Source organism: Pistacia vera, unplaced genomic scaffold (assembly GCF_008641045.1).
Source record: "Pistacia vera cultivar Batoury unplaced genomic scaffold, PisVer_v2 Contig628, whole genome shotgun sequence".
Lineage (NCBI taxonomy): Eukaryota > Viridiplantae > Streptophyta > Magnoliopsida > Sapindales > Anacardiaceae > Pistacia > Pistacia vera.
The window spans coordinates 322,197-383,144 of record NW_022196477.1 but is presented as its reverse complement, the minus strand read 5'-3'; the positions used below and the strand labels follow the sequence as shown (position 1 = coordinate 383,144).

The window sequence follows — 60,948 nt, the reverse complement described above, 5'->3', positions numbered from 1 at the left end:
TTTCAAATGTAAATGAAGAGTGGATGGGATAAATGTTAAAGGAACAGGGTGTTGGTTTCTTCTACTCCAAATTTTTTTTGACAAATCTGTAATGCTTGAGTACATCCAAATTTCGTTTCACAAAACCAGTGGATGTGCAGATACAAATATAAGTGCTTTTTAACAATTTAATTCATTAAGTTACGAAAAAACTGCTACTGATTAAATATAAATGTTGAATGAAATTTTTACCTCGAAACGTAAGAAGTTAGATCAAAAGAGCTATTTAATCATTTCCAGTAAGCTCAGATCACAGAGATATGACAAGTTTCTTCATACAAACTTTTTATATGAAATCGGTATTCCGTGGGAGTACTGGGTTATGAATTTTATTAGGAATTTGGGATCTTTGCTTCTGCCATTTAGAGTTATTTCAAAAACATATCATATTATATTATGTAGAGATTAATATAAAAAATAAGTAAATTTTATTTTAGTAAAATAAGAAAAAATACCTTAAGACCCAGCACCTAAGCTTGTCATAAGAACTTGGAAATTGGAGAACAGCAAGCAGATGTGTAAATCGATGTGAAGACAAGGGAGAAGTTGCAACATCATTATCTTCTGGTCTTCGCATATGCATCCTCTATTTTTCTGATGGTGAGCATCCTGTCAAGAACAAAAAACAAGATAACATTTAAAGGAGGAATAGATAACAGGGCTTAGACAAAATTTACCAAATTATGATGTCATTCAGCCGAATGACCTACACATTAACTAGTGAGTATGTTTCCATTCTTTAGTGATTGCCCAGACCCGTAAGAGGAAAACAACTTAAGAAATAATTATTCAACAACAGTGCAATCAGTTTCTTAGAATAATACTTGTGGGTGCCATCGAAGAGAATAACCACAGATTGGATTCGAAGCCATAACTCCACGTCCATTAAGACTCATCCTTCGCGGCTCAATGTTCGTGCTGCCCCATTGAAAATCTCAGAAGTTGGTGTAGCAATTGCTTTTCAAGGCATAAGACCTCATCCTTCCCTGCCTCAACTTGTCATGCTGCCCAATGAAGAAAAACGCGGCTCATCTCCAATTACACCCAAAGGAAGTTCAAGCCAACAGAATTGCTTCTGTCTTCAAATGCTAAAACAAACTATCTAACACAATTACACCCAGAGGAAGTTCACCCAACAGATGTTGTCTGGTTTCAAGGCTGAACAACTAGCTCATCTTTAGTTACACCAAGAGGAAGTTAAGCCAACAGTTTATTTTAGAGGCGACAGTTTTGCGTCAACTCAACTTCCGCAACTTCACTTCGGGGCCATCATGTAATATCATTATTGGAAAATTTGGCCTAACATGTACGATCCATTTCACCATCTTAATCTGTTCTCCCCTTTCCTAGTCTTCTCTTCACGTGACAATTCAAACAAGGTTTTGAAAACGGACCGGACCGTCGGTCGGACCGGTTCGACGGTGACCGTGCATTTCCGGTCGGAATACTTCAAAACGTTAATTGCATTTTAACCGGATTGGACCGCGGGTAGACCGCCGGAATAGTGCCGAATCGCGGTCAATCGCAGTTGAATCCTGCTGAATTCCAGCACCGATCGGGGAGAAATCCCTGCCATTAGACTTGACGACATCTTACTACAAAAACCCTACATTTCAGTGGCCGGTCGTCCAGCCATCGTCGCTCGCGTCCACCTAAACTTCACGCGACGTCAGATTTTTTGTTGATTCCGGCGATTTTCGGCGCCGATGGAACTCTTTGGCACCACCATAGAGTCGCCGGCACCTACACATCAAAGCCCAAGATTCCAGCTTCGATTGGCCATCGATCGTCGCTGCGCAGGCACCACTCACCAGAATCTTCGTGCGAACAGGGCTGTTTAGATAGATTTCAAACTTAAGGAGGTATTTAGGGGTCTTTTTGATGAATTTCAAACCTTTGGGACTAAAAATAGTTTTACAAATTCCGGGTTTCCCAGACGACCGATTCCATTTCACCATCTCCAATCTTGTTCTCCCCTTTCCTTGGTCTTCTCTTCAACGATGACAATTCAACAACATGCTCAAGCTCAGGGTGTATACCACTTTTATATTCTTATCTCTGCCTCGAATACCTTAATAGCATCAACGCTGCATTCGCAACCTCCTCTTCTACTTGCATATTTGAAGTTCATTCGCAGCTCTCTAACTCTGACCATGTCTATACATCGGTTAGATAGTCTCATGTTTCCATTTCTATACCCTTATCGTGATTGCCCTTTTCTGTGAGAAGAAAATAATTAATCAAACAACCATCCAATCAAGCTTCTGAGATTGTTAACATGAGCTGTCAGCCAAATGCAATCTCATAAATGGTAACATGCTCCCTATCTACAGACCATATATACTTATAAAATTCATACTACATCTAAAGAAGATTCTTCCCAGCACCTGAGCTTGTCATAAGAACATGGAGAACAAGAAGCATATGTGTAAATGTTTCTATGGCATTTTCGGAACTGCATTTTTAAGTGCGCTTATCAAAGCTTGAACTCCATGATTACATCACAAATAATGATCCAAAACACTGAAAAAATTTAATGAAAAACTAGTAGTTTCTTATTGAACACTTAAGTTCATATAAATAATAATTGGTGGATTCTTAAAGCAATATGTCTCTAGAAAAGTATGTCAATGAAAAATATCATGTAAAAAATTAAAAGAACCACAAATAAAAAGTCAAAAGACAGTAATTGATGTGATTAATACCTGTGGAAAGCTGTCTAATGGCAAAATAACCACGGTCAACCTTGGATTCTGAAAGACAAACCTCCACGTCCTGCCAACGGGACAAGCCATTGTACAAATATTTTCCTCTTTTTGTTCTTTTTTCCCTTTTTATTCTTTTTTCATCGTCTTCTTTTTCTTTTTGCTTCTTCTTTTATTTTTTTATTTTTTTATTTTTTGAACAAGTTATTTTTTTTTTTTTTTTGGGACAAGGATCCACCACCTATCAGGCTACAGCAATGTTATTAAATTTACTGCAACATGCGCAGGCGTTTGTCATATATAACTGCAAAAGCAAAAAACATAAGAGGGAAGGGTGAGTAATCACAACAAATGAATGAAATCAGCAGAAAAAACAGAAGCCAGTACAAATACCTAAATTATATTAGAACAGCCTGTTGCTTGAAGGGCTCCGGAACAAAAGCTGGAGATCACAATGGACAAGGAAAAAGGCTTGCACCACCAGATAGCCAAAGAATGACTTCAGATACAGACAAGAAAACAGAAGCCAGTATAAACTACCCAAATTAAATTGGAAAGAGAGCAATCCAAAGTGCCCCAGAACAAAAGCTGGAGATCATAATGGACCTGGAAAAAGGCCTGCACCACCAGATAACCACACTAAGAAAATTCTCAACGCTGAATCAGCGTAAACGTCTTATTGAGCAAAACTTTAACCTTCAATGCAACATAAATTCTTACCTGGATTCAGGGAAGGCTTCCAATCATTAGTTTTCCAATCACATGCCAGGCTGCAGTAATGTTATTAAATTGATTGCAGCATGCAAAGGCGTTTATCATATATAACTGCAAAAGCAAAAAACAGATGAGGAAAGGTTGAGTAAACACAACAAATGAATGAAAATGAAAGACTTCAGATCAAGAGAAGAAAACATAAGCCAGTATAAACTGCCTAAATTATATTAAGAAAAACAGCGACCCAAAGTGCTCCAAAACAAAAGCTGGAGATCACAATAGGCATGAAAAAAAGGCCTGCACCACCGGATAAACACACTAAGAAACTTTGCAACACAGAATCGGCATAAAAGTCTTCTTTTGAGCAAAAATTCAACCTTCAGTGCAACATAAATTCTTACCTGGTTTTAGGGAAGACTTCCATTCATTATTTGATTTGTTAGTTGCAAATCCTTTGCTGCAATCACTGGGAAAAAATATAAAAATTCATCAAACCATGGATCAGAACTGTTTAACACTACAACAATATTGTTACCAAAGCAAAGGAGAAGAAATCAAAAGACAATATAGCAACTTTTGAAGATGTCTGACCTAACAGGCGAGAATGATAAGCACCATCAACAGCAACATAGGGTGGACAATATGCAGCACCCGCCAGAACTGGAAGCCTAAAAAGGCAAAAAACGCAACTTCAGTTAATTCCCAACATTCTCGGAAATATCAAAGCATGAATATCAAATGATTCAGAGAAGAAACATGGCAGTAACACTACCCCCACTCTCAACCCAATGAACGCAAATGCAATCACCTATCAGTTGAATCAAGGGAAATATTTAATGCCAGTACATTATAAATTAGGCTTCCACAAAGAAAAGTAAATGATTTCAACCATGTGCGGCAAATAAATCACCCACCTAACAAACTAACAAAGACGTTTAATGGAGGCCCAAAACGTTTAAGCATAGAGAGAAATACTATACCATGTCATTTCTGAATTCCCCAAACCAAGCTATGGCTGAGCAACATAACCAAGAAATGTTGTGCCAACAGCAGGACCTCCAATACCACAAGGATGATGGCCCCCAAATTTCCCCTCCACCACTAGGAATTGGCCTGTTTATAATCTAAAACTGCAAGGATATTAAAGGGTTAGACGTATTTTCTAGAACATTGACAAAAACCACATTCTAAGTAGATCAATAAAGAGAATAATTGATAATCATTGATACGAAGAACCTTGTATGACATCCCATTATTAGGAACCGCATTTTTTTTGTTCGTTTGTCAAACCTTGAACTCCATGATTACGTCACAAATAACGATCTAAAACAACAAAGAACTAATGAAAAACTAATAGTATTTTCATTTTGAACACTTAACTTTACATAAATAATAATTGGTGGATTCTTAAAGCAATACGTCTCTAGAAAAGGACTATTGGTAGTATGTCAATGAAAACTATCGTATAAAAACTAAAGAATTAAAACAAGCACAAGTACAAAGTCAAAAGACTATAAATGAAATAATTATTACCAATGGAGTGCAATCCAATGGCAGAATAAGCACGAATAGCCTCGGATTTTGCAACACAACCCTCCACGTCTACCAATAGGACAAGCATTTGCAAAGTTTTTTTTCCTCTTTTTTCAATTTTTCTCTCTTCTTTTTTTTTTTCTGTTTTCTTTTTAACTTTTTTTCTTCCCTTCCTTTCTTTTTTCCTCTTTTTTTCCTTTCCACCACCTGCCACAATAATGTTATTAAATTGACTGTCGCATGAGCAGCCATTTGCCATCTAACTGCAAGACCAAAAAACAGAAGAGGAAAGTTAAGTAAACTCAACAAATGAATGAAAATGAAAGACTTCAGATCAAGAGAAGAAAACAGAAGCCAATATAAACTACCTTGCCATCTATAGCTGCAAAAGCAAAAAACAGAAGAGGGAAGGTTAAGTAAACTCAACAAATGAATGAAAATGAAAGACTTCAGATCAAGAGAAGAAAACAGAAGCTAGTATAAACTACCTAAATTGTATTGGAACAAAAAACGGCCAATGTGCTACTAAACAAAAGCTAGAGATCATAAAGGACCTACAAGAATGCCTGCACCACCGGATAACCAAACTAAGAAATTTTGCAACACTGAATCAGCGTAAAAATCTTATTGAGTAAAACTTTAACGTTCAATGCAACATAAATTCTTACTTGGTTTCAAGGAAGGCTTCCATCCATTATTTTCCCTTTTTTTCTTTTCAACAAGGATCAGCCACCTTTCAAGCTACAATAATTTTATTAAATTTATTGCACCATGCGTAGGCGTTTGTCATGTATAACTGCAAAAGCAAAAAACAAAAGAGGGAAGGTTAATTAAACTCAACAAATGAATGAAAATGAAAGACTTCAGATCAAGAGAAGAAACAGAAGCCAGCATAAACTACCTAGATTGTATTGGAACAAACAGCAACCCAAAGTGCTTCGGCACAAAAGCTGGAGATCACAATGGAGCTGGAAAAAGGCCTGCAACACCAGATAACCACACTAAGAAACTTTGCAACACCGAATCGGCGTAAAAGTTTCATTGAGCAAAACTTCAACCTTCAATGCAACATTAATTCTTGCCTGGTATCAGGGAAGGCTTCCATTCATTATTTGATTTGTTAGTGCTAATTCCTTTGCTGCATTTAATGGGAAAACTATAAAATTCATCAAACCATGGAACAAAATTGTTTAGCACTACAACAATAATGTTATCAAAGCGAAGGAGAAAAAATAAAAAGACAATATAGTAACTTATCAAAGAAATGGCAAATATAACACTACTAACCTTGAGGAACCAGTTGAAGATGTCTGACCTAACGAGCAAGGATGATAAGCATCATCAACAACAGTATATGGTGGATAATATGTAGCACCCAAAGCTCCTGCAGCACCCGCTAGAACTGCAAGCCTAAGAAAGAAAAAACAAAAACCATAATTCATTCCCAGCATTCTCGGAGAGCGCAAAGCATGAACATCAAAAGATTTATAAAAGCAAATACATCATAGAAGAAACATGGTAATAACACTACCCCCACTCTAAACCCAATGAACGCAAATGCAATCGCCTATCAGATGAATCAACGGAAATATTAAATTCTAGTACATTATAAATTCTACTTCAATAACGAAAAGTAACTGATTTCAACATTGTGCAACAAATCAATCACCCACCTAACAAAGACGTTTAAAGGAAGCCCAAAACAATTAAGCAAAGAGAGAACTACTATACCGTGTCATTTCGGAATTCCCCAAACCAAGCTGTGGCTGAGTAACATAACCAGGAAATACCATGCCAACAGCAGGAACTCCTATACCACAAGGATGCTGGGCCCCAAATTTCCCCTCCACCACTAGGAAATGGCCTCTTTACAATTTGAAAACAGGAAGGATAATAAAGGGTTAGACCTTTTTTCAGAACGTTGACAAAAATCACACTCCTAAGGAGATCAATAAATAGAATAATTAAAAATCATTGATTTGAAGAACCTTGTATGACATCCGGTATAGTGATCTGGATTTTCTATCATGGTAGACTTGGCCCGGCCCAAAATATCAAAACCCAACATCAACACTTACTTGGGTCTGGACCTATACAACTTCGATCTTACCCAAAAATTCCTTGAAGTAAATGTAAAATATCTATGGGTAGTGACTTTTGACTCCACCTATTTGATCAGATCCCACATTACTAACTACACTTATTTTATATTTAAAAAAATTTCTCTTTCAACCCTATTTAATACACATAAACCTTAATTAGTGTATTAAATAGGGTTTAAAGAGAATTTCAATTTTATAATCAAAATAATGCAAAATCTGAAAAGTGGCAGTGTACTTTCATAAAAACAATGTGCATGATAGTTTAATTTAAGGATTTATGAAAGAAATAAAGTTTAAGATTATAAAACAGTGTGGGATGTGACACAAAAAAACTTTAAAAAATGGTGGATACTAATCAAATAAGTGACGGTTAAAAATCACTTCCCATATTTATCTATTCCTAGGGTTAATTTCATCCGTACGAAAGGTGGTAGGTATCTACGCACCCTCGACAATTTTAAAGATATCAATAATATGTATTTACGTTCTTTTTCTTGGAATGATTGCTACAATAAGCTTTAGTAAATCCTTTTTTCCTTTAAAAAAAAAGGGTACATATTACATGCTTACAATACTTGTTTGACATTTAGCACCCCTTTCAAGTAAGAATGAGTGCCTTTAAAGCCAATGTTCCATGGAAACAAGCACTATTTTGGCTTGCAAAATGTTGTTCCCTTCTTTACAAGAAAAATAATTTTAGTAGTTAATTAACTACTTCTTCTCTAATTTGGAGAGTTATTCCAGTCATTTCAAAAGGCATTTTCTTTGATTTTCAAATGTAAGAGAAGATGTGGATGGGATAAATTGTTAGATGGAACAGAGGTGTTGATTTCTTCTCATTCCAAATTTTCTTTTGACAATTCTGTAATGCTTGGGTACATCAAAATTTCGTTTCATGAAACCAGTGGGTATGTGCAGATACAAATATAAGTGCTTTTTTTAACAAAAATAATTCATTAGTTCGAACATCTACTGATTAATATAAATGTTGATGCAAATCTTTTTTACCAAACGTTAGTGTTACCAAAGAATAATTTTTTAAGACAAAGTTAGATCAAAAGAGCTATTTTAATCATTGAGCCAGTAACAGCTCATGATCACAAGAGATATGACAAGTTTCTTCATCAAACTCTTTTTATATGAAATCGGTTTATTCCGTGTGGTACTGGGTTATGAATTTATTATAGATTTGGGAATTCTTTGCTTCTGCCATTTAGAGTTATTTCAAAACATATCATATTATATTTAGTGAGATTATAAATAATAAGTAATTTTATTTTTAGTAAAATAAGAAAAAATACCTTAGACCCAGCACTAAGCTTGCATAAGACTTGGAACTTGGAGAACAGCAAGCAGATGTTAAATCGTGTACGAAGACAGAGGAGAAGTTGCATACATCATTATCTTCTGGTCTTTCGCATATGCATCCTTCATTTTTCTGATGGTTGAGCATCCTGTCAAAGACACAAAATTAACAAGATAACATTTAAAGGGAGGAATAGATAACAGGGCTTTAACAAAATCTTACCAAATATATGGTAAATGAGAAATAATTAATCAAACAACTGTCCAATTAAAATTCTGAGTATAGTGACGTGAGCTGTCAGCAATGCAACCCATATATGGTAACATGCTCCTGAATTAGAGACCATATATACATATAAAATTCATATATACCCATGACAATTCTTCTGACTTGTCATAAGAATTTGAGAACAGCAAGCAGATGTGTGAATGTTTCCATGGCATTTTATATTTGGCCCTTGGCAATCTGGAGTTTAGCTTGATTTGCCATCGTTCTCCTAGCTTGGGCCTACCTGCCTGTCTGATCCAGAACGACAGTGGTTGCAGTCTCCACCTCCAATGAAACTGGAATGTAATTTCCAAACATAATTATTCCTTAAAAATCTGATGAGAAGAAGAGCCTAACAAATCTTAAACCCGCAGTCTTTCATCTTTTTCCTCTGACGACCAGTACTTTTCATAGTCTGCCCTGCTGCAAATATACGAAGACAGAGGAGGTGACAATACATCATGCAAAACTTGAAAAACACATACATAGTACAACTACGATTATCATCCCAGCGTGATTGTTCCGAGATACTTACAAAAGTTATCTAGTAGAAGTTGCATACCTCATTATCTTTTGGTCCTCAAATGGAGTGTACAAATAGAACTGTCATAAACAGTAAAACACGAGGCATAAATACAAATTCAATTGATTAATAAAATAATTAATACCTGTGGAGTGCCATCCAGAAGCAGAATAACCACAGGTAGCCTTGGATTTTGAAAGACATACCTCCCATCTCGTTAATGTGACAGTTTTTGTAAACATTTTTTTTTTCCTTTTTTCATTCTTCATAGTTTTCTTGTTTCTTTTTTCTTTTTTCTTTTTTTGTTCTCCCCTTTCTTGGTCTTCTCTTCAACGGTGACAATTCAACAACATCATGCAGCTCAGGGTGTATACCACTTTTATTCTTATCTCTTGCCTCGAATACCTTAATAGCATCAATGCTGCATTGCAACCTCCTCTTCTACTTGCATATTTGAAGTTCATTCGCAGCTCTCTAACTCTGTCTCATGTTTCCATATCTATCCCTTATCGTGATTGCCCTTTTCTGTGAGAAGAAATAATTAATCAAACAACCATCCAATCAAGCTTCTGAGATTGTTAACATGAGCTGTCAGCCAAATGCAATCTCATAAATGGTAACATGCTCCCAATCTACAGACCATATATACTTATAAAATTCATACTACATCTAAAGAAGATTCTTCCCAGCACCTGAGCTTGTCATAAGAACATGGAGAACAAGAAGCATATGTGTAAAGTTTCTATGCATTTTGGAACTGCATTTTTAAGTGCGCTATCAAAGCTTGAACTCCATGATTACATCACAATATGATCAAAACACTGAAAAATTTAATGAAAAACTAGTAGTTTCTTATTGAACACTTAAGTTCATATAAATATAATTGGTGGATTCTTAAAGCAATTGTCTCAGAAAAGATGCAATGAAAATATCATGTAAAAATTAAAAGAACCACAAATAAAAGTCAAAAGACAGTAATTGATGTATTAATACCTGTGGAAAGCTTCTATGGCAAAATAACCACGGCAACCTTGGATTGAAAGACAAACCTCCACGTCTGCCAACGGGACAAGCCATTGTACAAATATTTTCCTCTTTTTGTTCTTTTTTCCCTTTTTATTCTTTTTTCATCGTCTTCTTTTTCTTTTTGCTCCTTCTTTTATTTTTTTATTTTTTTATTTTTTGAACAAGGATCCACCACCTATCAGGCTGAGCAATGTTATAAATTTACTGCAACATGCGCAGGCGTTTGTCATATATACTGCAAAAGCAAAAAACATAAGAGGGGGTAGTAACACAACAATGAATGAAATCAGCAGAAAAAACAGAAGCCGTACAAATACCTAAATTATATTAGAACAGCTGTTGCTTGAAGGCTCGGACAAAAGCTGGAGATCACAATGGACAAGGAAAAGGCTTGCACCACCAGATAGCCAAAGAATGACTCAGATACAGACAAGAAAACAGAGCCAGTATAACTACCCAATTAAATGGAAAAGAGCATCCAAATGCCCCAGACAAAGCTGGAGATCATAATGGACCTGGAAAAAGGCCTGCACCACCAGATAACCACACTAAGAAATTTCTCAACGCTGATCAGCGTAAACTCTTATTGAGCAAAACTTACCTTCAATGCAACATAAATCTTACCTGATCAGGGACTTCCAATCATTAGTTTTCCATTCACATGCCAGCTGCAGTAATGTTATTAAATTGTTGCAGCATGCAAAGGCGTTTATCATATATAATGCAAAAGCAAAAACAGATGAGGAAAGGTTGAGTAAACACAACAATGAATGAAAATGAAAGACTTCAGATCAAGAGAAGAAAACAAAGCAGTATAAACTACCTAATTTATTAAGAAAAACAGCGACCCAAATGCTCCAAAACAAAGCTGGAGATCAAATAGGCATGGAAAAAAAGGCCTGCACACACCGGATAACCACACTAAGAACTTTGCAACACAGAATCGGCATAAAAGTCTTCTTGAGCAAAAATTCAACCTTCAGTGCAACATAAATTCTTACCTGGTTTTAGGACATTCCATTCATTATTGATTTGTTAGTTGAAATCCTTTGCTGCAATCACTGGGAAAAAATATAAATTCATCAAACCATGGATCAGAACTGTTTAACACTACACAATATTGTTACCAAAGCAAAGGAAAAAATCAAAAGACAATATAGCAACTTTGAAGATGTCTGACCTAACAGCGAGAATGATAGCACCTCAACAGCAACATAGGGTGGACAATATGCAGCACCCGCAGAACTGGAAGCCTAAAAAGGCAAAAAACGCAACTACAGTTATTCCCAACATTCTCGGAAATATCAAAGCATGAATATCAAATGATTCAGAGAAGAAACATGGCAGTAACACTACCCCCACTCTCAACCCAATGAACGCAAATGCAATCACCTATCAGTTGAATCAAGGGAAATATTTAATGCAGTACATTTAAATTGGCTTCCAAAAGAAAATAAATGATTTCAACCATGTGCGGCAAATAAATCACCCACCTAACAAACTAACAAAGACGTTTAATGGAGGCCCAAAACATTTAAGCTAGAGAGAAATACTATACCATGTCATTTCTGAATTCCCCAAACCAAGCTATGGCTGAGCAACATAACCAAGAAATGTTGTGGCCACGCATGATAATGTAATTAATTAAGCGTTTCAATATGTATAATCTTTAAAACACAGAAGGGAAGACAAATCCAAGCATACATAGCAAAAATTAATTAGAAAAAAAAAAAAAAAAAAAAAACTGTTATTTTTATTTTGTTGATCCATATTGTTTATGATGTTCCTTTCAATAGGAAGAATATTAATGGGTATGTTTGGTTCATTATTTTGGATAGGATTTTGAGAATAATATTGGGTAGTTGGATAGGGGAGTATTACGAGGTAAAATTTAAAAAATTTATGAAAAAGCCCCTAGGTTTGCTAATTTAATTAAACACCCTAATATATAAAATGACAAAAACACCCCCACCACCCGCAGTGCTATATTCCGACCACCATCGCCGGAATCTAGTCGAAAAATTTTGTTACGACACAAACAAGTCGAATCTGTGTTGTAACGCGTCGCTATGGCCTTTTTAGGCCAGATCCGCAGAAAATGCCACATCTACGGTCAAATGTTGCCGTCGACGGCCGGAAAAGGCCAAAGAAGTTCATCTTTGGCCGTCAGCGACGGCCAGATATGGCCTTTTCTGGTCAGATCTGTGGTGGATCTGGCCGGAAAAGACCAGATCGGTGAACTACTGACCAATTATGGTTGTGGTGTAGGCTGTTGTATAGATTCCGGCTACCACCAACGGTGGTTGCCAAAATCTGGCAAGTATGGGTTGATGGGGGTGCTTTTGTTAATTTTTAAACTTTTTTCTAGGGGTATTTAACGAAATTAATAAACTTAAGGGGTCTAAAAATAATTAAAAAATTATAATAATAGTTCTGGAATAATGTGCCAAACAATATTTGAAAAATAAGATTCGGAATATGGGTAGAAATATTGAACCAAACGCACCCAATACCTATAAATGTTAGATTTTTTAAGCATATGTTTGATTTGTTTGACTTTGACATATAAAATTTATTTTTCCAAGATTTTCATGAATTTTTTTATCACATGTGCAGATTTAATTTTATAAATAATTATATATGTACAGGTTTATTCTACAAAGTTATAAACCTTAAATATTTTTAAGTAATTAAACTCGTTAATCCGGGTNGGTTTCGAGGTATTGCATGGAGATACACTTGTCGTCCTGGGCCCCACGGGCGAAGATTTGGCCGGTTTCGGGAGAGTGAAAGGCGGAGAAAGGAGGGTGGGCCCATTTGTCGGGCTCGGCGGGGACGGAGTCGAGGTGGGAGTTGAAGAGAATGGAAGGGAGAGAAGGGTTTGAGCCCGGCCAAGTTAAGAGAAGGAGGAGTTTGTTGGGGACGAACTCGAGGATTTTGGATTGGATGCCGATGGATTGGGCTTGGGTTAGGAGGAAGGAGACGGGTGCGGTGTAGTTAGGATTGGGGTGGGCTGTTTTGAATCTTAAATATTGTTTGTAGCGAGTGATGGGTTCTGGTTCTTGTACTTCTTGTTGCTGTGTTGAAGAAACGTGGGAAGCAAGAAGGGTTGCTGTGAGTATGAGAAGTAGATAACGGGAGGTGGCGGCCATGGATTGCTCACTGTGGAGAAGCTTGACTGCAGTGAGAGTGAAAGTGAGTAGCTGGATCAGATGGACGATTAAATTGTCAATCCAAAGATGGAAAAATATTCATAAAATACTATTATAATTTTAATGAAAGATGGAAGAAGAAGGCACCTGTGAATTGATTTGAAAGAGATGAAGATTGAAAAAGCGGGTGTAAGTGTGACAATTTGATCGTGTTGTGGTCAATGCGAGAATGTAGCTCGACCTGGAATGATCTCGACAACTATGATTGATCGACCTAACATAAGTTCTGGAGCTTTGATTCACAATATAGAGAAATTTTTCTTGTTCTTTTCTTATAAACTTATGATGATTGTTTTAATAAAGATGATTGTTTCTTTCATGTTTATTATGAACTAAATTTATTCTCTAGGGCTAAGATGTAGCCCAATCTCTTGATTATGTATTGATTTATGCTTGTTAATTTTTATTAAGAATTCTTCATAAAGTTTTACTATTATACCTAATGCTTTTGATTCTTAAGGGTCCTTGAATTGAATGAACTAATGGACTAGGTTGAGATCGAGAGATGATACTTAGTTGGTCTACGGTAGTGAAACCATAGGTTGAGTGAACGCTAGAGATAAGTTACCGCGACTTGTGAGGTTTTGGTAAACTCCATAGAGCGTAATGATCTTAAATTGCTTAAATCTGATTAGAGATAGTTCGGGTTAGTAATTAGGAGTTAATTCGATAATTGTTCGAGAGAAATTTATTGGAAATTTAGGGAGTTTGACCTGTAGGAAGAACTTAATAAAATTAGCATAAGTGATCGATACATATGAGTAAGAGTTGGTGTGAAGTCTATGCCCTAGGTCTAGTCATCTTGTTTTAACCCAAAGGTTTATTTTAATTGTTCTCTGTTCAGTTCTCTTTTTAATTTCATTTGTTAATTTAATTTAGTTTTTCCTTAATACAATTTGGATTGATCAAATATGAATAGAATAGTTTAATTGGTAATTGATAGTAGTAATTCCATTGGGTTCGATATCTGTAATTTTACACTTTATTACTTGCATGATTTCGTACACTTTGTTTTATCTTTGTTTTTGGCACTGTTGCCGGGGAATTATTTTTTTTCAATATCATTATGAACTATTTAGTTGCCAGTTTGATTTGTTTTTTCTTTGTTTTGAAGTTAATTTTATTTCTCTTATTTTGTTGTGGGTGTTTTTTTTTTAGATCCTAGAGAGCTTACATTCAAAAGGTCGTGGTGATCTTAATCCTTTCAATTATGAGATAGAGAGAACAACTAAACAGTTAAGAAAGGAAAAGAGGCAAGCTAACTTAGAAAAAATAGTAGCTGACAAGGGAAGTATAAATCAAGACATGAGTAATCCAGAAAATGAGGAAGTCCTAGGGGGCAATGGAATTGTAGGAGTGGTAGTGGTTCAACGAGCATTGAAGGACTACTCTAGTCCTACTGTTGAAGGGTGCTTTTCTAGCATTAGGAGGCCACCAGTTCAAGCAAATACGTTTGAAATAAAGCCAACAATTATTCAACTGATACAACATGCAGTTCAATTTGCAGGGTTACCTAATGATGATCCCAAACTACATATCGCCAACTTTCTGGAGCCCCGCGACACATTCAAACACAATGGAGTATCCGATGATGCAATTAGGCTTAGACTTTTCCCATTCTCTCTTCGGGATAAAGTTAAGGCTTGGTTGATTTCTTTGTCGTCAGGAAGTATTACTACATGGAATGAGTTAGTTCAAGCAGTCTTTACGAAATACTTCCCACTTGTCAAGTCTGCTAAGATGAGGAGTGATATCACAATTTTTTTTCAACAAGATATGGAGTCACTCTATGAAGCTTGGGAGAGATTTAAGGATCTCTTACGGAGGTGTCCTCATCATGGGCTGCCAATATGATTGCAAGTGTAAACATTTTACAATGGGTTGTTGCCAAATATACAAGTGATGATTGATGTTGCAAGTGGGGGAGCTTTGAATAACAAAACACTGGAGGAGGCTTATAATATAATTGAAGTAATGGCAAGCAATAACTACATAAGGCCTTCGGAGAGAAATTCAATAAGGAAAGCAGCGGGAGTGCACGAAGTTGATGGTTACACCGCATTGGTCGCTCAACTCTCGGCCATTCAAAAGCAATTGGGAGTTGCGCTAAAGGTAAATGCTATTGAATCATCTTCCCTAACTTGTGAACTTTGTGCAGGAAATCATTTATTGAAGGATTATCAAGAAGGAAATCCATTTGCTTAAACGGAACAAGCTAACTATGTCAACAACTTTCAACGAGGGTAAGGGAATCCGTATTCTAGTACATACACTCTAGCATGGCGCAATCAACCGAATTTTTCGTGGAGTAACAATAATGAGCATAAGCCACCACTGGGTTTTCATCCTCAAGAAAAGATATCTAATATGGAGAATGTACTCACTAAGTTCATGGAGGAGTCGGGAAAAAGATTTGACAAGAATGAATCCTAACTCCAAAAGTATGAAGTGTTGTTGCAAAACCAATCCGCTTCTATCAGAAATCTTGAAACTCAAATGGGGCAAATCCACAATATTTTAACGGGAAGAGTTCAAGGAACATTGCCAAGTGATACCAAGAAGAATCTGAAGGAGAGAGTTAATGTTATCATACTGAGAAGTGGTAAGGAGTTGAAGGAAGAAGAAACAAAGGAAAAACTCGAAGAAGGAAAAGAGGGCAGAAGCAAGTGTGTTGCAGCACAGGGGTAGAAAATGTTGAAAATGCCCAGGCTTTGACAAAAAATGACACAATACTCCCATATCCTCACAGAATGCAAAAACAGAGATTGGATCAGCAATTCGGTAAGTTCATGGACATGTTTAGAGCTTTACACATTAACATTCATTTTGTAGACATGTTGAAGCAAATGCCGAAGTACGCAAAGTTTCTAAAAGAGATTATCACCAAAAAAGATTTGAAGAACATGAGACGGTGATGCTTACGGAAGAGTGTAGCACGTTGCTATTGAAGAAATTACCACAAAAACTCAAAGATTCAGGGAGTTTCACAATTCCTTGTACAATAGGTAACGTTCATTTGCTAAAGTTTTATGTGACCTAAGAACTAGTTTTAACCTCATGTCATTTTCAATTTATAAGAAACTAGGCCTAGGGGAAGTAAAACCAATCACAGTCCATCTTCAATTAGCTGATAGGTCTATAAAATACCTTAGAGGAGTAGTAAATGATGTATTGATAAAGGTAGATAAGTTGATTTTCCCGGTGGATTTTATTGTTCTTGACATGGAAGAAGATCGGGAAGTACCTCTAATTCTAGGAAGACCCTTTCTAGCTATGGGTAAAACTTTAATAGATGTTAACCAGGGGAAGCTAATCTTAAGAGTAGAGGATAAACAAGTAGAGTTTAATGTGTTTGATACCATGAAGTACCCATCGAGGGAGATACTTGTTTTGAAATTAGTGTCCTTGATAATGTCATTGCCAAAACCTTGGAAGAAAATTACCCAAGTTCTCCCTTAGAGAATTGTCTAGTTCACACAAGGACAAATGAAGGTGAAGTGGATGGAGAAGAGTTGAAAGCGTGTTTAAGTTTCTTAAACTCTCTACTATCAATGAAGTCCCCACCCACTAAGAAGTTCTTTGAGATTAATGCGATAGTCACTCCAACTCATCAACAAAGGAGTCTCTGCAACTCTAACTCAAACAACTTCCATCTCACTTAAGGTATGCATTTTTAGAAGATTCAAAGTTTTATCTTGTTATTATTAATGCTTCTTTGAGTGATTTAGAGGAAGAAAGGCTATTGAGGGTGCTACGGACATACAAGACAGTTATCAGATAGACAATTACAGACATCAAAGGTATAAGCCCCTCAATTTGCATGCATAAGATTTTAATGGAAGAAAGTTACAAGCCAACAGTGCAACCACAAAGAAGACTCAATCCAACAATGCAAGAAGTGGTGAAAAAAAAAGGTTTTAAAGTTGCTGGATGTAAGAATCATTTACCCAATTTCGGATAACGCATGGGTAAGTCCAATCCAAGTTGTACCAAAGAAGGTAGGAATGACTATGGTGCAAAATGACAACTATGAACTCATTCCAACAAGAACGGTTACAGGGTGGCGAGTGTGCATTGATTATCGGAAGCTTAACTCCGCGACACGCAAAGATCACTTTCCACTTCCGTTCATCGATCAAATGCTAGAGAGATTCGCAGGCCATGCATTTTATTGTTTCCTAGATGGATACTCAGGATAAAATCAGATTGCAATAGCACCGGAAGACCAAGAAAAGACCATATTCACATGCCTATATGGAACATTTGCATACCGAAGGATGCCGTTTGGGCTATGCAACACACTAGCCACTTTTCAACTTTGCATGATGTCCATCTTCTCAAATATGGTGGAGAAATTTATCGAGATTTTTATGGACAACTTCTCTGTGGTGGGTAATTCCTTCGATTCTTTGTTTGTCTAACATTTCTTTAGTTTTGCAGAGATGTGTGGAGACCAATCTAGTACTAAATTTGGAGACCAATCTAGTACTAAATTGGGAGAAGTGTCACTTCATGGTACAAGAAGGAATCTTATTAGGCCATAGAATCTCTATCAATGGAATCGAGGTGGATTACGCAAAGGTGGAGGTCATCGAGAAGTTACCAGCCCCAAATTCTGTGAAAGCCATCTGTAGCTTCCTTGGACACGCCGGCTTCTATAGGAGATTTATCCAGGATTTTTCTAAAATCTCTAAACCTCTTTGTGATCTATTAACTAAGGATACACCTTCTAATTTTACTAAAGAGTGTTTAGAAGCATTTGAGTGCCTAAAAGTTAAATTGATATATGCTCCTATAATTGTTGTGCCCGATTGGGAATTACCTTTTGAATTAATGTATGATGCTAGTGACTATGCAATAGGAGCTGTATTAGGGCAACAAAAAAGGTAGAATTTTGCATGTTATTTACTATGCTAGTAAGACATTGACGGGACCAAAACTGAATTATGCTACGACAAATAAAGAATTTTTAGCTGTTGTTTTTGCAATTGACAAATTCCGTTCTTATTTGCTAGGTACAAAGGTCATCGTACATATCAACCACTCAACTTTGAAATGCCTTCTAGCAAAGAAGGATTCCAAGCCAAGATTGCTTAGATGGGTGCTACTTTTTCAAAAGTTCGACTTAGAAATCCAAGACAAGAAAGGAACTGAGAATCAAGTAGCGGACCATCTATCTCAATTGGAAAGAAGGGAAGAAGATCAAAATGACGAAAAGCCAATCAATGAACATTTCCCGATTGAGCAATTATTTGTGGTGCAAGATGGACCTTAGTTTGCCGACATCGCCACTTACTTAACAAAGAAGGTGCTACTTCCCGGAATGATACACCAAAGGAGGAAGAGATTTTTCTCCGACTTGAAATACTACTTTTGGGAGGATCCATTCTTGTACAAGCAATGTGCGGACCAAATGGTCAGGAGATGTGTGCCGGAGGAGGAGATGGAGAATATACTTCCACATTACCATTCTCTAGAGGTTGGAGGGCATTTTGGAGCAACCCGAACGGCCGCTAAAGTTCTTCAATCGGGATTTTTCTGGCCCACTCTCTTTAAAGATGCATATAATTATGTTCAAACTTGTGCTATGTGTCAAAGGGCTGGGAATATTTCTAGGAAAAATGAAATGCCTCTTAGTAACATTTTAGAAGTGGAAATATTTGATGCATGGGGAATAGATTTCATGGGACCGTTTCCATCTTCTTTTTCTAACCGTTTCATTCTTGTGGCTGTAGATTACGTCTCAAAATGGGTGCAAGCTGTGGCACTACCGACCAACGATGCTCATGTCGTAGTCAAGTTCATAAAGAAGAGCATTTTCACAAGATTCGACACACCTAGAGCTATCATAAGTGATGGAGGAGCTCACTTTTGTAACCAACAATTTGAGACATTGTTGAGCAAGTATGGAGTTACATATCGAGTTGCAACACCGTATCATCCGCAAAAAAGTGGGCAAGTGCAGGTGTCTAACAGAGAGTTGAAGAGAATCCTAGAGAAAACTGTGAATGCCTCTTGGAAAGATTGATCCACAAAACTGGATGACGCACTATGGGCATATAGAACGGCTTTCAAAACGCCAATAGAGATGTCGCCATATAGGTTAGTATATGGAAAAGCATGTTACTTGCCGGTTGAGTTCGAGCATAGGTCACATTAGGCTATGAAGATATTAAATTTTGATCCAAAGGCGGAGGTGCGAAGAGATTGTTGCAACTCAATGAGATGGAGGAATTTCACCACAAAGCATATGAAAGTGCCCGGATTTATAAAGAGAAGACCAAACTTTGGCATGATAAACACATAGTGAAAAAGGAGTTCAAAATAGGAGAAAAAGTTTTGGATGTGTTTGGTTCATTATTTTGGATAGGATTTTGGGTAGTTGGATAGGGGAGTATTACGAGATAAAATTTAAAAATTTATAAAAAACCCGAAGGTTTACTAATTTAATTAAATACCCCAATATGTAAAATGACAAAAATACCCTTACCACCCGTAATGTTAGAATCTGACTGAAAAATTTTGTTACGACACAGACTGGTCGGATCTGTGTTGTAACACGTCTCTATGGCCTTTTTCAGCCAGATCTACGCCCAAATGTGGCCGTCGACGACAGCAAAGGTCCATACTGTCGTTTTCGGTCAATGATGGCTAAGTTTTGGTCGTCGTTGACCATCCACGACGGCCATTCTTTGGCCTCGCTGACGGTCAGGTCTGGCCTTTTTCAGCCAGATCCACTATAGGCCAGATCGATGAATAACTGATTAGTTCCAGGCTTGGTTTAAGCCGTTGTGATAGATTCCGGCTACCACCGACGGTGGTTGTCAGAATCTGGCAAGTATGGGTGGGTGGAGGTGTTTTTGCTAATTTTTAAACTTTTTTTTAGATGGTATTTAGTGAAATTAATAAACTTAAGGGGTCTAAAAGTAATTAAAAAAATTCACTAATATTTTTGGAATAATGTGCCAAACAATTTTGGGGAATAGGATTGGGAATATGGGTAGAAATACTGAACCCAACGCACCATTTGTTATTCAACTCGAGACTTAGACTTTTTCCAGGAAAGTTATGATCAAGATTGTCCACACCATTCATTGTAAGTAAGATTCTTCCGCATGGGGCCATCGAAGTTCATCATTCGGTGAAAGGGACGTTCAAGGTCAACAGACAAAGATTGAAACCCTATGTTGAGCATGACTCGGAAGAAGAAAGAGTTTTGATTTTTCTCCATGAACCAAAGTGAACATTAAAAAGCATCAAGCTAAGGATGTTAACTAAGCACTTCGTGGGAGGCAACCCATGTTTTCAATTGCTTTCACTTGATCATTTTCGTTTTCCATGCATGTTTCTTTCAATAATAATAATAATAATAATAAAAAAAACAGGGGGTATGTTGCAACACGAAATGGGCAGAGGCGTGTGTGCTGCGACACAATCGCGAACTGTTGGGTTTTTAAACCTAGCAGTTCATCACCCACAAATAGGCAAAAGGAAAAAAAACGAACCTTTATCCACCCTATCACCTCTCTTACCTCAAAAATCATTCTTGCTTCCAAATCTTATTCTCATTTTAAGTTCTCTTCATCTTTTGCAAGGATTACACGTGGGAATTCAAGAAAATCTTTTTGCTGGAGTTACGGTTGCGAAATTGGGGATTTCCAAAGTCAAGAGAAATTGGTGGAATTGTTGAGCAAGATTGTCTCTTTCCAACACAAGTAAGTATTCCTACACTCCATATTCACGAATGTGGCTTCCTATTACTTGATTTTGCAAGATTGCTTGGTGATTTTGGGTGCAATTTCGTTGGTTGAGAAAATTTTAGTATAAGGGTGATTTGCAATGCTATTGTGTGGATTTTAGATCATACATTGTCATTAGTTGGTGTTGTTGATTAGATTTGGTGTTGACTTTGATTGGAATTGGTTTGTTGAAGGAAAAATTGGTGTTTAAGGGAGATAAGTTCAATCTTATTTGAAGAATTGGGGGGATTGTTTACTAGTGAATTGTGGAAGTTCGTTTTTCTTTGAAAAAAAAAAAAGAAAAAAAAATTCATGGCTCCAAAAATAGCTCCCAAGCGAAAAGCGAGAGGTGGGCAGGGTAATCAAGTGAATGATCCTAAGTTTGTGAGTAGAAAAGCTAAGGAAAGGTTTGAAGATGCTCAGAAAAAAAAGGGGGGTTTCATACAAGAAAGGGGCATGAATTTTTATGATGATGTAGAAGAAATAACTGACATAATCAGGAAATTAGGTTGGCATAAATTCACTCAAACTCCCCCATCAGCCGTTGCTCCAATTGTTGAAGAATTCTATGCCAACTTACCCGAAAGTACCAATGGGCAAATGAGAGTTTGAGGAAAGGAGGTAAAATTTGATGTTGAGACAATTAACCAATATTATGGATTGCCACCAGTCGAAGAGGACGAATACGAGGAGTACTTGAAAAATGTCAATTATGACAGGGTAATTAGGAGATTGACAAAGGGACAAGTAGAGTGGGTCATGGTGGGTGATCGATATGAGAAATTTTGTATAGGAAATCTTCGCATGGCCACTCGTGTGTGGCAATATTTCATGAACACAAGATTGATGCCAACAACCCACAATAGTACCGTGGATCGAGTGAGAGCAATCTTGTTTTACTGTATCATGACAAAGAAGCAGATGAATGTGGGTAACATAATTGTGTCTCAAATGATATCCTGTGCCAACAATCTTAACATGAGCTACTCCTTCTCGCAACTCGTCACGACATTATGTAGTCAAGCGGGAGTTCCTCATACTTCGAGAGAAAAGGTGATTCACCCTGGCATTTGTTTGACTTATAAGTACATGAACAAACTATCAATAAGACAGAAAAAGCTAACCAGATCAGCGGGTGCTTCATCTTCAAAAGCTCCACAAGAGGAAAGAGACGAGAGTTTGCATGATAAGGTGGAAGCCATACACGATTATCAACGTTAACAAACCGAATGGATGAATGCTCAATTTCAAGTCCTCTTCAACGTGCAACGAGATCAAATGGAGAAAGCAAGGTGTGACACTTCAAGGTACAAATTGAGCAAGATGATTTATTACCCAAGTGAGGCTGATGAAGAAGACGATGAGGAGGCGTCCGATGAAAGTATGGAGGAATAAACAATGGGAGGAGCTCTAGTTAGAAAAGGAGAATTGATGTGTTGCCTTCCATGTTATTTCCTTCGCTTTATGTACTTTTATTTTTGTGTTGTTTAGATACTCATATGGGATGTTTGTTTGATGTAGGTTTTAGGTGGATTGTCGTTTAAGGTTTTAAGTTGTGACAAATTTAGTGTGGTTTGACATGTTAATCATTTGTGTTCACCCATAAGTTTCATTATGCACACTAAATTGGCCAAGCATGGCACATAGTTTGTTTTCTTTTGGATTAGATTCCCGATGACTATTGGATACGACAAACAATATGCATGCCTTCACAAGATTATCTCCACATATATGTTGGGCACGAAAGGTAGTGTAGTTGTTCTCTCTGCACATTGAGGACAATTATCATCTCTAACGTTGGGGGTAAGGAATATTTTCTTATGGTCAAATTTAGTTTCATTCGATGGACATCATTGAATATCTTTTGCGTTTGTTAGTGTATACTAGTGTATGCCCTAGAAACCATTCGTGTTGTCGGTTTCAGAGCATTTTGTCTTGTATTTATATATCATAAATAATAGAAGAAAGAGTTCTTCAATTCATGTATATAAATTGCTTCCTTTATTCAGTCATGCATTTAAAATAAAGTATGTATATGAATTATCCAGATAATTCATTTAATAGGATGCAATATAATTTGGGTAACTATATTGCATAGTAGACATATCGGATGCTTCCGAAAGATATCATGAGTTGATATAAGTACGGATGACGATGATAGTCATGTCACTAGGGCATTGGTATGGATTAGCGGTTAGTGAAATGTTTTTCAAACGTGACCGAATAACGACAAATCACTTGGAAAAGTATGTAGTCAATGATTTATCGTTTGGTTATATCAGTACACGATGTAGTCCTTTGACCTGAGACATTGTAGTCGGATCTGATATGGATGCATATGGTTCATACGGTGTATAAGTATGAGACTAATCATGTTTCGTATAATAAAGCCTATTTGGTCATATGTTGTTCATATGCAGAAAAGAACGATGGTCAAGAGGGGATCCATTGACTCGAAAATATAGGATCAGGAGTACCGCTGACTCCATTCGGATTCGAGTTCCTAAACGAATGTCGATAAATGTCAGAAATCAGAATCTCTGGCTAGAGTCTATTATTAGTCATACAAAAGTAAGTCTGTATTGATGAGTTCCGGACATATTGATTGATGATTCAGAAGAAGATCGAGTTTAGAATTTTGATCGTGGTTTAGGGACTATGGCACATTGCTAGATGTTTACCATAGTCGTTGGGCCACCAGACAAGTTTTCGCATTCGTCCAGAACTAGCTCACAGCTAATCCACGGTGGACCTACATGATCACAACAATAGCCTTGAGAAGTTAGAGAATGACGAGAGAGAGAAATGATTATCCGAAGAGGGCTAGCACCTTCCGAGGGTAATGACAGGATTTCTATGGTAATAGTTACATAGAAAATTGTTTGTGACATTTTAAGGGTTAAAATGGTCAAGCAGTAATTAATTATAATTAATTGTTATATCTTAAAGCGTTAAGATTAATGAGATGAACGAAAATAACCTTTTAATAGTTAAAGGGTAAAAGGATAAATTTATGGGTTGTTAATGTAAACTAGTTTAGTTTACATGGGCCCTTAAATAATATTGATTATTCAAAGGGTAGCATAATAAATTCGTGGGGTCCCTTTATAAAATAAGATTTTATTGGGCTTGGAAGTGAAAAATAAATAATTGCAAAATAGCCCAAGTATATATAAGTGCAAAAGGTTGCATTTTTGTTCATTATTCACTTGTTCACTCAAACACAAACTAAAAGCTCTCTCTCCCTAGCCAAGGCCACTCTCTAATCCTCTCAAGGTGGTGTTAAAGTGTGGAGGTTTCATCCTTTTGAAGCTAATCTTCATCAATCCAAAGCAAAGGAGTAGGTATAATCTCATATCCAAGCTTTGNATAACTTCATGTATAATGAATTCAAGGCAATAAGTAGAATAAATGAGTTCAACTACACTTGCCATCAACTAATTCTATGCCTTAAAGCTTTAATTTAAGGTTTCATAAAAATCTACAAACCCTAGCATAAACCCTAAAGTCATGGGAGGTTCTTCCTTACCTTTTTAAAGACTTCCTCCAACAAATCCTTTGCCTTTGACTTCTTTTACACCTTAATCCTACATATATAACATTATACCTCAACATCTACTTCAAATCTTCAAATCACATCAAAACTAAAGTTTTTAATCCTTACCTTAAACCCTTCAAATTGAAGATCCAAGGCTCCTATCTTGTTCTCCTTGAAAAATTATGCAAAACTCCTTGAAAACCTAGAGAAAGAAAGCTTGTTTCATGGAAGATTTGAGAGAAAATGGAAGAAATGTTGAAGAAAGGCTCTCTCCTTTGGCTTGAACGAATTTCATCTCATTTATAGGAAAATATTTCATTTATTTTCCAAAATTATGCAATTGGCCCAATTATTTTAATTGTATAACTCATAAGTCCTTAATTCTTCATATAAGGGCATTTTGGTCATTTCACACTAGACATAATTATTACTTAATTAATGCCATTAAATGCAATGAAGCCTACTCATCCTTGACTTTTTCAATGCTTATCCATAAGCAAAATAACCATTTTGCCCCTAAGCCTCTCTATGGATAATTGATTCATACCGTTCCAAATGAATTGACTATTTTGCCCTTAGTTAGATTTTATGCTTTTTAACATAAAATTAACATCTAAAGGACTATTTTGAGTTAGGAACATACCTTTGATATCCTGGGTATTACAATTGCTCTCTTCTCATTTACTCTCTCTCTCTCTCACAATTCTTTCTATTTTCTCTTTCTGTTTCTCTTTCTTATAACTCTTTTCTACTAACTCTCTTCTGTAAGTCACATGCCCCATCTTACCGGAGGCATGGCCGGGACTCGCTCCCGTTCTCCATGACTTCTACTCATTCTCAGCCGATCGGACTCGGTTATGCATGCATTCGGAACCCTTGGCTATGTGAGTGTATATTCTCTCTCTCTCTCTCTCGGGTATAGCCCTTATCCGCATGCACTCTCACGGGCCACACCACTTTTCTCTCTCATACTCATGCCGCTCTCTCTTTGTGGCGTACATGCGGGAATACTCTACCCATTACTCATAGGTTCCCCATCGCACAACCTATTCGTTTCGCTTTTTTTTTTATTCTCTAGTGCTTAATCTCTCTTTCTCTTTACTCTTAGAGTAGCTTATACTAAAAAATTCTCTACTCTTTCTCAAGCTACTTCTCCAATGCACAAGCAATGCATATGGATGACTCATGCTTATTAATGCACTCATGAAATACAATTATGCCATGTAGCAATAATTAAGGTTCTCTATTCTTCCTCATGTCTCTCTTAGGCATTTCATCAAACAACTCATGTGCATACAAAAACTCTACTTTAACTATAACTCTTCTCCTCTCTTTAAGCATCCAAAATGGGAGAAAACTCCCTCATATAATCTAGGTTCCTGTTAAGGAAAACGCTCCCAAAAAGACTCATGCAAACTCCTCCAACTTCAACTCAACTTCAATCTCTCAATACAAATGAACACTTCTCATAATGTAAACATATCCAATGACCATAAACTCAATACTCGTCTCATCTCAATTTCTCAATTTCTCAATTTCTCAATTTCTCAATTTCTCAATAACATAACATACACATGCATACATAAAGCACTACTCAAAAGATTTCTCAAATCCCAACTTGGGTTGGATTTACTTACCTTATGATGGAGTGACTCCACTAGCACTTCTCTTTTCCTTTGGTAGCTTGTCTTTTCTCTACAACTTAAACAACAATACTATAAAGACTTTAACATATCTATAAAGGAAATTTCACATTTAAAGCAAAAATCCTTACCTTAGGATGCTTTAGATTAACTTTATACCAAAACTACTCAAAAAGCCCTCTAAAATCCTTAGATGATTGAGTGGAAAGTTGAGAGAAAATGTTGAATGGGAATGGCGGTGGAAGAAGAAGAATGAAGGGTTTTCTAAACTTAATCCCTTTTTAGCTCATATTATAACCATTCTTTCCCATTTTCCCTTGCTCTTTCTTAGAAATTCCATCCTTGTCCTTTAATTCATCGCACTCACATCCCCAATTCCAACACATTCTCCATGAAATTTTCTTACATTTCACTCTCCACTTTTCCTGCTACTTAGGGGTGGAATGGTCATTTTGCCCCTATGGAAAATTCTCTAGAAACTTCACTACACATTTCAATTGGCCCTTCGCCATGGTGAAGACTTTTCCTTCGCCCCGGCAAAGAAATCTAGAGCCTACGTCTCTGTGGCGAAGATTCTTCCTCACCCCAGTGAAGACTGAAATCTCAAAATTCACCAAGTCTTAATCAATTTCATGGCAAACACTCAACCAATGCAAAACATAAGTTCAACCAAGGGCCAACCAGCCAATATTAACAATATACTAACTTACTGACTCAAGTAAAAGCAAAACAATAAACATTTAGGCAATACACCACAAATTAGCTACGTACCTTGTAATGCCCCACTTGAGGTACGTAGTTTAATTGTGTTGTATTACTTGAATGATTATTGTTTTGTCCTCATTTGAGTTGGTTTGTTGTTGTTATAGTTTGGTTGAGTGGTTTCCTGAAATTTGTAAAGACTTGGCGAATTTTTGTGTTACAGACTTTACCGGGGCAAAGAAGAAGCTTTGCCACGACGATGAAGTTCTGCAACCTATGATGTAGGTTCTTTAATTTTTCGTCGGGGCGAAGAAAGATTCTTTGCCGCGGCGAAGGGCCTGACAAAATGTGTATTGAATTTCTAGAGAATTCTTCCTTTGGGGCATAATGACCATTCTACCCCTAATTAGCAGGAAAAGTAGGGAGTGAAATGTAAGGAAATTGCATGGAGAATAGTTTAAATGGGGGTGCATTTGCAAAGAATTAAAAGGGAAAAGGTGGAATTCCTAAGAAAGAGTAAGGGTAAAATGGGAAAGAAGGTGTAAAATATGAGTAAATAAGGGTTAAGTCTTAGAAACCCTTTCATTCTTCTTCTTCCACCACCATATTCATTCATCCTTTTCTCTTTACTTTCCATCCAATCCTTCAAGGATTTGAAAGGGCTTTTGAGTAGTTTTTGGGTAGAGAGGTGATCTAAAGCATCCTAAGGTAAGGACCTTTATTCTAGATGTGAAATTTTGCTATAAAGGTGTTAAGGTCTTATTGTGTTATTGTTTAAAAGTGTAGAGAAAAGACATCTACCAAAGGAAAAGAGAAGTGCTAGTGGAATCACACCATCACAAGGTAAGTAAATCCAACTCAAGCTAAAGTTCATAAATCTTTGAGTAGAGATTTCTTATTGCATGTATAAATGATGCTTGTTGAGAACTTGAGTAGAGATATATGTTTGTTTGTTGAGAAATTGAGTTGAGATGAGTATTTATGTTATGGTGTTGGATATGCTCTCTTTATAGGAAGTGTTAATGTGTGATGAGTTGAGATGAATTTAGAGGAGATTGAGTAAATATTTGGGAGTGTTCTTCTATGATAGGAGTTATGTCCATAGAAGGGAATTTCTTCCCATTTTTGGATGGTTACAAAGAGAAATAGAATTGTAGTTAGAGAAGAGTTTTTGTATGCACATGAGTTGTTTGATGAAATGCCTAAGAGAAGTTTGAGAACGAGTTATGAACCTTAATTCTTGCAACATTGCATATTGGCATTTCCTAAGTGCATTATTGAGCATGAACCATCCATATGCATTAATTGTGCATTGAAAAATAGATTGAGAAAGAGTAGAGAATTTTGGGAATAGACTTTGTGCTTAAACTACTCTAAGAGCTAAAGAAGAGAATAGAGTAGGTTATGCGATGGGGAACCCATGAGTGGTGAGTAAAGTCACGAGAGTGGGTGCTTTGTGATCCCCAACCGTGCCTCTGGTAAGAAGGGGTTGTGATATTCGAGAGATAGAGAGAAAGAATGTACACTCACATGGCCAAGGGTTACGAATACATGCATAACAGAATCCGATCGGTACAGAAATGAGTAGAAGTCACGTAGAGCGGGAGAGTTCCTGGCCGTGCCTATGGTAAGATGAGGCCGTGACATTCCCATGAGTAGAATGAGAAAACAGAGAAATAGAAAGAACAAAAAGAGAAAATGAGTAGAGTCACAAAGAGTGGGTTGAGTCCCCAGCCGTGCCTCCGGTAAGATGAGGCAATGATGTACACTAGAGAATAGGTAGAAAAGAGTATGAGAAATAGAAACAGAAAGAGAGCAGAAATGAGAAGAGAAGAGTGTAAGGAAAGAATTAAGAGAAAGAGTTACGGGGATAGACGAGTAGAGGATTTACTTACTGAACATTATTTTGCTCACCCCGTTGTTTTTCTATGTTTTTGCAGGTTCTAGATGAGGACGCAATCGGATGGATGTCGACGGGCGAGGAGGAGTAGTTACACTGTCCACCACACTTTTGAGAACTTTTGTAAATAATGCTGACTTTGTGTAAAGAATATGTATAGTAAATGAAAGAAAATTTTTGGGCCCAACTATTTTCATTAATGTCCTAGTATTTTATTATATGTAGTTTTATGAGTATCGTAGTATCAAACAGTTATTACATACCTCAAGTGGGGCGTTACACTCAACCTAGTCCATTAGTTCATTCAATTCTTGGGCCCTTAAGAATCAAAAGCACTAAGCATAATAATAAAACTTATGAAGAAATCTTAATAAAAATCAACATAAATAAATCAACAAATAATCAAGAGATTGGGCTACATCTTAGCTCTAGAAAAATAAAGTTAGTTCATAAAAAACATGAAAGAAACAATTATCTTTATTAAAACAATCAACACGAGTTTATAAGAAAGAAACAAGAAGAACTTCTCTATATTGTGAATCAAAGCTCTAGAAATTCTAACACTTTTCTTCTCTACAGGTTTTTCTTCTCTTATTCTCCCCCCAAAATCAGCTAAAGACATATATTTATACTCTTAGGGTTTTAGGGTTATGATTCCCACTATCCTAATCACTTTAGAAGTCTTAAAATAGGAAATACACGTCTTAAATTTAATGTAGAAAATTCCAGAATCACAATGCCGCAGTGCTGTGCCTAGGCATAGTTGATTTTGCCTTAGAACTTGCAATCTTTAAAAGATGGTGATGTTTGAGCATGATAATGTTCAAATCTGGAAAAGTGGTAAAGATATGAATTGTAGCCCTTTGAATCAGCTTGCAATCTTTAATCCGAGTTCTACAACTCGAGATATTTTCAAAAGACCAAGGTATGCTCAAGCTAGAGCTAATCTAGAATCTTCTCTTTACTTCAAACCTCCATAACTTCTTCAATTCAACTTCGATTCTTGATCCGTTTGTTTCTACTAGTCACTAATTTCGTTGCCAACATTATTCTTCATCTGAGCATAACATTTAAGCACTAGTAGCCTAAAAAACACTCAAACACACCTGTGATCCCGTAAAAGACAATTATGAAAATATTAAGCAACTTTACCAAATTAAGCCTAATTTCCCACAAATAATCCCCATAAACCACTAACTAAATGTGTATTTTCAAGCTCTTATCACAACCCCCAACTAGCTTCTTACTAGTCCCTAGCAAGCTAAGTGATAAAACAAGTCTTTTAGCTCGAAAACACAAACAAAATAAAATCTATGTGTAAACTATCCTAAATCACTTCCGTAGATTGTCATGGTTGCATTTAGCATATGCAACAAGCCTTTAAACCCCTAGGCAACCCTAGTTGGACGAGTTGTAGTCTTATGAGGGTTTCCAGTGATGATACCCACAAACATCCAAACCTAACCTCACCTAGACTCAAAACCAAAGACTCAAACAAACATTTTAGGAACCATACATATAATCATCTCAAAAATTGTCTCAGTGTGAACAAATCAAATAATTAAAAACATGCAAATATAAAGAATACGCAGATTTCAACTACACTCTTGTTTTTTACTCTCTCATAATCATTCACAAACCATTCATCCAAAAACCCAGATGAATTTATGCATAGCTTTCATAGGCAAAGTAAGAAAATAAAACAAATGTACAATCAAACTTCGTAGGCTCAAATTTCAAACCACTCTCTACTAATGTAGAATCCAATCACTACCTCAGATAATTAGGTCTTTTTCATGGTCGTAACGTTAGGCTAGGGTAATGGTTTATGAAAGAATAGAACGGAATTTTAACAAAATGTAAGAGACTTAATATTTTACAGTAAATGACCATGAAAATCTCTTTCTTGCTTCCCTTCTCATTCACCCTCAACCCTTTCACATTGATTGAACTCTTCCTTCCAACATTAGCACAAGCCCTCATGTAATGTACCTCGTTTCAAGTTCTTCTCACCAGCTACTTCTTCCTATTTTTCTGCAATTTTTTTTTTTTTTTTTTTTTGTTCATTCATTTTTTTTGAGGAAGATAGTAACTCATAAAAAAATTGTCTACCCCACCTTGCTTCTACTATCAATTTTTTTTTCTTTTCACAACCCCCAAGCTATCTCATTACACATACTCAGATTGTGGTCCAAAAGATATATTTATTTTCTTCTACCACACTTCTTTTCATGATTTTTTCTTCTAAGGTCATCTCAAATTAAGTCTCTCACAATAAGATGGGTCGGAAAGTGTTTTAGGCTTTATCATCAAGGTGAAATATAGTGATTTTAAAATATAAAAAAAAAAATAAGGCTTACCAAGTGTATATATAGGCTCAAAGGGTTAACTAGGGATAAAATAATATAGGTTGGCTTGAAAGGCTCAATCGTTTCAAAGAAAATTGCCTTAATCATATCCTAAGCAATGTAGATTCTAGGATTTCGCCTCAAGTGATTATCAAATGAGTTCTAGATTTTATGCACAATTTTCACAAAAAAATAAAAAAAATAAAAAAAATTTATTGCCCATAAAAACACACACAAAACGTCTCTAAGTTTCCGAATTACTCAACCAATCAAATCTATTCCCAAGAGAGTCATAACTAAATGCAATAGCCATCTACTATAATCTTTACACTATGCGAAAGTTAATAAAATCTCAATGTCACAAATTCACAATGATGGTCTTATCATTGACTTATGTATGAGTTCCAAAACAAAACAAAATACATTGACTCTTTGACCTTACAACACACCTAAAACAATTCCACCCAAAAGCTTTTAAAGAGATAATTCAAAGCAAAAGATATTCAAAGATGTCCACCGAATGAAACTAAATTTGGCCATAAAAAAAATATATTCCTTACCCCCAACGTTAGAGATGAACATTGTCCTCAATGTGCAAAGAGAACAACTACAATACTCTTCGTGCATAACATTTATGTGGAGGTAGTCTTGTGAAGCCTTGCATATTGTTTGTTGTATCCAATAGTCATTGGGAATCTAGTCAAAAGAAAAAAAAATTACGCTTTTCTTGGCCAATTTAGTGTGCATAAAAGAAATTATGGGTGAAACATAAACAACTAACACATCAAACCAAACCAAAGTTATCACAACTTAACACATTAAACAAAAATCTAAAATAAATTCAAAACAAAAACCAAAATTAAAGTAAAGAGCTTGGGTTGCCTCCTAAGAAGCACTTTATTAGAGTTGTAAGCTCGACTTTTCAAATCCTTCAATCTGGATCATCTAGGAAAATCCAAACCCTTTTATCCTTCAATCTACCATACACATAAGGCTTCAGTTGTTGTTCATCTACCCTATCAAATTCAGCCTCCATAATCCTAGTGTTGACTAAACAATTTTCTAGGGGTAAGCTATGGTAGTTTTCTTCTAAGGTTTCCGCTACTTTGTCATCAAGGATGCTAATCTCAAAGCAAGTATCTAACTCGGATGGACATTCCATCGTGTTAAAAACATTGAACTCCACTTGTTCGTCTTCCACCCTTAAGATTATTTTACCTTGGTGTACATCTATTAAAGTACTACTTGCAGCTTGAAAAGGCCTTCCTAAAATTAAAAGTATGTTCCGGTCTTCTTCCATATCAAGAACTACAAAATCTACTGGAAAGATAAATTTGTCTACCTTTATTAGGACATCCTCCACCACTCCCCTAGGATATGTTATGGATCTATCCGCCAATTGAAGATGAATCATGGTTGGCTTCACCTCTCCTAAACCCAGTTTCCTGAAAATAGAAAATGGCATCAAGTTAATGCTAGCTTTTAAATCACATAAAGCTTTATCAAAATAAAATCTACCAATTGTGCAAGGAATATTAAAACTCCCTAGATCTATTAATTTCAATGGTAGTTTCTTTTGAAGCAACGTGCTACATTCCTTGATGAGCATGACCATCTCATGTTCTTCAAACCTCATTTTGTGTGTAAGGATCTCCTTTACGAACTTGGCATACTTTGGCATTTGCTCCAATATATCTACAAAAGGAATATTTATGTTTAAGCTTCTAAACATATCCATATGTTAGTAAATGATCCAGTTACGCAGCGGAAAACAAAAATATTTACGACATGGATCGTTCTATAGAACCAATATCAGGGTACAAATTTACAGTTTATTTAGAAATAAGAATCTGCAGATTTTCAGTTTAGAGTTTAAGAAATCATACACACGTTTGGAGGCTCCTCCAAGTTTGTCTCTGAACAGATTTTGCTACCAAACCAAGTGTAGAATCGAACCAATGTAGTCCACATGAAGATAACTCTAACGAACTAAAGAGGGATTTACTAGATCCTCTTTAGTCTTTAAGAACCAAAAAGAAATCAAAGTGTATTTGATGTTTCGCAAAAGCAAAACTGGCATGCGAGAGTGTTTAAAGGGGCTGGAATTTTTCTTTCATTGACTGAATGAGTGAAATTTATTTATTTCACAAAGTGTGCACTTATATAGTGCACACTATACCCTATTCCATCATGGAATGGGCTTGGGCTCCAACCCAAACACCCCTAGTATCCAAACATCCCCTTTAAGATATTTTTTAATTTTAATTTATCATTATCTCAATTCAATTCAATTCAATTAATATATATTTATAATATATATTAACATTTAACAATAATGATAATTTATTTAAATATATGTGAACACATATTTAAACGTAATCTCACTTATTTAATTTTAATATCAAATTAAATAAAGGCTACGATCTTAGCAAATTTAATTGCACTGTGAAATTACCAAAATACCCTTTCACCTAAAAAGACGAAAACGCCCTTCTTCTAAACTGGTTCTTAAATTATCTTCTATGTGTGTGACTCGTAGGCTCCTTATCATACTGGTAGTGTGTAGTATCGCGATTAACACCAATTAATCGTCTCATTACACACAGACCAAGATTGGCCCCTAGCAAGGCATCATGGCCACCCGATAGATTCGGATTCAATGAAACAGTTACCTGTCAACGATATGGTTACCGTATAATTCGATCCTTTCATCAACCGTTATCTCGACGAGACCATGGCATAGAAATAGTGTCAACCTCGGTTACTCTCTATATTATGTATTTAGTTACTAGACCAATGACCTATAATATAAACCGGATAAAGAAACAACTCAATCCCACTGTGGCCATAGTTTTAGTGTCATTGCCATTTACTGAATTGCATCATGAGATAACTTCTCCCGTACCCAGGAGTGATGAATCCTCTGTCTATCCACCATAGTCTTGATACACTCCTTGATGCAGCTAATCACCACCATATTGACAACTCTGAATAGAACTACGTTAGGCTAGTGTGAAACTACACCAATCAGTGCACAAGGTGCTCCGGTGATCTCAAGTCTAAGGATCACATGCACCACCATTCGTTAGAGGATTTGTTCTATAGACACTAGGGTTACCATCCATATGGAATTCTCTGATGGGTCAGTCCAGTGAACTTGCCTACAATAAGCATCCATGTGTTACACCAGGTTGTCACCAAACAACCTTGACAAGTGAGATTAGTCACTACCTTTCGACAGGGTCATTCAACACTATGATAGCCTTACCGTATTATCTGTGCCCTTACTTCAGAATAATACTAGGGCTACGGACGTTTCTAGAATGACCACCATATGTGCTCATAGGGTTCTCACCATCAAGATTTGAAACACTTGATACCTTTATCACGGTTCTACCATTCTAAGGACATATATCAATACATACAATGATGATTTACGTGATATAGTATAAAATGCCTTTTATTGATCAATGAACATTATTACAAGGAGTCAATTCTACAATAATGGATTGGCTCTAGGGCATCTACTCTAACACCATGAGCTTACCAAATTGCTTGTCCAATCTTTGTTTTTATAGTCTATGAGGGTACGGAAGAGAGGCTTCATCTTTCTTTACATCTTGGGTTTTGCTCTCAAGTTTGGGTTTTGTGCCTAGGCATTGTGCTGAGGCATTGTTGGTTCTGTCCAATTTTGTGTCTTTAGCTTTGTCCTCAGTTTCTTAAGCTTTTCTTGATTCTTTCAGCTCCTTACCACTTCTCAACATGATGGCATTGAGTTGCTCATTTGGATTCTTCTCGATATCACTCGAAAACATTCCTTGAACTCTTCCCGCTAAGATACTATGAATTTGTCCCATTTGAGCTTTAAGGTTCCTTATGGAAATGGATTGATTTTGCAACAAGACTTCATATTTTTTAAGTTGAGCTTCATTCTTGTCAAATATTTTACCCAATTCCTTCATAAACTTTGTAAAAACATCCTCCAAATTTGATTTTACCTCTTGAACTTGAAAACTAGGAGGTGGCTTAGGATAATTGTTGTTACTCCACGAAAAATTTTGGATGGTTTCGCCATGCTAGAGTATATGTATTAGAGTATGGATTCTCTTGCTCTCCTTGAAAATTGTTGACATAGTTTGCTTGTTGAGGTAGAGCAAATGGATTCCCTACTTGACAAATGATTCCCTGCACAAAATTCACAAGTTAGAGAACGAGTTTCAATAGCATTTACCTTTAGGGAAACTCCCAATTGCTTTTAAATGGCTGAAAGTTGAGCAGCCAATACGGTGTAGCCATCAACTTCATGCACTCCCGCTGCTTTCCTTGTTGAATTTCTCTCTGAAGGCCTCATGTAGTTATTGTTTGCCATCACTTCTATTAGATTATAGGTTTCCCCAGTGTTTTGTTATTCAAGGCTCCCCCACTTGCAGCATCTACCATGGCTTGTATATTCGGCATCAACCCATTGTAAAATGTTTGCACTTGCGACCTATTGGTAACCCACGGTGAGGACACCTCCATAAGAGATCCTTATATCTCGCCCAAGCTTCATAAAGCGACTCCATATCTTGCTGGAAAAATTTGTGAAGTCACTCCTCATCTTGGCAGACTTGGATTGGTAGAAAATACTTCGCAAGGAACACTTGAACTAACTCATTCTAAGTACTAATGGTTCCAGGTGGTAGAGAAATTATCCAAACCTTAGCTTTATCCTGAAGAGAGAATGGGAAAAGCCTTAATCTAATTGCATCATCAGATACCCCATTATGTCGGAATGTATCGCATAGCTCCATAAAATTTGTGATATGCAAATTAGGATCATCGCTATACAACCTTGTGAATTGAATCGAATTTGGTATCATCTAAATAATGTCTGGCTTCATCTTGAAGGTATTTGCTTGAATCGGTGGTCTCCTACTACTAGAAGCACATCCCTCAATTATAGGTCTTGAGTAATCCTTAAGTGCCCTTTGAACTTCTTCTCCTCTTGTATTTGCCATTGAACCTAACTCTTCTGTACGATCCAACACTAAAAACATAGAAGTAAAAATTAAAGCACTAAAAACAAAAATAAATAAATAACAAACAAAAACAAATTACAAACCAAATTAGCAACTAAATAGCTTGTATTGATATTGATAATATAAAAGCAATTCCCTAGCAACGGTGCCAAAAACTTGTTGAAATCCGCAAGTGTACGGAATCGTGCAAGTAATATAGCTCGAGTAACGAGTGTCGAATCCCAAGATAATTACTACTACCAAGTACCACACTATCCTATCTTATTGCTATTTGATTAATCAGATTTTCAGAATGATTCAATGAAAAAAAAAAATAAACTAGAAACAAAACAAAAACATAATTTTATTAATACTTTGGTAGGAAATCAATATGACTAAACCTAGGGCATAGATTTCACACCAATTTAATCCTATGCATTGACAATTATCGTTAACCCAATTAAGCTTATTCTAAAGGCCAAACTCCCTAATATTTCGCTAACTTTCTCTTGAACAATTAACAAATTAACTCCTAATTACTAGCCTGAATTATCTCTAATCAGATTTAAGCAATTGGAGATCATTAAGTTCTATGAAATTTACCAGAGCCTCACAGATCCTGGTAACCTATCTCTAGCGTTCGCTCAATCTATTGTTTTAGTACCTTAGACTAATTATGTTTCATCTCTCAATCTCAACCTAACCCATAAAATCATTCAGCTCTAGGGCCCTTAAGAATTGAAAGCGTTAAGCGCAATAATAAAACTTAAAACAAAACTTAATAAAAATTAGCAACAAATAATTCAATGCATATTCATAAAATTGGGCTACATCTTAGCCCAAGAAAGTAAAATTAGTTCATACTTTCAATAATAAAAGCAACCATTGTATTCATAAACATGAGTGTAAGAAAGAGTAGAAAAACTTGTCTAATTGGTGACCCAAAATTGTAGGAATTTGCAATCTCCAAAGAGCGGCTAAACTTCTCTCTTTTCTAATCTCCCCCCAAAATCAGCTAAAGACATATATTTATACTCCTAGGGTTTTAGGGTTATGATTCCCACTATCGTAATCACTTTAGAAGTCTTAAAATAGGAAATACACATCATAAATTTAATGTAGTAAATTCCAGAATTGCAGTTTTGCCATGGCACTGTGCCTAGGCATAGTTGATTCTGCCCCAAAACTTGTAATCTTTAAAAGATGATGATGTTTGAGCATGATAACGTTCTAATTTGGCAAAGTGGTAAAGATATGAATTGTATCCCTTTGAATCATCTTGCCAAAGGTCTATGAATCATCTTAATCTGAGTTATATAGCTCGAGATATTTTCAAAATACCGAGGTATGCTCAAGCTAGAGCGTAATCTAGAATTTTCTATTTACTTCAAACCTCCATAACTTCTTCAATTCAACTCTGATTCTTGATCTGTTTATTTCTACTCATCACTCATTATGTTGCTAACATGATTCTTCATCTGAGCATAACATTTAATGACTAGTAGCTTGAAAAACACTCAAACACACCCGTGATCCTGTAAAAGATAATTATGAAAATATTAAGCAACTTTACCAAATTAAGCCTAATTTCCCACAAATAATCCCCATAAACCACTAGCTAAATGTGTATTTTCAAGCTCTTATCAGTGTTGTACAAATTCAATGCAAGTAAACCCAATCTAAGCTCTAATTTGAGTAGTATATGTGTAAGTTGATTCTTGAGTGTTTGTGTATGATGTATGATAAGAAGTATTGGCTGTTTAGATGCTTGTTTGATGGAGAATAATGTGTAGAAGTTTAGCCAAGATGAATAGTTATGTAGATGTGATGTTTTGGTTGAACTTTGGATGAAATTTTGAAGAGTTGATGTTGGAATTTGGAAGTGTTGAATTCAGCTGGAATAGGGGCTGAGTTTTTGTTGAATTTTCTTCCAACTTCAAGGTATTTGGATAGATGTGGAGTTGTGGCCAGCCATGTACTTATATGTGCATGTAAAGTGTTTTTTTAAATTTCAAAAGAAATTCATGCATGAATTTATCAAATATTGTTAAAGATAATGTTTGAGAAAGGAAAGAATTGATGTTAAAAGGTTGTATTAGACTTGACCAAGTATAAGTTTAAGTGTTTAAGAGTTCATTTTGTTATGCCAAAATTTAGAATAACACTTGGTTATGTTAGTTCAATGAAATGATATGGCCTTTAGTGTGTGGTTCAAGTTGCTTGAACTTTTAGCATTAGTTTGAATGGCATATTGTATTTAGTCATTGAATTATGAGTTTTGAAACCTATGACTTTAGAAAACTGATGGCAAGATTTGCATATTAAATTGTTGCAATAGTGTAATATTGATGATAGTAAAAGAGGGTGATTATATTATAATATTACAATATGTCACAATAAATTGTCAAGCTTGTAGGCTTGAAATTAGAAAGATCATTCAAAGAATGGCTTGGCCAAATGAGGATATTGTAGTTTCTTGTTTTGAGATTAGTTATAAACATCATGTAATAAGTGATTTTATTGTATAAAGAATAGAAAAGCTTTCCCAAGTATAGATATCAAAAGAAACATCAAAGAAATAGAAGTTTGGTTTATGTATTAAATACATGACCATTTTAGAAATTGATTGGCATGAGTATAGTTTTCGTGCCTTATTATATATTACAAGCTATAGCATTGTGCTAAAAGATCTTGAGAATATGTTGTATTGGCCAAAAGTTTAGTTAAGAATGTCATAAAGAAATTAGAATTTATCCAAAGTATATATCTTCTGCTATATGTTAGATTGTATTTACAATGATTAATATGGCAATATAGATTAATGTATAGAATTTTGATAATCCGAGAATTATACTGCTTTTATTAGGCTTTTTGGCCGGATTTTAGATACTTCTTAGTTCAATTTTTGCCTGAAGTGCTACTTAATTCTTTACATTTTGTATTTCAGGCCAAAACGGACATTTTGAGCAGATAGTGAGCAAATTGGACTTTCTGGACCCAGAAGTGAGCGGATTTCAGAATTTGGAGGAGTTCTGAAGCACTATGAAGCTTGTTCCAATGAGAAAGCATTGGCGATCGAAGATTCAAGCAAAGAAGCAAGCGGAGGGCAATTATGTAATTTTAGAATTCTTCATGAAGGTTTGCCACGGCGAAGAAAGCGAAACACAAGATTCTAACTTACCTCATCGCCGCGGCGAAAGAAGTCTGTGGATTTTTGTTTTCTTCAAAACGCACAGTTTTATTTTAGGAAAGTTGTAGGTTTTTGCGTGAACTATAAAAGGAAAACTTTACCATTTTGAGAAGGGTGGTCCAAGTTTTCTTGGTTTTCATTTTTCCTTTAAATAGATTTGACATTTTTGTTAAGAAAGTGAGAAGATTGGAGATTAAACCTCGTGGATTCTTCAACTAGGGGAGATATCTTTTCTTTTCTCTTAAATTCAATATGTTGAATGCTATGTTTACTGTATTTCTTACTATGTATTTTGATTTAGTTATGAACTAACCCATTTTGGGTTAGGGTTTTGATTAAGTTCGGATTTCTATGGGTTAATGAATTGATTATTGCTATTTCCATATTCTATTTCATAGATTGTGTGGTTATTCTGTTTTTAATGGAATTTATTTGATGAATATATTGAGATTGAGAAATGAATCATGTTGAGCTTCTTGGGTAATCACCATTGTAGTATTGAATGCTAGAGATAGATTTGAGAATCAATGAAATCAAGCTAGGATTCCATTAGCTTAATGAACTTGGATCTTTTATTCTTCAATTTGTTGGGTGTGGAAGTTTAATAGGGAAAAGTAGGAATTCATAGTCTGAGAAGGTATGTTTGACAACTTAGAGAATTCGATTTATAATCTGTGCATGTGAGTGTGGAATTAACATAGTCTATAGAATTCATCCATAGAGTCCGAATGAAGTCAAAACCCTAACCGTTTGTTAAATTGATATTATTCTTGTGTTTAAATTCTTGCTTTCATTAATTAGTCTTTAATACTTAGTAAGTTTGTTTTAGTTTTAGATTTAATCTCTCCCATTAATCCAAACACATTTGGTTCCTCCAACTTGAAAACAGTAGGAAATTTAGTGCTTAACAACCAATCCTTGTGGGAACGATACTCACTCATCACTTATTACTTTGTGCGACTAGTGCACTTGCTATTTATGCATGTTGTAGTTACAACGCATCAAGTTTTTGGCGCCGTTGTTGGGGATTGAGTTGTGTGTTAACATTAAATTTTTCTTGTGTTAGCTAGATTGGAGCTTTATTTTTGCTTAATTGTGGGTTAGTTTAATTTTTGTTATTCTTTTTGGTTGGCTTGTGATCTCACTTTTTGTCTCTTTCTGTGTAGTTTATGTGAAGAGCAAGATGTCAGCCAATGGTTCTTGTTGATCCTGAGATTGAAAGAACCACTAGAAGACTTAACAAAGAAAGAAGAGAAAGAGAAGCTACAATGGAACCAGAGGTCATAGTTGTTGAGATGGCAGAAAATAGAACACTAAGGGAGTTTTCATGTCCCCCAGTTGATGGCAGTGGGTTGAGTATTACTAGACCAGCAATACAAGCCAATAACTTTGAGATAAAGCCGACAATCATCCAGATGATCCAACAGTCAGTACAATTCAGGGGAGATTTGAAGGAAGATCCAAATCTACACATTGCCAATTTTTTGGAGATTTGTGATACTTTCAAGTCAAACGGAGTGTTAGATAACGCCATCAGATTGAGACTATTCCTGTTTTCATTGAAGGATAAAGCTAACGAATGGTTAATGGCACTACTATCAGGAACGATCACAACATGGAATGATTTAGCATAGAAGTTCCTGACCAAATTCTTTCTTCCAGCAAAGTCGGCAAAGCTGAGAAATGATATCACACCGTTTCTACAAGAAGAGTCGGAATCATTGTATGAGGCTTGGGAGAGATACAAAGAATTACTGAGGAGGTGTCCACATCATGGGTTGCCAGTTTGGATGCAAGTCCAAACATTTTATAACGGATTGATGGTGAATGTGCAAACTATGGTGGATGCAGCATCGGGAGGAGCACTGCAAAATAAGACTCTGAAAGAAGCTCAAGAGTTGCTTGAAGTTCTGGCAAGAAACAATTATCAAAGACCTAATAAGATGGTGTAACCTAAGAAATCTATGGGTCTTCATGAATTTGATGCATATACAGCCATTTCAGCCCAACTGACAACACTTCAGAAACAGTTGGGAAGTATGCAGGTAAATTCCATTCAAGCACCTCAACTAACTTGTGAATTTTATGCAGGTAATCACATGAGCAACGAATGTCAAGTAGGGAACACGTTTGCTTCAGCATCATCATCATCATCATCATCGGAGTAGGTTAACTACTTGGTAGGAAATCAAAGGCAATCGAACAATCCATACTCCAACACATATAATCCTGGTTAGAGGAATCATCCGAACCTATCTTAGGGCAATCAGAATCAACAGAATTAGCAGAACAATCAATGGAACCAAAGAGCATTGCCAAACAACCAAACAGCGGTGAACAATCAATCAGGAGAGCAAAGATTGACAAAATTGGAGGACATGTTGGGAAAGTTTATGCAAGAGACCACAAGTTTTATGAATGAGAAGAGAACGAATTTCAGAAATCAAGGGGCGTCCATTCGGAACTTGGAGGTACAAGTGGGTCAATTGGCTGATAAGTTAAATGAGAGACCACGGGGCTCACTACCGAGCAACACGGTGACTAACCCACGTGACCAAGCAAATGCGATAACTCTGAGAAGTGGGACAGTATTGGAAGAGGTGGAAAAATCAAGGGAAGAAGAAAGTCCACCAAAGGGAAAGGAAAAGGAAGACTCTGATGAGGAAGTTGATGAAGAGATAGTTGTTGAAGAGAAACCATCTAGTTCCAGGGAAGAAGAACAAAAATGGGAAGTGAAACAAAGACAAAGGAAAGAGAAATTGCCATTTCTTGAGATACCACCAGAATTGGCACATCACACTCCTCCTGTGCTGTTTCCTTTGAGACTAAAGAAAAAGAATCAAGATAAGCAATTTTCCAAATTCATTAAAATATTTAGAAAATTGCATATTAACATTCCTTTTGTAGATGAATTGCAACAGATGCTAAGCTACGTGAAATTTCTCAAGGAGATTTTATCAAACAAAAGGAAGTTAGAGGATGAGGAAACAGTGATGCTCACAGAGGAGTGCAACGCCATTCTCCAAAAGAAGCTACCCATGAAACTCAAAGATCCAGGGAGTTTTACTATTCCTTGCATTATAGGAGACATTATCTTTGATCAAGTTTTATGTGATTTAGGTGCTAGCATAAATTGAATGCCTTTTTCTATTTTCAGGAGATTGGGAATTGGTGAAGTGAAGCCAACGACCATGTCGTTACAGCTTGTAGATAGGTCCATAAAACATCTGAGGTGTATAGCGTAGGATGTGTTGGTGAAAGTGGACAAAGTGATTTTTCCGGCAGATTTTGTTGTTTTGGACATGGAAGAGGATAAGGAAATGCCTTTTATTTTGGGCTGACCATTTCTGGCCACAGGAAGAGCACTCATTGATGTGCAAGAAGGGAAGTTACTGTTGAAGGTTCAAGATGAAACAGTAACGTTTAATGTGTTTGAGGCTATGAAGTTCTCATCTGAGTCAGATTCGTGCCTTAGTGTTGATGTGGTGGATAAACTAGTAGCGGAGGTAATTGAAGAGAACACTTCTCAACTACCTCTAGAAGCATGTATTACCCAATCAAGAACAATAGAGGTAGATGAGTCGGCAAAGAACGAATGTGCTAGATTGTTGGAAGCACTTCAGCCGATTGATGAGAGCCAAGATGTAGAATTTGAGGAATTTGATTTTGAAAAAGAGAAGGAAAAGGAAAGAAATGAAGAATCTCCAAAGCTTGAGCTGAAACCTTTACCTTCCCACCTCAAATATGTGTATCTTGAGGAATCAGAAACCTTCCCAGTAATCATCAGTTCAAGGTTGAGCAATTGGAAGAAGAGCGGTTGATTCGGGTGTTGAGGGAACACAAATCGGCAATTGGATGGACTATTTCGAATATTAGAGGCATCTCTCCATCCTTTTGCATGCATAAGATACTCATGGAGGATGATATCAAGCCTAGAGTTCAACCACAATGAAGATTGAATCCTTCGATGAAGGAAGTGATAAGAAAGGAAGTGCTAAAACTTCCAGATGCGGGAATAATTTATCCCATTTCTGATAGTCCATGGGTAAGCTCGGTGCAAGTGGTTCCGAAGAAGGGAGGTATCACTGTGATAAAGAATGAGAGCAATGAATTAATACCAACTAGGACAGCTCACGGGCTGGAGAGTGTGCATGGACTACCAGAAATTAAATGAAGTGACAAGGAAGGATCATTTTCCACTTCCTTGTTAGAAACGATCTGGTTGCGCAACGGAAAACAAAAATTTTTACAACCATGGATCGTTCCTTAAAACCCAAAATCAGGACACAGAAATTACAGTTTATGTTTTACATCAAGAATCTGCAGAAAAATAAATCTAAAGTTTAGATTCATACCCATGTTGGAGGCTCCACCAATATTGTCTCTAAACGTGTTTGCCACCGATCCAAGTGTAGGATCGAACTGTAGAAGTCCACATGAAGACAATCACAAGGAACCAAGGAGGGATTTGCTAGATCCTCCTTGGTCTTAAGAAATCAAGAAGAAGAAAAGAGAAATATTTGATTTTTCAATCAAACAGTGAAAGTGGCGTGGGAGTGTGTATGTGTTGTGTGTTTTTCTTTTTTTTTTTCAAAAGGGCAAAATTTTAGTTATTAACAAATCACACAAACACCTTTCCTTTTATAGGCAAACTTAGTTGCCCTATTCCCACATGGAATAGGGTTAGGCTCCAACCCAAACACCCCATGTTGCCAAACACTCCGAGTTAGATATTTTAATTTAATTCATCATTATCTCAATTAAAATCAATTAATATTTAACAATGATGATGATTTAATTAAATATGTGCGAACACACATTTAAACGTAATTTCACTTATTTAATGTTTTCTAACAAATTAAATAAAAGCTACGACCCCAGAAAATTTAATTACACTGTGAAATTACCAAAATACCTTTTCACCCAAAAAAGACGAAAATGCCCTTCTTTCTTCTTGGCTCTTAAATTATCTTCTATGCATGTGACCCATAGGCTCCTTATCATATCTACAGTGTATAGTATCACGATTAACACCAATTAATTGTCTCACTAATACACAGACCAAGATTGGCCCCTAGAAAGGCATCATGGCCACCCGATAGATTCAGATTCAGCAAAGTAGCTACCTGTCAACGATATGGTTACCGTACAATTCGATCCTTTCATCATCCGTTATCTCGACGAGATGAGGGCATAGAAATAGTGTCAACCTCCGGTTACTCTCGATATTATGTATTCAGTTTCTGGACGAATAACCTGTATTATAATCTGGATAGAGCAACAACTCAATCCAACTGCGGCCACAGTTTTAGTGTCATTGCCATATACTGAATTTTGCCGTGAGATAACTTGTCCCATACCCGGGAGTGATGAATCCTCTGTCAATCCACCATAGTCTTGATACAATCCTTGATGTAGCCAATCACCATCGTATTGACAGCTCTAAATAGAACTGCGTTAGGCTAGTGTCAAACTGCACCAATTGGTGCACAAGACGCTCTGGTGATCTCAAGTCTAAGGATCACATGCACCACCATTTGTTAGAGGAGTTGTTCCATAGACATTGGGTTACCATCTATATGGTATCCTCTGGTAGGTCAGTCTAGTGAACTTGTTATAGTGTATTCGCCTATAGCAAGCACCCATTGTTGCACCAGGTTGTCACCAAACAACCTTGACAAGTGAGATCAGTCAATGCCTTTCGAAAGGGTCATTCAACACTATGACAGCCTTACCATATTATCTGTGCCTTTACTTCAGAATAAAACTAGGGCTACAGAAGTTTCTAGAATGGCCACCATATGTGCCCATAGAGTTCTCACTATCAAGATTTGAAACACTTGATACCCTCGTCACGGTTCTACCATTCTAAGGACATATATCAATACATATTGCAATAATAATGATTTACGCGATATAGAATAAAATGCCTTTTATTGATTAATGAACATTATTACAAAGAGTCAATTCTACAATAATTAATTGGCTCTAGGGCATCTACTCTAACAATCTCCCACTTGCACTATAGCCAATCATTCATGTATTTAATACCAAATGATCTCAAGTGCCTTTAATGCTTCTGCTGTGACAGAGGCTTTGTCAGTGGATCTGCGAGATTGTCGTCAGTATGCACTTTACTAATCTACACATCTATCCTCTCAACTATCTCTCTGATGAGATGGAAACATCTGAGTATGTGTCTGTACTTCTGATGAGACCGTGGTTCCCTGGCTTTAGCAATTGCTCCATTGTTGTCACAATAAATGTCTATAGGATCAATAATCGTAGGAACCACACCAAGTTCAGTAATGAGCTTCTTAATCCAGACTGCCTCCTTGGCTGCATCTGATAATGCAATATACTCAACCTCGATTGTAGAATTCGCTATAGTGCTTTGCTTTGAGCTCTTCCAGCTCACTGTATGGCCATTGAGACAAAATACAAACCCTGATTGTGATTGATAATCATCTTTGTCTGTTTGGAAACTAGCATCACTGTATCCTCTTACAGTGAGCTCATCTTCCCCTCCATAAACTAAGAACATATCCTTATTCCTCTTCAGGTACTTAAGAATATTCTTGACAACCATCCAGTGATGCTCACCTAGATCCGATTGATATCTACTACAAGTGCACAAAACACATGAGACATCAATCCGAGTACATAGCATGGCATACATGATGGATCCAATTGTTGATGCATATGGGATCCTTTTCATCCTATCTCTCTCATCTTGTGTTTTAGGACACAATTCCTTAGAGAGATAAACACTATGTGATATTGGAAGAAATCCTTTCTTGGATTCTTCCATACTGAATCTTTTTAGTTCTTTGTCAATATATGCACTCTGACTTAGACCAAGCAACCTACGCGATCTATCACGATAGATCTTTATATCAAGGATGTAGGTGTTAGAGTAGATGCCGTAGAGCCAATCAATTATTGTAGAATTGACTCTTTGTAATAATGTTCATTAATCAATAAAAGGCATTTTATTCTATATCGTGTCAATCATTGTTATTGCAATATGTTTTGATATATGTCCTTAGAATGGTAGAACCGTGACGAGGGTATCAAGTGTTTCAAATCTTGATAGTGAGAACCCTATGAGCATAAATGGTGGCCATTCTAGAAACGTCCGTAGCCCCAGTATTATTCTGAAGTAAAGGCATAGATAATATGGTAAGGCTATCATAGTGTTGAACGACCCTGTTGAAAGGCAGTGACTGATCTCACTTGTCAAGCTTGTTTGGTGACAACCTGGTTGTAACGCCCCACTTGAGGTACGTAGTTAAATTGTGCTGTGTTCCTTGAATGTTTATTGATTTGCTCTCATTTGAGCTTGCATGTCGTTATTTTCATTTGGTTGGCCCTTAGTTGGATTGATAAGCTGATTTGGCTAAGTGTTTGCCTTGATTTTGGTTGAGACTTGGTGAATTTTTGAAATTCATTTTTCGCCGCAGTGACGTCGGCTTTGTGATTTGCGAGTCTGTTCTATAATGTTTCACTAGGGTGACAGAAAATTCTTCGTCGCGACGATGGGTCAGTTGAAAAGTTTAATGAAGTTTCTAGAGAATTTTTCCTTTGGGGCACAATGACCATTCTACCCCTAATTAGCAAGAAAAGTGGGGAGTGAAATGCAAGGAAATTGCATGGAGAATAGTTTAAATGGCAGTGCATTTGCAAAGAATTAAAGGGCAAAGGTGGAATTCCTAAGAAAGAGTAAGGGTAAAATGGGAAAGAGTGGAGAAAATATGAGATATTAAGTGTTTAACTTTAGAAACCCTTTCATTCTTTCTTTTCCACCGCCTCTTCCATCCTTCAATTCTCTCAAGCTTTCATTCAATTTTCCAAGGATTTTTGGAGGGCTTTTGACTAGAAGTTGATACAAGTTGATCCTAAGACTTAAAGGTAAGAATCCTTACTCTAGATGTGAATTTTATTGGTGTAGGAGTAGGATCCGTACTAAGTTTGTGTTTAAGGTTTAAGAGAAAGCATCAAGCCATCAAGAGTGAAGAGCTTAAGTGGATTCTACTTGTGTCTAAGGTAAGTAAATCCACCTAAATTGTGATTTGCATGATTGAATGATGTATAGGATGCTTGAAATTCTTATGTTTGAAATGAGTTGATGGATTTATGAATGAGTTTAATGTTGATTTATGGAGAGATTTCCACCATGAGAAGGGTGGATTGTGTTGATATAATTTGGTAGAAGTATGGATAGAATTAGAAGAATTTGAGAGGAATATTTGAAGTGTGTTTTCTTTACAGGATGTGTGATGATTTGAAGGAGTTGAACTCCAATTTTGGATGGTTAAGAAAGAAGTAGAATTATAGTTAGAGTATTGTTGATGTATGCACACATATTATTTGATGAAATGCCTAAGAGAAGCATGAGTAGAAGTAGAGAACCTTACTTTATGCAACATAGCATATTTGCATTTCATGAGTGCATATAAGAAAGATTCTTGGCATGAGCCATCCATATGCATATGTTTATATGTGTAACCATCAAAGAAAGAAATATGAGTAATGAGAAAGAAGCACTCTAAGAATAAAGATAAAGAAAAGAACTAATTCTCTTAGAATAAAGAGAAAGAAAGAATTAGCACTGGAGAATAAAATGAATAAAAAGCGCTAAAGAAGAGAATAGATAATAGGTTGTGCGATGGGGAACCTGTGAGTGTAGAAATTACCCGCATGTAAACCGCCATGAGAGAGCGGTCTCCGCCTTGAGAGAGCGGAATGAGCATGAGAAAAAGAATTCTTATAGCCATGAGAATACATGCGGATGAGAGCTATACACAAGAGGGAGTAAACTCACATGGCCAAGGGTTCCGAATCCATGCATCAACAAAGACCGATCGACAAAGAATAAGAATAAGAAAGAATAAGAATAAGAATGAATAAGAATAAGAATGAGAAAGAAAAGAAAATAGAGAAAATGCATTGCCCTGCATTAGTGCATATGCATCTCATCTGTACATGTTATCATGATATCCCTCATGGGTGATGAGAATAGAGAGAATGAAAGAATAGAAAGAAAGAAAATAATAGTAGAAACAGAGAAAGAACAAGAGAGATTGAATAAGAGAAAGTGATAAGAGTGAGGAAAGAATTGAAGAGTGATACACAGGGATAATGGAGTAGAGGATTGACTTACTAAGCATCTTTGTTCTCACCCCATTGTTTTCTGTGTTTTGGCAGGACATAGGTGAGGACATAGTCAGATGGACGTCGGCAAGTGGGGAGACTTGGCTACACTGTCCACTATTTTTGAGAGTCTTTTTGTACAAATGATACTGTACTATGGAAATAATGTATATATAAAGTAAAGCAACTTTTTGGGCCCAACTATTTTGATAAGTATACTTGTGTTTTTATTACTATATTGTATGGATATGATAGTAGAAAGAAGTCATTACACTAGTGCAACACATGGGTGCTTGCGGTAGGCGGATATACCGCAGCAAGTTCACTGGACTGACCCACCAGAGGATTCCATATGGATGGTAACCCCAGTGTCTATGGAACAAATCCTCTAACGAATGGTGGTATGTAATATCCCACTTGAGGTACGTATTTAAGATTTGTCGTATTAGCTAAAAGTTTATTGTTTTAACTTAAATTGAGTTTGTATGTTGAGTTGGTTGGATTGTTGCCTTGAAAATGGGTTGAGTTTTGGTGAAGTTGGAAATTCAAACTTCGCCGGGGCGAAGAAGAAACTTCGCCGCGGCGAGGAGGAGAAGTGGCATTCGGGTAGGTTCTGCCCAATTTCGCCGAGGCGACGAAAAATTCTTCGCCGCGGCGAAGAGCCTAAAATAAAGATTCTTGAGTTTTCTAGAGAATTCTTCTTTTGGGACACAATGACCATTCTACCCCTAATTAGTAGGAAAAGTGGGGAGTAAAATGAAAGGAATTTTAGTAGAGATTGTGGTTGTATGGGGGTGTAGTTGTAAAGAATCAAAGGATATAGATGGAATTTCCAAGAAAGGACAAGGGCAAAATGGGAAATGAAGCTTATAATATGAGCTAAAAGAGTAAAGTGTTGAGAAAGCCCTTGCTCATTCTTCATTCCACCGCCTCTTCCAATTGCCAATATTCTCTCAATTTCTCCACTCAATTTTCCAAGAGTTCTAAGGGTTTTAAGAAGCTTTTTGAGTAGAAATTTCATCTAAAGCTTTCTAAGGTAAGAATTCATGCTTTAGATGTGAGTTTTCTTGTATTTATAGTGAGGTCTTATTGTGTTGTTGCTGCCCTTGTGGTTGTTTTGAGTTGTAGAGAAGAGACAAGTCCACAAAGGGAAGGAAAAGTGCTAAGGAAGCCATCTTTGCACAAGGTAAGTAAATCCAACCAAGTTGAGTTATGACTAAGCTTTGAGTAGAGACTTATTTTAATTATGTATGTACATGATATATCTACTGAAAATTGAGATGAGATGTGTGCTTAGTCTTAGTAGTTGGGATTGATTATATATGAGAAGTGTTGTTGATATGTGTATTGAGAATGGAGTTTGAGAGATTTTGAGTTTGAGAGATGGTTTGTAATCCTTTTTGGGAGTGTTTTTCTGACAGGGATTATGAGTAATGAGGGAGTTTTTCCCCAATTTGGAAGGCTAGAAAAATGAAGTTTAGTAGTAATTTTCGTAGGTGTTTTTATGCACATGAGTGTTTGAGGAAATGCCTAAGTGAAATCTGCCCTGTCACTGCTGTAACGTTCAGATAATTTTTGAGTATCTTACGGTTCGAACTGGGCTGAGACCAAAACAGAGAAGTTGTAGCCCTGTTTCTAAGCTTTGAAACGAGACTAGAACCGTAGTAATCCGAGGTGTATAGCAAGTTATGGCCGTTTTAGGTGTGACCTGTGCAGATGACGGTTTTGAGGAAAACTTGTAGTTGGCATTTCATTAGTGCATTAGGGAGCATGAGCTATCTACACCTTTGTTTATGCACTTAAGCAGTAAGATATAGCTTGAGATATAGTATAGAATATGAGTATATGCTACTTCTTAAGAGAAAGAGAATAGAGTAGGTTGTGGATGGGGAACCGTGAGTAATGGGTAGAGTATTCCCGCATGTACGCCGCATTGAGAGAGCGGCATGAGTTACAGCTAGAGAAGTGGTGTAGTCCGTGAGAGTGCATGCGGATGAGGGCTATACCCGAGTACCGAGAGGAGAGATATAGACTCACATGGCCAAGGGTTCCGAATCCATGCATAACCGAGTCCGATTGCTAGCAAGTAGAGATCACGTAGAGTGGGAGTGAGTCCCGGCCGTGCCCCCGGTGAGATGGGGTCGTGATTTATGAAAGTAGTTATAAGAAAAGAGTTTCTAAGAGAAAGAGAAAGAGAAAAAGAGAGACGTACCCAAAGAGTTATTGAACGAGGAGTTGTAAGGAAGAATTAGAAAAGAGAGTTACGGGGCTAGTTTGAGTAGAGGATTTACTACTGAGCATTGTTTTAGTGCTCACCCGTTGTTTTCCCATGTTTGCAGGACCTAGGTGAGGACACTGTGGATGGATGGACGGTGCGAGAGGAGTGGCTACACTGTCCCTGATGTTTTGATGACCTTTTGTATACCTTGTACCTTTTGTGTAAAAATGTTTATGTTGTAAAAAAGTATGTATATAGTTTAATAAAAGAAAAGCTTGGGCCCAATTTCTTTATGTTATTTTATAGTATTTCATTAAATCTTTTGAGTGTAGTAGTTATTACATGGTACATGTGATCCTTAGACTTGGGATCACCAGAAAGCTTGTGCACCGATTGGTGCAGTTTGAAACTAGCCTAACGCAAGTTCTATTCAGAGCGCAATACGGTGGTTGACTGCATCAAGGAGGTATCAAGACTATGGTGGATTGACAGAGGATCACTCCTCCGAGTACGGGGGAGAGTTATCTCACGACGCAATTTATATATGGCAATGACACTAAACTGTGGCCACAGTGGGATTAGTTGTTGTCTATCGATTATAATACAGGTCATTGGTTAGAAAATATACATAATATCGAGAGTAACCGAAGGTTGACCTATTTCTATGCCTTCGTCGTCGAGATAACGTATGATGAAAGGATAGAATTTTACGGTAACCATACCATTGACAGGTAGCTACTTTGCTGTAATCGAATCATAGGTGGCCATGATGCCTTGCTAGGGGCTAATCGTGGTCTGTGTATTAGTGAGACGATTAATTGGTGTTAATCGCGATACTATCATGCCAGTATGAGAGGAGCCTATGGGTCACACACTAAAAGACAATTTAAGAGCCAAGAAGAAAGAAGGCATTTTCATCTTTTGGGCGAAAGGGTTATTTGTAATTTCACAGTGGTAATATTTGCTGGGGTTGTAGCTTTATTTAATTTGTTAGAAAAGTAATAAGTGAAATTACGTTTAAAGGTGTGTTTGACATATTTAATTATCATCATTATTGTTAAATGTTAATTAAATATCAATTGATTTTAATTGAGTAATGATGAAAATTAAATATCTAATTGGGAGTGTTTGGCAACATGGGGTGGTTGGGTTGGAGCCCAAGCCCATTCCATGTGGGAATAGGGCAACTTAGTTTGCCTTAATAAGAAGAGATGTGTGTGTGAAATTAAATGTGTGATTTTTATATTCATTTGATTAAAAGGAAAACACACCAACACACCCTTCCCACGCCACTTTCACTGTTTGATTGAAAAATCAATATTTATTTTTCTTCTTGATTTCTTAAGGCCAAGGAGGATCTAGCAAATCCCTCCTTGGTTCCTGGTGATTGTCTTCGTGTGGACTTTTGGTTGATCCTACACTTGGATCGGTAGTAAACACGTTCAGAGACAATATTGGTGGAGCCTCAACGTGGGTATGAATCTAAGCTTTAGATTACTTTTCTGCAGATTCTTGATCTAATACATAAACTGTAATTTCTGTGCCTGATTTGGGTTTAAGGAACGATCCATGGTTGTAAAATTTTGTTTTCCGCTACGCAACCGGTCGTTTCCTAACAGTGGTATTAGAGCCTAGGGTACTAGATTTTATAGTTTTTGAATGGTTGATTACATGTGTTTGTTGATAACATGTTGCCTTGATGAATCTGCCATGAAAACCTTGTTTTGTTAAATCTGCAAAATCTGTTAATTACTGTTGATTGGATGTTCAAATGATAAAATGGTTTAATAATGTGTTGATGGATGTTATATTGGTTGGTTGATATCCTGGTTGAACGTAGTGCGTTCGATTTGATTGGATTGTGATATTACACAAAAACTGCAAAAAACGCAAACTTTACGATTTGGAGATTTCCAGGTCTTGTTGCGGCAAAGTGCTCTAGGAAATTTTCGCTGTGGCAAAGTCTGTAGCTTTCCTAAATTCTGTATTTTTCGCGGAGAGACTAATCTACAGTTTTTAATAACCTATAAAGCCAATAATCATTCTGCACATAAAAGAGGGTAATTAATAATAAACCCACCCAATTCAAAAATTGATTGTTTTGAAATGTATGCTATGTACTTGTTGGATATTGCATGGTGCCCGGTACATGAGCTTTAGACCTAAGGGTGAATGTTTTAAATTATTTGGGTATGTATGGTTGTAATATTTAAATAGGGCCTGCGTGTTCTGCCTTCTCTCCTCTTCTCGATGTACATTGTTTTCATCTTATTCCTCGAATGTAAACGAGGTTTCTAAATTTGTTGATGTAAAATTAGTTTTAGATAATTTTATTGTAAATTTAGAATGATGCTTTTGTAATGTACTTGAAGACGGATCAAGGAAGAGACGATCATACTTGTAGACTCAAGTTTTTATTACAGGACCTAGGTGACACACCGATTCCTCTAGGCTCGAGGAAATCGGTTTTAGTTGGGCATGTACCGGCACGTTTAAATTTTTGCTTAGAATGCATGCTAAGGCTGAATGTTGAATAACATGCCAAACAATGTCATTCTAACAAAGATAAATCTGATGAGACATTAAATAACAAACCCTCAACTAAAGTAATTAAGTCACGTAAGCCTTCCATCATGGTTTTAATCAAACCACTATTCGTCGAAACCACTGCTCGTCAAAACCTGTTCGCCAAGCAACAAACGGTACACTTCTACCAGTGCGATGTTAAAATGCATTGGGTTTTCCTTAATAGTGATGGGTTTGGAGTAGGTGCTAGAGCCAATCAATTATTGAGATTTAATTAGTGGCAGCCTTAAGAACTAGAGAGATCGATGAAGCTAAACAACACAAACTCAAGCGGTTGCATTTAATTTAGTCGGTGTTCCTCTTAAGATTACTAATTCCTGACGCAGCAAATAAACCCTAATTGCTTCACAAGTTAGAGGGATTAAACAATTACGGATTTGATATCTAACTTAGCAGTAGATTGTAACAAATAATTTTCTAGTAGGCCTCCTAGAAATTAAATGAACAATCATTAAAATAAGCATAGAAGAACATCCAATACTCAAAGCATAAAATTGAACACTAAAAATAGATAGATCTAACAGATTATTGATTCCGAGGCCTCGTTTCCTCGACCAAGTTATAAAAATTAGCCTCTCATGGCCATAACCAAAACTCAAAAAGAAAGAAAAATTCCAGAGAAGAGAAGAGAGAGGTGTGGTGTCCCCTTCAAACCCTAATTGATCCCTTTAACAAAAATCCAGTTCAAGTATTTTAATCCCACTAAATCTCCTAAAAGAAAATATTCTAAAATCCTAAAATAACATTAATCCTAATTTGATTCTAATTAATTGAAAATAAGATAAAGTCCTAAAATAAAATAGGAAAGTGGTGATTCTGAGCTGTAACTTGCGTGCCACATGTCCTCAAATCTTCCAATAATAAACTGCCGAATTGATTTGCATGACAAGGTAGAATGCTCCAGGACATCCAGTGCAGATGTGTCAACTTCAAGCTTGATTACAACCTTGATGTAGTGAGTATCTGTCCAAACTCAAAACATAAAAGTTGAAGACATCTTTCTTAGCGTTCTACAGAATTTTGAATCATCTCAATCGGAGCTCGGATGAGAGAGTTATGCCCAGATTACAAAACAATGTCGAAACTGTCCGAATTCACTTAATTAGTTCCGTTTTGCAATTAATGCCTCCATTTGCTTCCTAAATCAAAATAGCATAATAATCAGTACATTTTAGGCAAAAAATAAGTATAAAATACTAGACATTAAGGGGCGTAAATATGACATTTTGCATTCTCATCAGATATCATCAATGAAAACCACTATAAACTGATCCAAATAATCCTAGAATACCCGGTTCATCAAATCCATAAAAACTGCTGGGGCATTAGTCAAGCCAAACTGCATCAGTACAAACTCATAATGCCCATACCTTGTACGGAAGGCAGTCTTCGCTACATCTTGCTTAACCACTCTTACCTGATGGTACCCTGACCTCAAATCAATTTTAGAGAACACTGCGGCTCTTTTCAACCAATCAAACAAATCATCAATACGAGGTAGCGGGTACTTATTCTTCACTATCACTTTATTCAACTCTCTATAATCGATACACATCCGTAGTGACCCATCTTTCTTCTTCAAAAACAAAATTGGAGCTCCCCAAGGAGAATGACTCAGTCGAATAAAACCTTTATCCAAAAGCTCTTGGAGTTGCTTCTTTAATTCCTGAAGCTCGGTTGGGGCTATTCGATAAGGGGCTTTAGATAATGGTGTTGTTCCCGGTGCTAGTTCGATACTAAACTCAACCTCTCTTTCTAAAGGCAAACCTGGTAACTCTTCCAGAAACACATCTAGAAAATCTCGAACTACTGGCACCCTCTGAATCTCTGGCTGTGGAACATCACCACTCTGCACTATATGGGCAATATATCCCAAACACCCCTTTCTTAACATCTTTCTAGCCTTCACACTACTGATCAACATGCTCAACTGATGGCCCTCTCCAAAACTAAATTTATCTCCACTATCAAGATTAAATCTCGCTTTCTTTTTCTGACAATCAATTTTTACTCCATGCCTCCCTAGGAAATCCATGCCCAATATCACATCAAAGTCGGGAAAATAAAAAACTATTAGATCAACCATTAACTCCCTACCCTGGATCACCACGAACTCTCCTGACAATATCCCCTGAGTCAAAACACGAACCCCATCGGGTAACTCTATCTTAATGGGTTGACCCACTCTAGTAGGTTTCAAACCTAATCTCTCTATCATCCCATAAGATACAAAATAATGAGTGGCTCCAGAATCAATTAAGGCATACAAAGGAACATCATGAAATAATAACTGACCAGTAACTGCTGATGGACTGGCCACTGCTTCACCCTGGCCACTGTACCCCTAATTAGCAAGAATTTCATAGTGAAGAAATACAGGGGCTACGCTGCCGCTGTGACACTCCTTCTTCGCCGCGGTGAAGTCTGCACTTCCAAAATTCTGCAAGACTTCACCAATTTCAGGGCAAACACTCCACCAAACCAACACATCAATTCAACAAAGGGCCAGCCAACCAACCAAAAATAACAACATACAAACTCAATTGAGAGCAAAACAATAAACATTCAAACAATGCAATATAAATTAGCTACGTACCTCAAGTGGGGCATTACAATGGAGATAAGTTTAATTTTGGCGAGGGTCACCAGGATATATTGCTCATGTAGTGCACAGTAGTGATGTCCCACAACCAGAGATTTAGAATGTGCCAGTAGTTCGGGAGTCCTTAGATGTATTTCCGAAAGATTTGCCGAGTTTACCTCCGGAAAGAGAAGTAGAATTCAGTATTAAATTGGCACCAGCGATTGCACCAATTTCTAAAGCCCCTTACCGGATGGCCCTAGCCGAGCTTTAGGAATTGAAAAAACAGCTTCAGGAACTCTTAGATAAGGGTTTTATTCGACCTAGCCATTCTCCCTGGGGTGCTCCAATTTTGTTTGTGAAAAAGAAAGATGGATCTCTACAGATGTAACAACTGCTGTAAACTAGTAAATTGCTTGCTTAATCATAATAGGAAATGGGCCCAAAAATATTTTCTTTTTATTATATGTAATAAGTCTTTCATACACACAAAGAGTATTATTTTACAAAATGCCATTTAATAAAGACCATTATACCCTTGGTTACCGTTTATGCCATTTAACCTTATCAATCAACTTTATAACCATTCTACCCTCATTTCTCTTCAATGACATCATCCTTTACACTTTATAATGGCCACATCTCGAAATACATGTAAATTGACCATTTTACCCTTCCATTCCAAAAAAGAAAATTACTTGAAAAGGTAAATTTCATACCTTAGGGCATCGGAATAATAACGTGGGGTTTACACACCTGCTGCATTCAATTGCTCAATGGCCTCCTCTTGAAGAGTTGGACACATTTCAGTTGGATGCCCTACTACCAAACAAATCCTGCAAGCCTTCACTGTTTGCATATTACCTACAGCCATTTGACGAACAAGAGAAGTTAGACTTAAGATTTGTTGTTCAGGGGAAGAAATATTTACCTCATTATCATGCCTAGAAGGAAAGTCAAGCCTAGTGCCAAATTGTTGAGAATTGGCTGCCATATTTGCAATCAAGTTCCTCACGGCCTCGGGAGTTTTATCCACCAAAGCTCCTCCACTTGCAGCATCAATCATGCTTCTATCAGTGTATAGAAGGCCTTCATAGAAGTACTGGATATGTAGCTGCTCACTAATCTGATGATGCTTGCACATAATTTCTTAAAACGTTCCCAGTATTCATGTAGAAACTCTCCGTTGTGCTGCCTTACACCACAAATTTCTTTTAGAATGTTGGCCGCCTTCGAAGCTGGGAAATATTTCTCCAAAAACAATCTCTTCATCTCATTCTATGTGGTTATAGTCCCAGAGGGTAGATAATAGAGCCATTCCTTAACTGAATCCTTCAAATAGAATGGAAAAGCTCTTAATTTAATTTGCTCCTCGATCAGCCCCGTAGGTTTCATACTCGTGCAAACCACATGAAGCTCCTTTAAATGCTTGTGAGGATCTTCACTTGCAAGGCCATGAAAAGTGGGCAAGAGATGTATTAGTCCAGATTTTAATTCAAAAGTAATAGCAACATCTAAAACAGGAAACGTTATGCATAAAGGTGCTTGATTCAAATCAGGGGCAGCAAGCTCTTTCAAAGTTCGATTTCCTACCTTGATTTCTTCTTCTTCTAAATCAGAGTTGCTAGCAAATTGGGAATCAAAAACCAAATTGCTTTCCTCAGAATTTCTCCGAGCTTCCTTCCTTAACCTACGCAAAGTGCTCTCAATTTCTAGGTCGAACGTTAAATCGCCAAGATGAGAGGAATTTGTCATACAACAAAAAACCTCATAAAAGAATTAGGAAAAATAAATGACAAATAATGAAAACCGACTAGAAAATAAAAAAAATAAAATAATTTTTGTTTTTTTTTTTTATGACCAAAACCCTATCAAACATTGTTTTTTGGCCTCGAGAGGGTGGGGCTAGTGAATCCTAGTCTTGTGCAGAATTTCATTTTCTTTGAAACGGGTACTCGCACTGCTCCTAATTCCAACAAAAATCCTGCCGTGAACAGTACTGCCAAAATTTTTAAATTTTTTTTTTGGAAAAAAAAAATAACTAGAACAAAATAAAAATCAACTAGAATCACTCCCCGACAATGGCGCCAAAATCTGGTGTGCTGTTGTAGGCACCTAGAATTAAAACCCTAAAAAATACACGTAGTAGTGTGAGTAGGGATCGTTCCCACGAAGAGAGTCTAGCCGAGTTTAATGTTATGTGAACAAGGCTGGGGGGTTTTGAGTAAAACAGAAATAATTTCAGTAAAAACAATTCAAATTAAACTATCGAAATCAATCAAATAACGAAACTTGGTCTAGGTCAACATCCACCATCGGAATCTTACAATTGATCATCGATATAAAAATAAATCAATTCATACCCTGAATATTCACCGTTGGAACTATTTTCCTATCTCTCCTTAGTTGTAATTAATTAAGAAACAAGCGATCTAATTAACCTTACTACTAAACAATCCTAGACAAGCGCTAGAGATTTGATCTAGTGGCAGCCTTAAGACCTAGAGAGATCGATGAAGCTAAACAATACAAACTCAAGCGGTTGCATTTAATTCAGTCAAATGTTCTTCTTAAGACTTAATAATTCCTAATGCAGCAAATTCTTAAACCCTAATTACTTCACAAGTTAGAGGGATCAAACAATTACTGGTTTGATATCTAACTTAGCAGTAGATTGCAACAATTAATAAACTAGTAGGCCTCCTAGTAATTAAACGCAACAATCATGAAAATATGCATAGAAGAACATCCAATACTCAAACATAAATTGAACACTTAAAGAAAAAAAACCGGATTGATCTCACAGTTTATTGATTCCAAGGTCTTGTTTCCTTCGACCAAGTTCTAAAAGTTTTAGCCACTCATGGCCATAAACAAAACTCAAAGGAGAAAAAATTTTAGAGAAGAGAAAAGAGAGGTGTGGTGTTGTGTGTAAAAACTAATCTGATCTCCCCCTCTCCATATCCAATTCGAATTTTAATTCTACTAAATCTCCTAAAAAATATTCTAAAATCCTAAAATAACCTTTATCCTAATCTGAGTAATTGAAAATAAAATAAAGTCTTAATACAAAATAGGAAAGTGGTGTGTCCAGCTATAACTTGCATCTCACATGTCTTCAAAACTTCAAAACATGCCTATTTGAATAAGGCAGAATGTTCCAGAACGTTAGCAGTGCAGGTGCATCAACTTGAAGCCCCATTCCAACCGTGATGCAGCGAGTATCTCTCCAAACTCAAAACATGAAAGTTGTATATCTATTCCTTATAGTTCCATAGAATTTTGAATCATCTCAATTGGAGCTTGGATGAGAGAGTTATGCCCAGATTACGAAATGATGTCAAAACTGTCCGAATTCACTTAATTAGTTTCGTTTTGCAATTAACGCCTCCATTTGCATTCTAAATCAAAATAGAATAATAATGAGTACATTTAGGCAGCGAATAAGTATAAAATATTAGACATTAAGGGGGGTAAATATGACATTTTGCACTCTCATCAAAACCCTAACCCTAGAGCTCTTGGATATTACATGAATAACCCCACTAATATCTAATTTAATTAAACTTTACTTAGTACCCAAGAAAAAGTTGGTTTGGAGTTTATTATTCCAGAAGGGACACAGGATCGTTGCACACAAAGAGGAGATATGCAGAGATTAAATAAAACTTAAATAAACTTAAATAAACATTAATTTAAATAATCTTACAACTTAATAAGACAACAACGGCAGAGCCGCACAGAAATCATATTAAGAAGTGAGATTAACACTTAACTAGGTAACGGCGGCAGTGCCGCACTGGAACCAGATTAAGTGATGAACAAAAATTTAAAGAAACAAAGAACACAAATAAAAACTTAAATAAAAATTAAAATCAAACATGATGAATGATTATTAAACTAGGTAACGGCGGCAGTGCCGCACTGGAACCAGATTAAGTGATAAACAAAAATTTAAAGAAACAAAGAACACAAATAAAAACTTAAATAAACATTACAAATAAAAACTTGATGAATGATTATTAAAAGAACTAGAACTTGAAAGATTAAAAGAGAATAATCAAAGAACTTGAAAGATTAAACATTGAATGATTATTGAAAGAAATTTAACTTACAATGAAAGCTTTCTTTTTGGAGAGCTTTTGGGAAGTTTACATCAAAAGAAAGTGAAAGAGAAAGTTTACGCTGGGCAAAAGCTTGGTTCACAATACACGAATCCTTCTAATTTTAGAAAACCTTATCTCACTATAACATAACATGAATACTATTGAGTGAATATTTTAATAATTTCTTTTTATTTATTTTTTTTTTTAAAGAGCATTAAAAGTCTCTTTTGCAGGTAACTCTGACTCTTCAATATTATGCCAGATATCTCTAAAGCTGATGTCGGTTTTTGGCCAGTTTCTTTTTTAGAGAAGCGGTAATTTCAAACTGTTGGAATAAGTTAGATGATTCCATAACAGTCCTTCATTGCTCTGGGCGAGGTTGACCGAGGCACAAGAGCTCTGGTAAGATTCTCTCCGTTTCTTCTTCTGCTTCCTTTTCCTTCTTGGAGTTGTGAAAGATAGTCTTGAGTGGTCTTTGAGTTCTTGTTTTATCTTGGCTCCTGCTAAGGATACTGATGCCAACGTCTTTTTCTGTAAAAAAATGGCAATTCAGGAGTAATTGCCTGAGTTGATGAGGTGAACTGAGAGACAAAGTCAAATTTTTTTTTGGACACGTGGGATGCATCAAATTTATCCCACCACTTGACTTTAAATTTCCGGATCAATTAGGGAGATTGCTAATATTTTGGACGATTTCATATTCCCATTGTAAAATCCACGATAGGTGGAACTTTGCTGAGAAATGAAGTGATGGAGGGAAGTTTGAATGCTTTGGAAACTTTGAACTTGAGTTTGAACTATTGAATCCTTCATGGAC

General features: G+C 36.5%; 2 long non-coding RNA genes and 2 other non-coding genes across 9 annotated transcripts; all 4 read right to left on the bottom strand.

The window, feature by feature from the left end:
- Positions 1-2,948: 2,948 nt before the first annotated feature.
- On the bottom strand, positions 2,949-11,847 carry LOC116111133. 6 transcript variants are annotated; one of them, XR_004125011.1, is made up of 11 exons: positions 6,723-6,966; positions 6,279-6,401; positions 5,893-6,129; positions 5,660-5,787; positions 4,992-5,254; positions 4,695-4,781; positions 4,439-4,588; positions 4,050-4,126; positions 3,860-3,924; positions 3,465-3,569; positions 2,949-3,362 (listed from the first exon to the last, which is right to left on the bottom strand). It is a non-coding gene; the product is annotated as an uncharacterized LOC116111133 (long non-coding RNA). The 6 variants fall into 6 exon arrangements; XR_004125012.1 differs by lacking the exon at positions 4,695-4,781 and having other exon boundaries at positions 5,893-5,971; positions 6,050-6,129; positions 6,723-6,963; XR_004125013.1 differs by lacking the exon at positions 4,695-4,781 and having other exon boundaries at positions 4,434-4,588.
- On the bottom strand, positions 9,058-9,478 carry LOC116111134. The gene is made up of 3 exons (XR_004125015.1): positions 9,335-9,478; positions 9,202-9,236; positions 9,058-9,089 (listed from the first exon to the last, which is right to left on the bottom strand). It is a non-coding gene; the product is annotated as an uncharacterized LOC116111134 (long non-coding RNA).
- Positions 11,848-15,164: 3,317 nt separating the features above from the next.
- On the bottom strand, positions 15,165-15,271 carry LOC116111175. Its single transcript, XR_004125020.1, has one exon. It is a non-coding gene; the product is annotated as a small nucleolar RNA R71 (small nucleolar RNA).
- Positions 15,272-41,160: 25,889 nt separating this feature from the next.
- LOC116111176 lies at positions 41,161-41,267 on the bottom strand. The gene has a single exon (XR_004125021.1). It is a non-coding gene; the product is annotated as a small nucleolar RNA R71 (small nucleolar RNA).
- Positions 41,268-60,948: the final 19,681 nt, after the last annotated feature.